This window comes from Diospyros lotus, chromosome 15 (genome assembly GCF_014633365.1).
Source record: "Diospyros lotus cultivar Yz01 chromosome 15, ASM1463336v1, whole genome shotgun sequence".
Taxonomy (NCBI): domain Eukaryota; kingdom Viridiplantae; phylum Streptophyta; class Magnoliopsida; order Ericales; family Ebenaceae; genus Diospyros; species Diospyros lotus.
This window is the reverse complement of record NC_068352.1, coordinates 13,902,496-13,974,584: the sequence shown is the minus strand read 5'-3', so window position 1 is coordinate 13,974,584 and position 72,089 is coordinate 13,902,496. Positions and strand designations below refer to the sequence as shown.

Genomic DNA, 72,089 nt, shown 5'->3' with positions numbered 1-72,089 from the left:
TTATTTGTGACACCCATGTGTGGTGGCCACTAAAAGCGGATTATTTGTAACAAAAAAAAAAAAAAGCAAGCAAGCTTATTTGTGAGGGTCGGTATGGGCGGCCACCAAAAGTACATTATTAGTGACGGTCACGGGTGATGGTCACTAAAGGTGGAGTATTTGTGACAGTCAAACATGGTGGCCACTAAAAGCTTAGGGATGTGGAACTCACTCAAACAAGTTTATTTGTGACGGCCGCCTTTCCACTAAAGGTTTATTATTTGTGACGGCCACAATTGATAATCACTAAAAGTATATTATCTGTGATGACTAGAAGTGGCCGCCACTAAAAGCTTGGGAAAGGGGTTTAAGTCATTATGCTTATCTGTGAGAGCCAGGGTTTGTGGCCACTAAAAGATGACTATTTGTGACGGCATAATGTGGTAGCCACTAAAGGTGGATTATTTATTACAACCGAACATGGTGGCCACTAAAAGCATTTGGCATAAGCACAATCAATCTGATTAAGGACTTAATTAATAAGAGCTTCAAGGTATATATATCATATGTTTCATTAAATAATTAACAGAATCCAATATATATATACATATAAGTGTAACAAGTTGTAATTATTTCCTGCTCTTTTGTTATTAAGAAGACTAAAAATTTACTTAATTTAATGGCTGCCTGCCATTAAATTAAGATGACGATGACCAATTAATTGCAGAGGGATATCTTGCACACTACAAGAAAAAATCCCATTTGCAATAGATTTTTCGATCGATTTACCGACAAAATACTGATTTCACGACGGAATTTTCGACCGAATATGTTGCTCGAAAAATAACTCGTCGATAATTGTTACTGACGAAATACCATGTCGATGGCAAAAATATCAACCGAGTTAGCGATGGATTATATTTCCATCGCTAAACTAATGAAATTCATTTAATACCAAATTAGCGACCGATATATCCTAGTACTATTTTGCAACTGAAATTACTAACGAATTTTCAGTCTCTAATTAATTAGTCAATTTTTAAAAGAGATAAATAGTAGAAATTGTACTCACCGAAAATTCGTTGCGAATCTGTCAAAAAATATTGTGCATGTAAAGGTGAACCGGGTTTAATTTGGCAATTAAACCTGGCCCAGGTTTAATTGTGCAATTAAATTTAAAAAAATCGTATTAAAAACTGATATGGTAAACTATCAAAATTTTATGCATAAATCAAAATAACACTTGCATTAATATTCATTAACTATAAGAACATTATGCCAAAAATATACATGCATATCTAACAAAAGACAAGTCTAAATGTTCCTGGTATGACTACTGTGGAGATGTAGCAGTAGCACTTGATCCATATCCTGCATCTCCCATATGCTGCAGCACACGTTGAATGATGATCTCTACGGCATTATCTATGGCACCCCTTACAGCAGTATGCACCATCCCAGACACCTTATTACTCAATTGAGCATATCTGCATGGGTTGTTGGTGGCGGTGGTGGCCCTGTAGACCGAGAGGGGATAACTTGAGCTTTTGAACCCATGCCATATACAGGACCATTTTTCTACCTCCAACAACCTGCACCCAAAGACTGCTATCATCAATAGTTTGTTATGTGTTGGGCACCATTACTTCCATCCTCTTAGACTAGGTCCTCCTCATGTGCTTGAGATGAAGCTACTTGTTGCAATGCCAGAAATTCATCCTGCAAAAGTTATGGTTAGCTAATGAATAATTGCTAGGAAATCCAATTTCGTAAATATTAAAATTGCAACAAGATAAGTAATGTGTACTTGCATACGTAGTTTTTGATCTTTTATCAATAAATTCTGATGTGCCCTTTTTTGTGTGGGTCATCACAAATAAATGAGATGTAGTAGGCTCGACACCATGTTCTTTAATCTACAATGAAAAAAGTCATTCATACAACTATATTTATATAGAAAAATAATCAAGTGAAATGAATGAAGGAAAAAAGGAAATAGGTTTTGTGATTATACATATCTATCCTTGTGCTTAGATAAGGGTATGGAACCATAAGTGCGAACATTTCCTCCAACTTCAGAACTTCTATTTTTCTTGGTTTTTTCACACTTTGTTTTATAAGTTTTGGTGCTCCAAAATTTCTTCATTTTTTCAAAAATATCTACACCAATCCAATCTAGCTTCTTACTTTGATCCCTTCTAATGACATCCAACATATCTTTTAATCGTTCACTTGCTTTTTTATTGAAACGCCTATGAATTTCATATTCATCTTTTGAATCCCATGCGTACAGTTTCTGCAAATTTATTGTTATAGTGATAGCAACTATGATAAAACTGAAAATGTAGTGCCATGATAAAATTGAAAATGTAGAAAGATTTATAAGTAGAACTTGATCACAGTACCTTAAACTCTCCAAGCCATAACTCCTTTAGAGCTGGGTCCATTTTAGCAAATGAGTAAGTCGGACGATCAAACTTTTCTTAATTATTTTTATAATTTCACGAACACATTGAGGATTGCTGAACCTATTATAACACACAAAAAATAGTAATACGCATAAATAAATACACATACACTACTATTAAACCATTTCCTAATATGTAAGAGAGGATTATGCGTGTTTATGAAACAAGAAATACATACGAATCCGTGCCCCTAGGCGTGATCACTTGGCGTGTGTCTGTAAATGCTGGTGTGGGCGGCAGTACATGTGAAGATGTAGACGTTGGTGTAGGGGTGGAGGGTACACCTCCTGAAGAGGTAAACATATGCTGGGTGGTGGTGGTGGTTCGGCTAATATTCAATACAACATCGCCCAAAAAAGCATCCCCTACGAAGATGTTTTCTTGGGGTGAGGGTGCATGTACTACAATGAATGAATTGGCAGAAGATGGGGGAGAGGGTGTACTAATGAATGCAGATAGATCACCCTCATCACCGCTCTCGCCTCAGCCAATTGAAGCACCAAGGGAGGAACGCCCCCTATATTGGCCACGACCATTACGCTTATAAGGTCTACCACCTGACATATCCTACGAGATGTTAGACTTCATTACTGGTAAATTCCCAAAATAACTCATTGCCAAATTCCTAAATTCATCTAACATCTCAACTTACAATCAGTGTGGTGCGATTGAGACGACACATCGAAATTCCTTTCAACATCGAAAACTCTTTCCAATTAAGTGTACCATGGGCAGGGGTTTCTACAATCAAAACCACCACTAATTGCATAGCATGTTCACCTCATGCCGGAGGTCCACGAATTCTATTAGCAATCATCTGCCGCCATATGCCACTACACAGAGACCACATAATGCATCTCCCACCTAGTAATCGAATGGATCTTAGCAACGACAAATCTCTAGTACCGACATACAAGACAGCTGTATTGCCTCTAATCTAAGGACTAGTAACACAATCGAAGTCTATGATAGATCATAGATCCTCTCAGCCATGAGATCTATCATGTGCATCACATTCGGTAGGTGTTTAACTAACATCTCCCTTCATGTCTACTATATCCATCACATAGATTATGACATGCGACTCGCCATCCTTTATCATTAGTATCTTATACTAATCAAAGGTAGTAGCTCATGTGTTAGTCCGTAATTGATTAATCATAGCCCACTTCTGAGAAATCTAAGGAATGAAAATACCTTTAAGAAAACCTTAACCCAAAAGTCTTTATCACATATTCTTAACACTTAAGAATAAAACTATCGTCATAAAATCTAAGGGCTCATTCATAAGATTGATTGGAAATGTATGAATGAAGATATAACCTTAAAATATGAAAATATATTTTATTACATTTACAAGAATTACATCATTATAGTTGCTAGATGCCATCTAAATCTAGCATTAGGTATTAACACTAACATTGTGGACCGACTAAGACCGTTGTGTTTTCAAGGGTCAGACTAGTCATTTGAGGATGCGTTTGGGAGCTGTCGGGCGAGCAACTATTGCTGTCACAAAAAGGATTTTCAGACTCTGCATCGAAACGAAACTCTTCAGTGAAGCATATTTTTAACACCCTATGGAATAGTTTTGTTTCGTATTACATATGGTCCATAATATCAAGTCTTGCAAGGTGGTTTTAATTGATTTCCACTGTGTATTTGTATGAGTTTTTAAAAAAGATTTGAAAACAGTAAAACGCTTGCATCGTTACTCCAAATGTTGGCATTTCCCATCACAGGCAAGAGGAATAAGGAATAAACGAACTAGAGATGCTAAGCAAAAAGACACTAAGCAAAAAAGGAAATAGAGTGAAGATTGCACAAGTCAAGAAAAGAAATTGGAATAGGGCAGAGCTATTTATAAGGAGGATGAGAAGGTTAAGAGACATAAGATAAAGGATCAAGCCTAAAGCAACTTGTATACCTAGACAAAATCAACTCTAGAAGTGGGGGCAAAGTGATCGAGGGAAAAATAATCAACCCTTCCAACCAACCCTGAGGTGCCACGTGGCCTGAAGTGAACAAGACAAATGGACCATTAGAAGAAGCCACGTGGCACAAGTCTAGCAAAAAGCACAATTATTACTTGAAGCATCTCCCAACTTGCCACGTGGCAAGTACAAAAATCTTTGCAATGGGCATAGTTTAGTAGGTATGGCTCGAACCCATGGACCCATGTCTCAGCCATGCTTGGTCACATCTTGGATGGGGCGCCCAATAGAAATCACGCTTAGACCATCCCTGCTCAGACTATGCAAGCCCCTTCCATTCTATTATGGTAGGTACGCAATAACTCCACTCCTACCCATTACTCATTCTCTAAAATTCTAGTAACTTGAGCATCATAGCATACACTGGAAGAGAATAGGCCCGACTAGTGTGCAAGAAATCACTTGGCGTGGTAGTGAGGTCCCACTCTTCACCAACATTAATCATCAAATTAAAATTTATTAGTTATAATTTGATCTTAATAAAATGATCTTAATGGGTTAAAAACATAAATATAAATTTATTGAATAATATAGTGTCATCTCCTTGTGGACATGAATGGAAGCATAGATCCAAACTTACCCTAGGGTAAAAGTATGGACATTTAAAAGAAAATTAACGGTTTCCGTTCAAGGTTAATGGCATGCGCAGGAGCCCTTCAGTTTGAAAAAATAATGAAGCAGCAAATTTATAGATGAGTGGTTGAGATTTGACAGCGTCTCGGTGCATGCACTTGGGAGTTGGTTGTTGATACTGGCCTTTCTCTGCCTGTCTCCATCAAGCTCGTGGAGATGACCTCAATTCTTTCCCCCCAAGCCTAATTGCAATTCGATTGAAATGCCCGTTGATATATGTATCGACGCAAGCAAATTGGTGCTCATTAAGGCTTCCGGTGGCGATTGGTTTGAGCTTAATTAATTTGTCATCAGAAAGATACACCGTCAGATCTTGTCTGAGCAACGCATGCACGCAAAGAGGATTGTGAAAGGGATTGACGTGACCACCCAAGTCCCACTTCCATCTCCACTCTCCAGGGTCAATCACTAGTTATTACAGGTATAATAACGAATAATAATATGAATGGCCTATTATATATATATATATAATTTTTACTGTATATTATAGTTTTTGGATTACACAAGACATCCCTATCTTTAGGGACTATAAAATTTCCCAAACTTTCTGAGTATTTTTTATTTTTAATTCTAATGTTTCATTAAATTTCTAATTTTTTAACTTTATATTACAAATTAGAAAATACCAGAAAATATGTTTTCTATATTTTTTGGATATGAATGTTATTAGTTTTTAGGGGAGGGGGGAAGTAAATTAAGTCATTGCACTTTGGCTTTTATACTTTAAAAGTGACTAAAAAAGTCATAATACTTTAAGATCTATGATCAAATTGGTCATTATATTTTAAGAATACACAACCAGCAAATGGATGGAATTTTTCAAATATGAATTTGGAGTTTAATTTAAGCATTTGCGACTATGTTTGGTTGTTTTGATTAGGGAAAGAGTTCATACTATTAATAAAATTAAAACATGATTAGATAACATTAAAAAAGTATTTACAATGATATCTAATATGGTCCTAGATTTGAAAATATAGTGCCTTATTTGATAATATTTAAAGTACGTGATCAAATTGGTCTCTATTTTGAAAATACAAGGATTTATTTGATCATTATTAAATATAATAGTCAATTTGACTTTGGAGCCGAGGTATAATGACTTATTTTGCTCTACACCCTAATTTTAAAAGTGCATTGTGTCAAATTGGCCATTAAACTTTGGTCCAGGGATTAAATTTACCATTAAATTTTAAAATAAGTCAAATAATTACTAAACTTTTATAAATGGAGTCACATTACCTAACCATCAAATTTTCTTTTTAACATCGTTAGATGCAGCTATGTGACCTCATTTATGAAAGTTTAATAGTTTATTTGAGTCATTTTAAAATTCAGCGACTAATTTTGCACTCTGTTCTTTTTTAAAAGAAAAATTTATTTTTAAAATCCTAAAATGTAGTAATTTATTTTTGGAAATGCATACAAAAATTTCATTTGTTTTCACCCTTTCCATAAAAGGACACTGGTGATGAAAAATGATTCTTAAAAGATTCACTTTTATCCACTACATACATGAAAAAATCTTTGTGTAAACTTATGTATTTTTTTACTCTTAACATCAAAGAAATTTTTCATTAATTTAAGAACAATGTGATAAAACTCCATAAAATTTTGTTAACAAAGATGGATTGGATCATGTCACTCATTACCTAATGGTTAACAAGCATTTTAAAGTTATTATTAAATATGGTTTTTTTCCCCTAAATGAAAGCAACTTTTGACTTCTTAAAAAATCGAACTTTCCCGAATCTAAAAATGAAAAGCAAGAAGCAACCCTATTTATGAAAATTCAATAGTTTATTTGGCCCATTATAAAGTTGAATGATCAATGTAGCCCTTGGATCAAAATACATTTCCTAATTTGACACTTCACCCTTTTAAAAATAATTTTTCTTTTTGAAAAGAAAGGGGTCAAATTGGACCCTCTAATTTGGCCTATGGGCAAGTTGTCCACAATTCTAAAATAAGTCAAATAAATTACTCAAGTTAGCTGGCTATCAATTATTGATAATGTTATCACCGTCTAACGCTGTTAAAATGGAAACTTAATCGTGGCTAACATGACCTTATTTATGAAAATTAAGTGACTTATTTAATCCATTTTAAATTCAGTAGCTAATCTAACACTCTACCTTTTTTACACTATAAGATGTTGGGATATGTTTAGTTATAAAATTTGAATTGAAAATTGAAAAAAAAAATATTTTTTTACAAGTAGATCCCTAAGATTGCCATTTTTATATGTAATCTTTGTTAATTTTAGATCTTACAATACCCAAAAAAAAAAAAAATAGAGAATGATACCAAAAACAAAACTTAGTGAGACTCCGTTATCAATAAACTTAATAATAGGATAATCCACGTTATCAAGATTCAAATTGAGAAGGGAGCTGGAATTGCCATTGGAGTAATCGTACCACTGACGGAGGACTGACTCAGTCCAATCCCATAAAAGGCGCATCAGTGCATCAGTCTACGTGAAAAGAATTTGCTTGTAGAATTTTCAACACACAAGAATTAGGTTACAATAAATTAAAATTTGTATTACAACACTCGGTTTGATTTTTTATCTTATGTAATAAAGTAAAATATTTACTTATAATTTTTCTTATTTACTAAAATTAAATGTACGAATGGTGGGAGATCCTGTGACGAAAGACTGTGCAAAGCAAAAATTCCAAAAGTATGTATGGGAAAACTAAATTTTAGAGATGAACAGTGACTGAATATGGAGGGCAAGGATGGTAAAAATGTTAAAAGAGAATATATATGCAGGGAGATGAGAATATATGAATTATGGATGCAAAGAAGCCTGAGATACATGTAATAGGGGATACCCCACATGCTTTGATGTGTGCCCCTTTTACTTGAGGGGAACTATAGGCTGTGATGTGGAGGGTAGTCAAGTCATATTAGCGGGATCATGAGTTTTGTCCATGATACTAAAGATTTGAATAACCTACCTCAATCAATAAATCAATCAAACATACAACTCTTTGAGTGGACAAATTATTAAATAATAAAGCCTCCCAGTTACATAACTTGATCACTCTTACTAAATTGTGGTTCACTAGCTAAAATTTCTTCTAATATGAGCTTATTAGTTTATAGGATAGGCAGATACGTAATCAGGATTAGTTTTCCTATTTCTATCCCTAAACAACATAGTGTTGGGTTCTTTTTGAAAGATTTTATCCCTGTTTTTTATTTGAAAAACAATGAAACGTTACTCTCCCCTTTTATGTTTTAGGGTGAGACTATTTTCATCAGTTAAATTCAACAATGTTCTATTTCTATCTCACATATTCAAAAAATAAATAAGTCTTTCCTTATTCAATAAAAAATAAATCGAAAGGAAAGTAAATATATATATATATATATATATTAAAGGGTGTTGTGGGGTGCCTTAAATTTTTTTAAAAAATTCTAAGTCCTAAGAAGTGTCCCACTAAGTCTAGAGACCTTGGAGAGTCTCTTAGGATGAAAGTGCCCCAGGGCTTTTGAAGAGTCCCTGGGATGGTCGAGCCTCATACCCTACATAGCCTGAAAACTCCCTTAGAGTCATCTGGACCTAAGTTACCCGATAGCTCCTTTGGATCTACCCAAAGACACTCATCAGGGCATTTTCACCCCAAAGATATCTCTAGGCCATCTGGCCTCACTTGATGCATTTTCTTGAAGAGTTTGAAGACTCTCATATATGAACCCCATCAAATGTCTAGAAATACCCACCTACTCTTAGGAAAACAAATCTTTTTGGGGACCACACTCAACCCACAATCTCTCTCTAAGACCTCAGACCCGAAGACTTAAAATAACAAACATGAAGACTCTGACCCGTAGATAACTCATGGAGAGCCTACTCTCTCGAAGACACATACCACATACATATATATTCTTCATTTTGCATGCATTCACATTCGACTTCAAGACGTCTATGTCTGACTTAGGCATTGGAGGACCTACATAGGGAAGATCCCCGCGTGCCTTTTGACTGCCTTTGTTATTTTAGACTCAACTAGGATAGCAACCCTTGAAGACTAACTAGGGTTTCCCTTGAAGACTCTTTGGGACCCTTTTATCCTTGGTCCCCCAAAGACTTTTTCGGGGCTAAAGACCCTAAAGACCTCAGAGACCCATTCGGGTCCTTGAAGCTTTAGGCTTCCCTGGCAGCAGATTAAGCTTAGACCCAGTTGTTCCTCAAGTGGCATCCCAGACCTCATCGTTTTATCGAGGGGCTTTGTTCTGGCTATTCCCAAGATAAATAAATTTAATTATTATAATATAGTAATAATAATTTGGCGTTGTCTGTAGAAACGAGCAAAAAGTCATCCCATTTCACAAAAGCCAGGAGGTTCAATCGTGTAAAGATGTCACCTCAACCCTCCCACCCCAGCTTGTAGTGTCTCTCAATGAATCATGCTCCAAATCCTCCAAGGAGGCACTAAGGAGATTTGGCAAGGTTTTCTCCTATTATTATGAAGCTTCCAAGGTTTTTCCCCTCAGTATTACGTCGGTCGTTAGGGGAAAAACATACATCCCCAACGTGTATCTGGTCTATTCTTCAAAGCAAGTAATCGATCTTGGAAAATGGGAAGGTTAGAGGTTAGGAATCGAACCTTCTCATGCATGCCCTTCTTAAGCAAGGATGTGATGGTGAGGTTAATAATTCCCTAATCATGCTAGGCCTGAGAAGAACAAGCCCTAAAGTCATTAACAAGTGGAGTGGCTTCTTCCTTAGGGATGCTTGGGTTGGTTAGTTTCCTGGGTCCATCCTATCTCAACCCAAGCGTATTATAGTACCTTGCTCTTGTCAGTTTCCTCAGATATGCCTTTCCAAATGCTTAAGGAAACTCTAGAGCAAAGGGAGGCCTACTAATTCAAGTGGAGGTAGGAATTGGGGAGTTGCACAAAGTGCTGATGAGAGGAGATTAATTATCAACATTTTCTCCAGCAACTTATTTTTGCAACAACTCCTAGATTGCTACATCTGACCCCTTTTGCTGAAAGATATTTAGCACTCAACATAAATCCTCTCTAGCCTTGCGAGGGTGGAATAGCACAATTAGTTGTAATGAGAGTTTCTCATGACCCCGACCATGAATGCTCCAAGGGGAAAAGTTATGCAACATTATATTGATCGCTTCACGAGCGCCATTCTCAAACAATTGGAAACAATTTACGCCTTTCTAGAAGACAATGAGTTTGTGATGCAAATAGGAAGCTCTCAGGAAAAGATGTCACTAACTCAAAGCTAACTCCTAATAAACTGCGAAAGTAGGTGTATGTACCGAACCTCACAAACAAACGCATTTGTAAAACAAAAATAAAAATATATGGTAACATACATATGTGTGAGCTTTCTTTTACAACAATTCAGAAGAAGACTAAGAATCTAACATGGTTCACACTAAGGAACCAAGAGGATGGAAACCCCTAGGCTTAACCCAATATCTATCTCTTGCATTCAGGATTCAGAGTTGGAAGATTCTGAATAAATAAGATTTTGGATAAAAGTATCAAGGAGAAGCATCCCAACTATTGATAAATCTTTATATCCATAAGATTCCTCAGCATTCTGATACCCTGTGATAATTTTTCTTTGGATTCAAAAAGAGACGACACTATATCGTAACTTCTGCGCCTTGAATAAGGGTATCTCTTGACATGGTCATTAGTTCAACTTCCATTTTCAAGATACAATTGCGGACGTAGACATTACGCAAAACCGCTGAAATAAAATCTAGACATTCTCTCTAGTTGCTGACATAGGCACTGCCCTGAACTGCAAGAACAAAATATGGATCTTCTCTCTAATGGCGGATGTAAGTAAAGAGCTGAATAACCAAAAAAAAAATATATTAACATTGATATGATGAGGATGTAGGCATTCAGTCGAATCGCAAAAATAAAAACATTAACATTCTATATGATAGCGGACATAGGTGATATAACTGTATAGAAATGGCACTGATAAGGGTCAATATTTCCTATATCCTAATGAATTATATCCCTATTTTGGCTTTATAATTATGCTTAAAATAAATAATTATTTGCATTATATATTATTACAGGATGAAGCAAGGAAGCTGTCTTCTACAATTAATTAGGGGCATAAATCGAAGATGTTGGATTACCCATTATTGTTGCTCAAAATCATGGGCCAACTATGGAGTCTAGAGGATGTTTTAAGTGCACTTGGCTGAACAATCAAATAGAATCCAACATAAGAAAAGCCCAAGCCCAAGCTCAAGCCCAACATAAAGAAGGCCCAAGCCAAAAAATATGAAAAGCCCAAGTCCCACAAATAGGATGACATCATCGCTTACATCATGGTTGAGATGACATCATCGCTTACATCATGGGATAGGATGACATCATCGCTTACATCATGGTTGAGATGACATCATCACTTACATCCTGGGTTAGGATGACATCATCGCTTACATCATGGGTTGGAATGACATCATTGCTTACATCATCAACTAGATATTTTGTATTATTAAATTATATAATTAAGTAGTTTCCATTACATCTTTTAGCCTATAAATAGAGCACTTAGGTGCACTTGTAAGGGATGATTATTCTTGAATGAAATTTTAGTTGTTTTAATTGCTCTTGTTCTATTTTATTTTCTCTTGCAAATCTTACTTCTTCTTTTTCTTATTTAAATTCTTATGTCATTTATTGTTACTTTATTATCCACCGCCTAAATGGTCGGTTAATTTCTGCCTTTAAATTCTTGCAATTTCAATTATTATCTTTCAATTATATACCGCCTATATGGTCGGTCAAAATAGTCTTTCAATTATTGTCTTTAAATTATATACCGCCTATATGGTCGGTTAAAAAAAGTGTCTTTTAAATACTGTCTTTTAATTCCCGTCATTTTTTCCTGCCAATTAACTTTTAAATGGAAATGAGTAGCTAAACCTAATCTTGGGTTAAGGCGAGGACAGTGTCCAATGTTCTTGAATCTCAAGATAAGCCAAACCTCGATGAATGTAAGATTTATCTGAGTTAAACTAAAGTTGAGTGTATAAATGATTTTGTGAGTTTGGATTGGGTCATCATCCTAACTTAGAACTCTCATGCCATGTATGAAAGTTGCTAGAATTGGAGATGAGATATACCCAAGCTCAGATGATCAAATCATAGTCTCTAGTATAATAAAATTTACAGTGATATCTTAACCCAGAACCATCATATCATGTATGAGGGTTGCTTAGCTAAGAATCATTCGTATCTTGAATTATAACTACGAAACGATTCTCTGTTTATTTCAGATTAATATTGCTGTTTAAATTACTATAAGAGATTTATAAGGCATTGGTTCTGAACTCGCCTCAACCCAAGACCTTTTTAATATTCAAAAAAAAAAAAAACCTTTTCACAATCAGGAAAACTTAGCTCTCTTTGGATAAATCAACCCAAATGAACCATTCTTTTGTTAAATAAACCTCCCAGTGAATCGACCCGGACTTCTCCGGAATTTATATTTGTGCTACAACTACACTCACACACTGGTGAGTTTAAACCTCCTCACCATTTCAACACTGAACATCCAAACTGATTAAGGCTATTTAAATTGTAGGGTGAGGAGTGCAGCCAAATTTTGGCGTCGTTGCCGGGGAGGTACAACAGAAGAAAAAAATTCACTCCACGGTCTAAATAAAAATTTTTGCATACGAGTTCATGCATTGAAGATCGCTAGGTATGCCTATCTTCTATCATTTTATTGTCGATTCAGGACAATGCGCAATTTAAGTTGGGGGGTAAGGTGTACTTAGGCATTTATTGGTGTTTGAATTTAATCTATTGTGCAAATAATTTTGTTTGACTCGATAATAATGCTTTGTGTGGTATATATGATTTTATTAAGCACAAAAAAAAAGTTTAACTAACCCAAAAATTAAAATAAATAAATAAAAATAAAAATAAAAACTAAAAAATATATATATATTTCAAAAAAATATATATAAATAATTAAAAAAATTAAATTTAAAAAAAAAATATTTAGATAACTTTTAGTTACTAAACAGTGCAAGAGATTACGGTCAGGTATGATTATTGAAACATTAATTGATTCATTAGCATCATTATCTGCTGTTGAATTGTCATTCCATATTCTCTATGTCTCAGTATTTTAGCATGTCTGTGACTTCTAATGCATTTGGCCATCCTGATCCCGGTGAGGGGAGGTTTTCTTTTGACCAGAGTCAGAGGGAGAATTTTTATCTGTCGGGCTATGACCTAAATCTTTACGCTGAATACCCCAGTTCCTATAACCGTTGGAATTATCCTTGGAACAATGACTCTGTGTTCCAATCTCATGAACCTTTTCCTCCACCACCTCACCAATTTGAGTTAGAACAAGGGGTTAGATCTGATGCTTATCAACCTCAGGATGAAAAATGTTTAGAGGACACCCTTCAGGAGTTTATGCAAGGTCAAATGAGTTTTAATACACAAGTGGTCGAACTTCAAGAACAAACCACTAGAGCCATAGGTGACATTTTAGAACAATTGACCGAGTTTACACAGACCTTGAGCGTGAGTGAACCTGGAGAGTTTCCAAACCAACCTAATCAAAATTCCATAGGCCAACGTCTTGGGGAGGAATCGTCATTCAATGCACCCATAGGTCAAGAGTAGGTCCAATCTATACCCATCCCTAGGAATGATGAATCAATTGAGAGACTTGATGACCCTAGGATGGTACGAGCAATCATAGAAGAAAAATTGGGCCAAAATGCTGTGAGAAAAAAAGAAGCCTGGGAGAAAGAAGTGGATAAAACCCAAGAGCCCAAATGTGAAGATACCATGGGCCTAGCCAAACTTGAGCCTAAATTTATGTCTTTTGGGCTAGTCTATATTATTGGGGATCAAATTAAACCAAACATGTGTGAAGTGTTTGTGCGAATTGATGTGTCGTATTCTAATGTAATAAAGCCAACACCTCCGGATGACTGGCCAGCGATTGTCGAACCGCTCCAGAATTAGAGATCTATGAATCTCTTCTCTAGTTTGCAGCAAAGTGCACCCTAGGTCATCTCTCACAAGGAGCCTCACCTTCTTCTACCAACAAAGAGAACCAATACCAATAACAGTTTGTTTAGGGGGGGTTGTTTTGACAGAAAACTAATTGGCAAAACAGAAAGATGAAGATGGATGAAAAATCAATAAGAGGAGTGTAACCGGCTGTGTATTTGTCTCCTATGTGGAATCTTCCTTGTCCAACCTATATGTCTTGGCTTGCTAGATGCTTTGATCTCCGGAAAACAAACTCAAAGCATCCCCAACAACCGTCCAAGGATTAGAATGATTGGAAATAACAAAATGAATGCAGAAATCTCTTGCAAACAAAATGCAACCATTCACTCTCTATTCAACCTATCCGGACCTATGCAAGAACAACCGTTCAAGCACACAATATTCATTTCCGAGATGTTATACCAACCGGCTATAACATTCTGTTCTCTTAAGCATTTAACAGAAAATGAAACCATGCAAGTTCACACAAACCTGCCATGAACTCCATGCATTCACAAATCTGCTCAAACTAAACCAAATAGAAATGAATAAGAAACAAACAACAAACCAGATTCTTGTAGCTCATCCGGGACTCAAATTCCACATGGATTCAAGACACACAACCGGTTACAAATGCTCTAGCCTATCATTACAGAAAGGAAAACAAAATGGAACAAAAGATGTAAAAAATAGGAAAGTGCTACAACAACAAAAACGGGCAGAATCCTCTCTATTTTCTCCTCTCTCTCTATATGATGATATCCTGAAAATTAATGCTAAGAGGCCTTAAATACATGGCCAAGAAAGGAAAGGCTAGGGAGGCTAGGGTTGGGCCTAGCCCAACAGAAAACAAGTGAGCCCAAGTCTGCTCCTTGATTGTAGGCCCAAGCTCCTTGAAAGTAGGCCCAAGCTCCTTTAGTAGGCCCAAGCTCCTTTAGCCCATCCAATATTCCCTAAAGCCTGGATCCATAGAGTAGAGGTAAGATAGAAAATAGTGTAAGGACAATTTGAAGCATAATAAAATAGAAACAATGAAATATCAGCAAAAATTGCTTCAAATGGCCTAATAAGAATGAGGTGAAATGCCAAAATATGGTATAAATATGCATGCTATCAATGACATATTTTCAAAATATGTATGTGCATTTATGAGAAAAATCAATTTACATAATTTTGAAAATAACTTTAAAACTGGTGTAATTAATGGGAGTTATTATACGAATAGGTGGGCAACCACTTATTTGATTCTTAACTGGAAGAAAAGAAAAAAAAAACTCTTAAAAAAATATTTAAAAATATATAATAAAATAAAATAGAGAAAAGAGGGAGACAGACATATCGTTGACGGCAACCACTTTTCTGGGGCAGTGCAATCACACTGCCCTATAAAGAAAAATGACACAATATCCTATAAAGAAAAAGAAACATCAAGCATTGAAAAAGAAACGCCAAAAGTTGAAAAAGGAAGAGGCACACTACCAAATGTTGAAAAAGGAGGCACCAAGCATTGAAAAATGAGACGCGCCTGACCCTACAATTATGACGTGCCTCAAGCCAAGTATAGAATAGTGACACCCATTGCTCTATAAGAGACTCTATATCTGTATGAGCCAAACCACACTTCTGCAAGCAAGCTCAGTTTCCTCTCCTTCGTGTTGTTCTTCGATCAGGTATTTTCGTTCATTTTGTAAGATTTATAGTTTCTACTTTTCTCTTATTATAGTTGTCTTTTGATTTAAAAAAAAAAAAAAATGGATCTTCAACTATCAAAAATCCGCAAGTACTATCCATCTCTCCCAATGAATGATTTGAAACAAATTTATATTGGTAGGTGTGAAAGACTTAGGATATTGATGCGTAATAACATCCCTGAAGATATTCGTTGGCTGATCGAAGCAAAAATTCGATTAGCTGGCGAAACTTCACCTAGTTTTAAGCACTTCCCGGGCTTAGGGAAGAGTAGTTTTGCAAAGAAACGAAGAGCTAAAAGAGTGAATGGTTGTCACAAGTGTGCTCGTTGGACCTGTAACACTCGATGCAAATCTGTGGGGTTTACGTCCGTAAATCGAGAAGATAAAATTAGTTTCATAAAGGATGGACTGAGTAAGGAGTCATTGGATGATATCCGATTGACTCTTGAGACGCATCCATGTGGAATAGTGCAAAGAGAACTTCTTGCTTTATGGACCCAGTTCATAAGTGACCACCAACGCTATAGTCTTGGGAATCTGACTAAAAACGACACTATTTGCCAATCTATAAGAAAATTGGATGGGAAGCTTATCCTCGCTTCATAGAAAGTGTTTAAGCCGTTTTTGGATGTAAAACCAGAGGAAGATGTGACCCACAATCACAACTACTTGTACATATGCATGATTTTTGTTTGTATTTATTTCTTGTTGAATTGTTGTATAGCTACTTTTGATCGCCAAACCTCTTTCCAGGGCATACAAAAGAAACAAACATGGAAGGCCAGTTAGTTCGTCAAATCAAAACCATATGTGTACTTTGTGGCTCTCAACTTGAGAGTGATATTTGTTACGCACTTGTAGCAAGCGAACTAGGCCAAAAATTAGGAGAGAAAAAGATTAATTTGGTATATGGAGGGGGAAGTCGTGGGTTGAATGGCTATGTTTCACAAGCTGCACTTTTTGGAAAATCATATGTGGTAGGTGTAATGCCAATCCCTTTGGCTGAACCACGTATTTCTGGGATTACACGCGGTCAACTTGTAGAAACGACTTCTATGTCTGAGTGCATGGCTTGTAAGATTTATCAGTCAGACGCTTTCATCGCTTTACCAGGAGGTTTTGGTACACTTGAAGAAATCTTCTGTATAATCTCTTGGGCCAAGAGCAATCTGCATACCAAACCCATTGGACTTTTAAATGTTAACCATTTTTTCGATGGGTTGCTCTCTTTTATTGATCAGGCTGTGAACCAACAGTTCATTTCTCCTTCAGCAAGAAAGATTCTTATTTCTGCATCCATCGTCGAGGAGCTGTTAGAGAAATTACATAGTTATGTTCCACAACACGATCCTTATGAGCCTCAGATAGATTGGTCTAAGGCAATCAAAAACAAGTGGCAAAAATGTTCGATTAATTTAGAATTATCCCTGTAAGGCAAGTCTATGATAAGATGGCTGAGTAAGGAGTACTTTTTGTACTCTTGAGACGCATCTCCTATGACTTGTACAAAATTTCTTTTCTTGTGTTCTTAAAAATAAAAAAAAAATTGTGGAATGTTGTTAGGTGAGTCTATGATAAGATGGCTGAGTAAGGAGTACTTTGTACTCTTGAGACGCATTTTGTTTATCTTATGACTTGCATGAAATTTTTATTTTGGTGTGAAAATATAAAAATATATATATATGGTATGCTCATTTGTTTGTTTGAGTTTTAGCAGTTCACAGTAAATCTATGGACTTATGGAGTTACAGGTATTCCTAACAACCCTATTCTATTACTGCAATTCAAGTTGGGGGGAGTAAGGTATGTTTATGAATTATCTGGTCTATGTTTAACTATGAATTTGCAATTGCATGCTTGTAGTTTTGTGTGAATTAAAAAAAAAAAAAAAAAAAGAATGTGTGTGCTTTAAATAATGCTATCCCTAAAGCTTTGGAATTATACACTGATAGCCAGTTGAATTTGCAATATGAATCATGAATACATTAATTTCTTATTTGAAAACGTATATGTATGGAATTAGAATAGATGATTTGCATGCATCGGGTGTTCAATAATTAGAAATTGGTTTATCGGTCATAAAGTCAAAGGCAATGGTAATTAGCTGATTAGCACACTGCATGATCCCTCAACAGAAGTAGAGACTATTACCCAAGTGAGTGTTTGAGCCTAATAATCGTTACTTCTGAGTGAAATAACACTTACTCTAAATATGCTTTATTGTTTATCTCATCTCTTCAATAGCTTCAAAACATCAATTTGCTTTGAATGTCTAGTATGATAGCGGATGAATTTAGCTGGTTTCAAACTCTGAATTAGTTGACTGAGTAACATTGTTTTGTAGAAGTATGATAGGGGGATCAATTACTTTCAATTTGGGCCTATTAATTTTTTTTTCTTTCTTTACATTAGCCTAACTTGCTAGCCCATTTGAGCTGTTCTTAGCACAATTTCTTTCCTTACCTTCGTCTAAACCTGTAACCATATAAAGTTTATCCAACCTGGTGTGTTTCTAGGAATTAGTCTATCTCAGTATTTTCATATTAAAAAAAAAAAGAAAAAAAAAATAAAAAAAAAAAAAGAGAAAAAAAAAGAAAAAGAAAAGGGGAAGTTCTCTTAGTTATTCAGCATAAGTGTTTCAAAACAAATGCTGAAGAAAACATTATATCCAGTTTGAGACTAAAAAAAAAAAAAAAACCTAACACACCATTTGCACACTTACCATTTTCTTTGACAACCTGTATTAACCTCATAGCCCCATTACAACCCAGTTGGGTCCCTCTTGATGCTATAAATCATGTGATCTCAGGATTCGAGTTCGGAGCAAGGAATTCTGTTTAAATTCAAAAGTTATTTATCTATGGCATTATTCCAGTCATGAAGCTATGTTAATTTCCCTGTTCTTTCATGAAAATACGTTCATTGTATTTGGGATGACACCGAGTTTGAACTTGTTATACATTTACTCTTATAACGGTGCACCCCCTTGTGTGTACACCTGAGGAATCGTTTTATTAGAGCGAAAATCCACAATAAGGCTTAAAGTCAAAACTTCGAGGGAGTAAATCTGTGTATTGATCATCCTGATTGCCATTCCTAAGATTGTATGACCTTTAACCATAAATCTAATTTTGAATGTTCGACTTATTTTGAATGTTCTACTCTACGCATTTTGGTTTCGAATTTGAAATTTTTATATGCATGCAAGTATTGCGATTAGATCATGGCTGGTGTATAATCTAATTTCTAAGGGACTAGCAATATTCAAGTTGGGGGACCTACATAGGGAAGATCCCCGCGTGCCTTTTGACTGCCTTTGTTATTTTAGACTCAACTAGGATAGCAACCCTTGAAGACTAACTAGGGTTTCCCTTAAAGACTCTTTGGGACCCTTTTATCCTTGATCCCCCAAAGACTTTTTCGGGGCTAAAGACCCTAAAGACCTCAGAGACCCATCCGGGTCCTTGAAGCTTTAGGCTTCCCTGGCAGCAGATTAAGCTTAAACCCAGTTGTTCCTCAAGTGGCATCCCAGACCTCATCGTTTTATCGAGGGGCTTTGTTCTGGCTATTCCCAAGATAAATAAATTTAATTATTATAATATAGTAACAATAATTTGGCGTTGTCTATAGAAACGAGCAAAAAGTCATCCCATTTTACAAAAGCCAGGAGGTTCAATCCTGTAAAGATGTCACCTCAACCCTCCCACCCCAGCTTGTAGTGTCTCTCAATGAATCATGCTCCAAATCCTCCAAGGAGGCACTAAGGAGATTTGGCAAGGTTTTTCTCCTATTATTATGAAGCTTCCAAGGTTTTTCCCCTCAGTATTACGTCGGTCGTTAGGGGAAAAACATACATCCCCAACGTGTATCTGGTCTATTCTTCAAAGCAAGTAATCGATCTTGGAAAATGGGAAGGTTAGAGGTTAGGAATCGAACCTTCTCATGCATGCCCTTCTTAAGCAAGGATGTGATGGTGAGGTTAATAATTCCCTAATCATGCTAGGCCTGAGAAGAACAAGCCCTAAAGTCATTAACAAGTGGAGTGGCTTCTTCCTTAGGGATGCTTGGGTTGGTTAGTTTCCTGGGTCCATCCTATCTCAACCCAAGCGTATTATAGTACCTTGCTCTTGTCAGTTTCCTCAGATATGCCTTTCCAAATGCTTAAGGAAACTCTAGAGCAAAGGGAGGCCTACTAATTCAAGTGGAGGTAGGAATTGGGGAGTTGCACAAAGTGCTAATGAGAGGAGATTAATTATCAACATTTTCTCCAGCAACTTATTTTTGCAACCACTCCTAGATTGCTACATCTGACCCCTTTTGCTGAAAGATATTTAGCACTCAACATAAATCCTCTCTAGCCTTGCGAGGGTGGAATAGCACAATTAGTTGTAATGAGAGTTTCTCATGACCCCGACCATGAATGCTCCAAGGGGAAAAGTTATGCAACATTATATTGATCGCTTCACGAGCGCCATTCTCAAACAATTGGAAACAATTTATGCCTTTCTAGAAGACAATGAGTTTGTGATGCAAATAGGAAGCTCTCAGGAAAAGATGTCACTAACTCAAAGCTAACTCCTAATAAACTGCGAAAGTAGGTGTATGTACCGAACCTCACAAACAAATGCATTTGTAAAACAAAAATAAAAATATATGGTAACATACATATGTGTGAGCTTTCTTTTACAGCAATTCAGAAGAAGACTAAGAATCTAACATGGTTCACACTAAGGAACCAACAGGATGGAAACCCCTAGGCTCAACCCAATATCTATCTCTTCCATTCAGGATTCAGAGTTGGAAGATTCTGAATAAATAAGATTTTGGATAAAAGTATCCAAGGAGAAGCATCCCAACTATTGATAAATCTTTATATCCATAAGATTCCTCAGCATTCTGATACCCTGTGATAATTTTTCTTTGGATTCAAAAAGAGACGACACTATATCGTAACTTCTGCGCCTTGAATAAGGGTATCTCTTGACATGGTCATTAGTTCAACTTCCATTTTCAAGATACAATTGCAGACGTAGACATTACGCAAAACCACTAAAATAAAATCTAGACATTCTCTCTAGTTGCTGACATAGGCACTGCCCTGAACTGCAAGAACAAAATATGGATCTTCTCTCTAATGGCGGATGTAGGTAAAGAGCTGAATAACCAAAAAAAAAATATATTAACATTGATATGATGAGGATGTAGGCATTCAGTCGAATCACAAAAATAAAAACATTAACATTCTATATGATAGCGGACATAGGTGATATAACTGTATAGAAATGGCACGCACCAAGAGGGGGGTGAATTGGTGTATTTAAAAAATTCTTACTAATATGGAAATCTTTTTCAAAGATAAAAAAATGGTTTTAGCTTTAGAATGGAAATGATAAATAATGAAATGAAAGAAACACAAAGAACACTAACAAGCCAATATAACTTATGTCTACTCCCTTAGTTACCTACTAAGGTATTCACATTCAATTCGATTAACAACAACCCCCTACTTAGCCAAGTAGGTCCTCTAATCCCCGACTAGGAAAAAGATACAACCTCTTATCACTTGGATAAGCCCTCAAGTTTACAAGCTTGGAAGTGAAAATACAATGGTAAATGAATTGAAACTCTAAGAGCTTATGCTCTTTGACCAGCGATTGTCGAACCACTCCAGAATTAGAGATTTATGTTTGCATCTCTTCTCTATTTTGCAGCAAAGTACACCCTAGGTCATCTTCTCACAAGGAGCCTCACCTTCTTCTACCAACAAGGAGAACCAATACAAATAACAGTTTGTTTAGGGGGGTTGTTTTGACAGAAAATTAATTGGCAAAACAGAAAGACAATGATGGATGAAAAATCAGTAAAAGATATGCAACCGGCTGTGTATTTGTCTCCTATGTGAAATCTTCCTCGTCCAACCTATATACCTTGGCTTGCTAGATGTTTTGATATCCGGATAACAAACTCAAAGCATCCCCAACAACCGTCCAAGGATTAGAATGATTGGAACAACAAAATGAATACAGAAATCTCTTGCAAACAAAATGCAGCCATTCACTCTCTATTCAACCTATCCGGACCTATGCAAGAACAACCGTTCAAGCACATAATATTCATTTCCTAGATGTTATACCAACCCGCTATAACATTCTGCTCTCTTAAGCATTTAACAAAAAATGAAACCATGCAAATTCACACAAACCTGCCATGAACTCCATGCATTCACAAATCTGCCCAAACTAAACCAAATAGAAATGAATAAGAAACAAACAACAAACCAGATTCTTGTAGCTCATCTGGGACTCAAATTCCACATGGATTCAAGACACACAACCGGTTACAAATGCTCTAGCCTATCATTACAGCAAGGAGAACAAAATGGAACAAAAGATGTAGAAAACAGAAAAATGCTACAACAACAAAAACGGGCAGAATCCTCTCTATTTTCTCCTCTCTTTCTATCTCATGATATTCTGGAAATTAATGCTAAGAGGCCTTAAATACATGGCTAAGAAAGGAAAGGCTAGGGAGGCTAGGGTTGGGCCTAGCCCAACAGAAAACAAGTGAGCCCAAAACAGCACAATGAGTAGCCCAAGTCTGCTCCTTGAAAGTAGGCCCAAGTTCCTTTAGTTGAGCCACTTCTCTAGCCCATCCAATATTCCCTAAAGCCTGGATCCATAGAGTAGAGGTAAGATAGAAAATAGTGTAAGGACAATTTGAAGCATAATAAAATAGAAACAATGAAATATCAGCAAAAATTACTTCAAATGGCCTAATAAGAATGAGGTGAAATGCCAAAATATGGTATAAATATGCATGCTATCAATTCCCCCATACTTAGACTTTTGCACTCCTGGGCAAAACACTAGACTCTATGACTCAAGAATCGAAATGTGGAAGAACACAAATTAGATGCAAGGTAGGTAAGTCTTCAAGAATTCATCATTCAAAGATCATCTTTCCTCTACTTCCAAGAAAACAAGTGACATGGCAATTCATCCAATAAGACAAATCAAAAGTAGAAGCCTCTCACAGGACAAGTGTATGCTCAAAAATCTCTCAAGAGGTGGTGGTGACTGTTTCGCTCAAATTCACCCAATCACAATTCCACTACCATAAGCTTGTTTATCTTCTCAATCTCCACTATCCATGTCAAATGCATGCCACAAATCAAAATGACTTATTCAGGGTTGTAATGTGGGGAAGAAAGAAATGGAAAGACAACAATGAAGGAAAACATGCCTTAGGTCGAGAAAACATTTCATGCAACTCTAAGATCAAGAGATAGAATTTCCAAGCGTTATGAAGAACATTGCATCTTTATTCGGTTGAGTGCGTTTTACGCTCTGTCTCAACTTTGCTTTTTTTTTTTTTTTTCGAAAGAGGTGAGTGCGTTTTACGCTCCTTCTCACCCTTCTATCCTTTTCTCGCTTTTCTTTTTCTTTTTCATGGATGCAAATGGCCTTTGGCCTTATGACTTGCTTAATGAATTCAATCTCTCTCTCTAGAATGCACTTAATATTCCTCTTCCTTCCTAAGGTTGGAAGGTCCAAAAAGGGGTGTATGAGAATGAACGGTAAAAATGATGGCTCTAAGTGGCAAGCGAAAGGGATTGATTGAATTTTTTTTTTTTGAATAACAAAATGGCTAAATGGGGACAAGAAAGAATGCCTTAATCATGTTTGAGTCATGCATGAACAAATATAGCCTCAACCAAGAATCAAAACAAGTTCTAGAGTGGAGATCATGATAGGTGAATGCACACACAAGAAAGACAATAGGCTCAAAATCCTCACGGCTGTAGACTACCCAATCAATCTATCAAATCAAACTCATTGCCAAGTCACTCGAAATTAAGGAAGATAAGATTGAAGTTCTAATCATGATGGGTTCTTTTAGACTTAATTGCTTAACTTGCATTTCCACGCAAAACAAACTCAACTAAACCCAAGGAAAAAGAAATATGAAAAGATAAAGAAAATGTTGCTAAAATAAGAATGCTGCCTCCCCCCACACTTAGACTTTACATTGCCCTCAATGTAAACATGCAATTCCAATCAAGAATAAGACAAGTAAATGTAAAATACTAGGGAGAGAGAAACAGCCTGGTGTATCAAATGGAGGTGGCGTTGAGGAGATGCAGCTCCTCCACAATATGCTCCTGAAAGCTCTCGTAGAATGGCTTAAGCCGCTGCCCGTTCACTGTGAATTGCTTTGCATTGGACTCGTCCTTGATTGCAACTGCACCAAAGGGAAAAACATGAATAACTATGAAAGGACCAGTCCAACGAGAACGTAACTTACCGGGCATCAACTTGAGACGAGAATTGTATAGCAGAACTTTCTGGCCAACTTCGAATGTCTTCCTCACAATAAGCTTGTCGTGCACAGCCTTGGTCTTCTCCTTGTAGATGCGTGAGTTCTCATATGCGTCCATCCTAATCTCCTCAAGCTCTTGAAGTTGGAGCTTTCTTTGGGACCCCGATTGACTGATGTCCATATTGCATTGCTTCACCGGCCAATATGCCTTATGCTCCACCTCCACCGGCAAGTGACACGCTTTTCCAAAAACCAACCTATAGGGGGACATGCCGATGGGGGTTTTGTAGGCCGTGCGGTAGGCCCAAAGTGCATCTTCTAATCTCGTGCTCCAGTCTTTCCTATTGGGCTGGACAGTCTTCTCCAAAATCTGCTTGATTTCCCTATTTGAGACTTCAGCTTGCCCATTAGTCTGTGGATGATAAGGAGTCGCCACTTTGTGTATTACCCCATACTTACGAAGTAGGGTGTCCATCTTTCTGTTGCAAAAGTGGGATCCTTGGTCGCTGATGATGGCCCTGGGCATGCCAAACCTGCAAAAGATGTGAGAATGAACAAAATCTGCAACCACAGAAGCATCATCAGTCCTGGTGGCTTTAGCTTCCACCCACTTAGAAACATAATCCACAGCTAACAGAATGTACAAATAACCAAATGACACAGGAAATGGACCCATGAAGTCAATGCCCCAAACATCAAAGATTTCACAAAACAATAAGGGTTGTTGAGGCATTTCATTCCTACGTGATATAGTGCCTGTGTGTTGACAACGTGTGCAATTCTTACAGAACTCATATGAATCCTTAAAGAGTGAAGGCCAATATAATCCAGAATCTAGGACTTTCCTAGCTGTACGTTGGGGACCAAAGTGACCACCACATGCAAGTGTGTGACAAAAATTTAAGACAGATGCAAACTCATGGTTAGGCACACATCTCCTGATGACCTGGTCACTACACATGCGCCACAGATAGGGATCATCCCACACATAATACCGAGCCTGACTCTTAAATTTATTTAGCTGTTCCTTCTTAAAATATGCAGGTAATTCAGAAGCAACTAAATAATTTACCAAATCAGCATACCAGGGCTCAACACCGTGAATGTGGTATAATAACTCATCTGGGAAATCATCCCTGATAGGCTGGGAGTCCATGGTAGTGGCATCTGAAGAGGAAGGAAGCCTGCTCAAATGATCAGCTACTAGGTGAAAGTAAAGCAAGATCGCTACGGGGCAAGCAGCGTAGTTCAAAAATTTTGAACCTTACCCCGATCCCAGCGATTGGATCAACGTCGAAATAAAATCATTCACAAACAAATAAATAAATCTAACCTTTAGATTATCGAGTCGTTCGCGGATTCGAGCCGTCCAAGCGTCCAGCCTCTAACTCGTGATACGCGGCACGCATCCGTTGGCAAGGAGAGCGGAATAGGAGTGCTAGCTCCTTCTCCTTTGCGCGGCTTGTATATGGACGGTAAAAGAACACCCACGTTTCAAATCGATGCCAAAAGAAACGGGAAAAAGTGAACGGCAATGCGTTTTTCAACTCTTGAAAAACGACACCAAAAATCACCTCAGTAATGGGCAACCTATAAAAGGATATTTATAATGAAATATCCTAGGGTTTCTAAAACCCTAATGGATTGGGCTAGCCCATTAATTCTAATTTAATTAGAATCATAAGTGGACTTATTCTAGTCCAACTAGAAATATAATTAAATGGCCCAATCCTTTTATAGGTTAAATAAAATATTATGGCCCAAATCTAATTCAAGCCCAAATATATTTTATTTAATATTTGGCCCAAATCTAATTTGGTCCAAATATAATATTTAATATTTGGCCCAAATCTAATTTAGTCCAAATATAATATTTATTTTAATATTTGGCCCAAATCCAATTTAGTCCAAATATAATATTTAATTTAATATTTAGCCCAAATCTAATTTAGTCCAAATATAATATTTAATTTAATATTTGGCCCAAATCTAATTTAGTCCAAATATTAACTTAAGCCCAAAAATATTTTATTTCCTATTTGCCACTCCAACAAATAGAAAATCATTAAATTAGAAACTCCTTCCTAATTTAATCAAATGCCATTTTTAGGAAACTCTTTCCATTATGACGACTCTTCGTCATATCGACGTCATTACGTCTATTTTTTCTTTTTCCGTGAGAACCTACGACGGCACAACTTCTTGCCGAAGTGTCCCACTTAACCATACGTCCACTCTCCTAGTTTAAGCCAGGGACCGTGCCTATTGCGTATGACTCATTAGGCTTCCGAATATGTTGGCAATGTGTCGGTACGAACACATAAGACAAGATTGGCCTCTAGCAAGGCGTCATGCCTACCCAATTATTCAGAAGGATTCATAATCCGCAAATAACCTTTCACGAGCATGGTTACCGTGTAATTCGATCCTCTCGTCAATGTATCTTATGTGATCTCAAGTATGGCGATGTGTTGCTTGATAACGATCACATGAGTTTTCTTCGGTCTTTCGAATATCTTCACTTAATAGAAAGTGAATCAATAACTCCTTATTGATCTCTTTCACTATGGCCATGGATTTAAAGTGAATATCCACCAAATGCGCCTTAGATACATCATCCTCTATCAAGGGATAGACGAGTCCCATCTTGGCTATGCACCCATCTCCATAAGCCTCATGATATACCCAACGATCGCCCACGTGCAGCCTTTGTCTAGGCCCATCGAAACGATGTCAAAGCATACCAGTCTTCTTATGAGATGACCGTGACAACCTCAGGTCCAAGGATTAGTTACACCCATCTCGTATGAGAATTCCATCAACATATAACCAAAATGGATTCTCGTGGCGAGTCATGTCCAGTGACACGTTCTCCAACATTGGTCACCTATGTACTTGTCTAGGCATCCCCATGCCTATGGGTGTGAGACCCCCATTGCTATCACATAGCAAAAACATAGCACATACAAGTCTTACCGCAATTGTCAATGTCCATTCTTGACATTGCTACGACTTGGGACGTTTAATGATGTCTATAAACTGTGATGCATCATCTCACATCTTTATAGATTATTCACAGTATACATCATATGGACTTCTATCTAGTTTCATTCGGTTATTACAATAATAACAAGAAACTAATAGAATGACTTCTTGTGAATTTGAATAACTCCTTATTCAAATAATAACATGATTACAATTGTCAGTGTACAACATGCCCAATCTGATTGGGTCTAGAGCACCTACACTAACAATCTCCCACTTGCACTAGAGCCAATCATTCATGTATCTTATACCTGATGATCGAACATGACTTTCATGTTTCTCCTGGATAGAGCTTTAGTCAAGAGATCTACGACGTTGTCATCCGTCGACACTTTCTCTATATATGTCACCATAGCTGATAATCTCCATTATCATATGGTGATATCGCAATACAAATTTGGTCCGTTGATGAGACCGTGGTTCCTTCGCTTACGTGATGGCTCCTTTGTTGTCCCAATAACTATTATTGGATCAACAATGCTGGACACCACTTTAAGTTCATTAATGAACTTACGGATCCATACAACCTCCTTAGCTGCTTCGAAGGTTGTTATGTATTCGACTTCAGTTGTTGAATCTGCCACTATCTCTTATTGGAACTCTTCCAACTCATGGCCCAGCCATATAGGCAGAATATGAATTTCGACTGTACGTGATTTAAAATCATCATGGTCGAATTGGAAACTAGCATCCATGAACCCCTTCATGGTATGCTCTTATTCTCCATATGGCAAAAAACATCTCTTTAGCGCTTCACAAGTACTTAAGAATGTTTTTCACAACAATCCAGTGTTTCTAACCTGGATCAACTTGATATCTACTACATATGCTCAAAGTATATGCGATATCAGGCCTCGTACATAACATGGCATACATGATCGAGCCAATAGCCAAGGCATATTGCGCTCGACTCATCTTATCTCTCTCATCTTGTGTCTTCAAACACATAGCCTTGGAGAGATGTATTCCATGTGACATGGGAAGACTTCTCCTCCTAGAATCTTCCATGCTAAACCTCTTTAGCACCTTGTCAATGTACGCGCTATGGGAGAGTGCTAGCAACCTTCTGGATCTATCTCTATAGATCCTTATTCCCAGAATATAGGCTGCTTCTCCCAAATTCTTCATGGAGAAAATACTTTGAAAGCCATATTTTAACTAATTGCATCATGGGAACACCATTCCCTATGAGCAATAAATTGTCCACATATAGGACTAAAAGGACCACCACGCTCCCACTAACCTTCTTGTAAACACAAGGATCAACTTCCCTTTTGTGAAAAATCAAACTTTTTGATCTTTTCATCAAAACATTGATTCTAACTCCGGGATGCTTGCCTTAGTCCATAAATGGACCTTTGCAAGTTGCAAATCTTATTTGCATGTTTATGAGTAACAAAACTGTCAGGCTGTGTCATATACACATCCTCGACCAGGTTTTCTTTAAGGAAAGCTATTTGTCATCCATCTGCCATAACCCAGAGTCAATGTCAGACATTGCCTCATCATAGGTAGTAGGCTCATCGTTCTCAACCAGAAACACATCTCCATGTGCCAAGATGAGAAATCCATATCTCTCTTGCTCGCGACGAACCCTCATTGACCTATGAGGTTCTTGTGTAGAAGGTTGGGGAGTTGACACAACATCTTGTGTCTGATCTTTCTCAGGTTCCTAGAGGGAAATATTTGTTTGTGGTTCGTCTCGAATCTCTTCGAGCTTAACATTCCTCCCACTAGCCACAGCATCTAAGAATTCCTTCTCAAGGAATACCACATGCTTGGCAACAAAACACCTTTTGTTCACATGGGTGGTAAAAGTAATATCCATTTGGATATCCCACAAACAGATATCTCGTCGATTTGGGTTGTAGCTTATTACTGTCAACACGTTTAACATAAATTTGACAACCCCAAATCTTAAGGAAAGACAAATTTGGCTTCTTTCCTTTCCATATCTTATATGGAGTCTAAGTAACTGATTTACTTGGAACCCTGTTCAAAACAAAGATCGCGGTGAGGAATGCGTATCCCCAAAATGAAATAGGGAGTTCAGCGCGACTCATCATGGACCAGACCATGTCCAACAAGGTCCTATTCCTCTCTTAGACACACCGTTCATCACTGATGTTCCAAGTGGAGTCCATTGTAAGAGAATCCCATTCTGCTTCAGATGATTTAGAAACTCACTGTTCAAGTATTCACCACCTCGATCTGATCGAAGTACTTTGATACTTTTCTCAGTTTGTTTCTCTACTTCAAATCTGAATTCCTTGAACTTTTCAAAAGCTTCTGATTTGTGTTTCATGAGATACACATAACCAAAACGTGATCTATCATCAGTAAAGGTTATGAAGTAGACATACCCACCTCGAGTCTGGGTGGACATGGGCCCACACACATCAGTGTGCACAAGCTCTAGCACTTCTGTGGCCCTCTCTCCCTTTCCTTTAAAAGGAGATTTAGTCATCTTACCAAGTAAACAAGATTCGCAAGCACCATATGATTCATAATCAAATATGCTAAGGTATCCATTTTTATACAAATTGGATATGCGAGTCTCATTTATATGGCCAAGGCGACAATGCCATAAATAAGTGCTATTTAAATCACCTGATTTCAGTCGCTTAATATTTATGTTATTAATAGAAGTATCAACATCAAGAATATACAAACCGTTACATATTGTTGCTTTACCATAAAACAACTCATTTTTATAAAATGAACAACTATTGTTCTTAAATAAAAAATGAAAATCCATCTTTGTCCAAACAAGAAATAGAAATAATATTCCTAGTCAAACTAAGAATAAAGTAACAGTTATGTAAATCTAACACAAGCCATGTGGATAATGTCAATAAATAGGTCCCTACAACTAATGGAACAACTTTTGATCCATTTACCACGTGTAGGTACACTTCTCCTATTATTAATCTCCTCGTACTCCTAAGCCTATACACGAAGGTGTAAGTATGAGAATTAGATCCAGTATCTAATACTCATGTGGACTGATCAGAAGTAAATAGATTAATTCCAATAACATAAATACCTGAAGTGCCTTGAGTAGAACTCTTCTTACTCTACACTTCTCGGTTTATTACAATGGAGATATATTGCATCCTTTTTGCCTTTTGGGTTTTAGTCTTCTGGACTCTTCCAAATTGCGCTATAGAAGAACTCTTGTTCCTTTTTGGCTTTCTTACTCTTGGGCTTACCCTTGTGCGCCTTGGGCCTTTCAACTAAGAGAACACTTCTCTTGGCCTATAATCAATTTTAGGCTTGGTCTCCCTTAGTATGGACAGCTACTCTCTAAGAGTCTTATCCATAACTTTTAGGGAGGGACTATAACAGCAAATCTAAGGTAAGTTTCAGCATCCATACCCAAGTTCAGCTCTAGCAACCTATTGATAAAACATATCATCTCCATGGCATGCTTCTCAACAGATGATCCTTGAGCCTAGCCATGATCTCATAGGCATCATAACTCTTATGTGGCGACCTATGTTTCGGGGTCATGGCAGCCAAGACGATATATCAAGCGATGATCATATCACCCATGTGCATCGTCCAGGCCTAATGTGCTATTATTTCTTTAACTGGTGGCTTCATAAGAAGATAGCTCTTTATCGCATAAAGAATCTTATCATACATGAGGACTATCCTCAAGATGATCTCCCAGTCATAGAAATTAGTCCGTTGAAGGTATTATTGCCCTCGAGTATCGATCTTATCGACATGTTTCCAGACATTCTGGATCAACAACTGAATAGAGATATTATTATAATCATATTGAATTACAAAATCATAAATTGCAAGAAGTAACATTTTATGATTGCTCCCACTATTTTCTACGAGTTTGCCACCCTCTAGACATAACTCGGGAAATCCCGTTGGAAGATTTTCTAGTGAGCTAGGATCCCATCTCCCCTCGCACAACCTTGAGTGACTCAACAAATTGTGTTAGGATCGATTAGGTAGGTACTTGCTACCAATTGCATCTCCATGCAACTCCTAGATTCATTGGGTTGACAACTCCTTGTCAAGCACATCTTATGTGACTCCCAATCTTTGCCTCTATACTCAGTAAGGCCTTGAGTGACTCAACAAACCCCTCCTTTCTAGTTAAGTCGAACCCATCATTCAGGGACATCTCATGGCCCATGAAGCATAGGAATCATAGGTGACACATGACCTTGAGTGACTCAACAAATCAAGTGCCAGCTAGAAACCTAATGCTTCATAATGATGGAAGGCAAGTTGGCTTAATATTAATGAGGGATTTATTATTTATTTATTTAGGTCTCATCACATGCAATTAATCAAATTAATAATGCATAATAAACGACTCAAACCGGTGTATGGTATGGATAACTACGGCTAGTCCCCTCGAGCCATAGAAGGGAAGCTAGCGGGTCAAACCTAGGTGAAGAATCACATCTTGCTTCATAAGCACATTCTTCAAGCCTTCATTGGTCTTCGAATCTTGTCTTCAATTTGGCTCCATCTCTTGCTCTTCATACAAACTACAACTATCGATGCTCTATTCTATTCTACATATATTACATAGAATCAGAAACCCCGAGTTACATTCGGGGGGAGTGAGATGAGAAGAGAATGTACATCAGAGTATAAGAGAGGCAGGACACGCAGGCCCTATTTCAAAAACCAAATTTACAAGCATTCATTCCCAACATAAAATAAATGGTCGACTCGATCCATACCATACACCCATGCAATCAATCACATTGATTCATTTAGATTATGTTAATTAATTGTCGCATTTATTTCAAACTTAATGAAACGCTTTCAATAAATTGAAAAATTTGTATGATTTTGGAAAAACAAAATTATTTTAATTGTGTTGGGCTTGGGCTCCATCCATTAGTCTAACTAACAAGGCTCAACAGGCCTTGGATCAACCAATGTATGTCAAACATACATTAGCAGCCCAATAATTAATAAATAACCCAATTAATGGCCCTGGCCCATTTTTAATCACGGCCCATAAGTGTCATACACTCGTGGATCGGATAAAAATAATAAAAATAGCCAAACAATTTGGCCGGGCCCCACCAAAGAGAACGGAACGCACTGGGCCACCGAAGGGTCGGCCCAGATGCTTCACGGGGACCCCCGGGAAGGGTCAAACCGAAGCCCGAGGGAGCGGGAGGGGCCGGGAGGCGGTTGGGCAGCATGTCAAACATGCTGCCAGGCCTGGGCGTGCAAGGGGCGCGCATGGTCCGCGCCTGGGCGCGCTTGGGCCGCGCCTGGCACGCCCGGCTGCGCGGCAGGGGCCGCTGGGGGCGAGCGCGGCCCACTGGGGCCGCGCGGGGCGTGCAAAGGCCTTGCGCGGGCAGCTGGGGGCCGCGCAAGGCCGCGCGCGGGTCGCGCCCGCGCCCGGCCGCGCCTGGGGGCGCATGCGCACGCGCGCGGCTGCACCTGGGCACGCCATGCGCGCGCACGGCCGCGCCTGGCCGGGCCCTGCGCGCGCCCTGGCCGCCCCAGGCCATGCCCAGCGCACGCGGGCCCCGCTCGGCCGCGTCTTTCGACGCCCCGATGCATCCGTATGCACCCCGAACCCCGTTTTGCCCTTTTTCGTGTCATACACGATCTTTTGCCCTTCACCCAAAAACGTTTTGCAATCCAAAAATACAAACGCAACAATCATTTAATTATTTCACAAATAACAACATAACCAAATCCGCACGTAAGGAATTGAAATATTTCGACGATGGCTCTGATACCACTGAAAGTAAAGCAAGATCGCTACGGGGCAAGCAGCGTAGTTCAAAAATTTTGAACCTTACCCCGATCCCGGCGATTGGATCAACGTCGAAATAAAATCATTCACAAACAAATAAATAAATCTAACCTTTAGATTATCGAGTCGTTTGCGGATTCGAGCCGTCCAAGCGTCCGGCCTCTAACTCGTGATACGCGGCACGCGTCCGTTGGCAAGGAGAGCGGAATAGGAGTGCTAGCTCCTTCTCCTTTGCGCGGCTTGTATATGGACGGTAAAAGAACACCCACGTTTCAAATCGATGCCAAAAGAAACGGGAAAAAGTGAACGGCAATGCGTTTTTCAACTCTTGAAAAACGACACCAAAAATCACCTCAGTAATGGGCAACCTATAAAAGGATATTTATAATGAAATATCCTAGGGTTTCTAAAACCCTAATGGATTGGGCTAGCCCATTAATTCTAATTTAATTAGAATCATAAGTGGGCTTATTCTAGTCCAACTAGAAATATAATTAAATGGCCCAATCCTTTTATAGGTTAAATAAAATATTATGGCCCAAATCTAATTCAAGCCCAAATATATTTTATTTAATATTTGGCCCAAATCTAATTTGGTCCAAATATAATATTTAATATTTGGCCCAAATCTAATTTAGTCCAAATATAATATTTATTTTAATATTTGGCCCAAATCCAATTTAGTCCAAATATAATATTTAATTTAATATTTGGCCCAAATCTAATTTAGTCCAAATATAATATTTAATTTAATATTTGGCCCAAATCTAATTTAGTCCAAATATTAACTTAAGCCCAAAAATATTTTATTTCCTATTTGCCACTCCAACAAATAGAAAATCATTAAATTAGAAACTCCTTCCTAATTTAATCAAATGCCATTTTTAGGAAACTCTTTCCATTATGACGACTCTTCGTCATATCGACGTTATTACGTCTATTTTTTCTTTTTCCGTGAGAACCTACGACGGCACAACTTCTTGCCGAAGTGTCCCACTTAACCATACGTCCACTCTCCTAGTTTAAGCCAGGGACCGTGCCTATTGCGTATGACTCATTAGGCTTCCGAATATGTTGGCAATGTGTCGGTACGAACACATAAGACAAGATTGGCCTCTAGTAAGGCGTCATGCCTACCCAATTATTCAGAAGGATTCATAATCCGCAAATAACCTTTCACGAGTATGGTTACCGTGTAATTCGATCCTCTCGTTAATGTATCTTATGTGATCTCAAGTATGGCGATGTGTTGCTTGATAACGATCACATGAGTTTTCTTCGGTCTTTCGAATATCTTCACTTAATAGAAAGTGAATCAATAACTCCTTATTGATCTCTTTCATCATGGCCATGGATTTAAAGTGAATATCCACCAAATGCGCCTTAGATACATCATCCTCTATCAAGGGATAGACGAGTCCCATCTTGGCTATGCACCCATCTCCATAAGCCTCATGATATACCCAACGATCGCCCACGTGCAGCCTTTGTCTAGGCCCATCGAAACGATGTCAAAGCATATCGGTCTTCTTATGAGATGACCGTGACAACCTCAGGTCCAAGGATTAGTTACACCCATCTCGTATGAGAATTCCATCAACATATAACCAAAATGGATTCTCGTGGCGAGTCATGTCCAGTGACACGTTCTCCAACATTGGTCACCTATGTACTTGTCTAGGCATCCCCATGCCTATGGGTGTGAGACCCCCATTGCTATCACATAGCAAAAACATAGCACATACAAGTCTTACCGCAATTGTCAATGTCCATTCTTGACATTGCTACGACTTGGGACGTTTAATGATGTCTATAAACTGTGATGCATCATCTCACATCTTTATAGATTATTCACAGTATACATCATATGGACTTCTATCTAGTTTCATTCGGTTATTACAATAATAACAAGAAACTAATAGAATGACTTCTTGTGAATTTGAATAACTCCTTATTCAAATAATAACATGATTACAATTGTCAGTGTACAACATGCCCAATCTGATTGGGTCTAGAGCACCTACACTAACACTAGGTTCTCGGCCCCACTCTTATCTTTTATCTCAACATTGAACTCCTGAAGTAGGAGCATCCACCGTATCAACCTGGGCTTAGCATCGGGCTTCTTCAATAGGTATTTCAGGGCTGCATGGTCAGAAAACACGACAACATTAGAACCCAGAAGATAGGAGCGAAATTTATCTAAAGCAAACACAATAGCTAGAAGCTCTTTCTCAGTCGTGGTGTAGTTTGCTTGAGCAGCATCCAAGGTGCGCGAGGCATAGGCAATGACATGTGACTTCTTCTCCACACGTTGTGAAAGGACAGCACCCACTGCAAAGTTGGAGGCGTCGCACATCAGCTCGAAGGGCAACTCCCAGTCGGGTGGCTGTATGATGGGTGGAGAAATCAGTCGACTCTTCAGTTCCTCGAATGGTCGCTTGCACTGCTCATCAAAGTGGAAGGTCACTTCTTTCTGGAGAAGGTGGGAAAGTGGAAGTGCAATCTTGCTGAAATCCTTGATGAACCTCCTGTAAAATCCTGCATGGCCAAGGAAAGAACGCACCTCCCTCACAGAGGTGGGGTAAGGCAATGAAGCAATAACATCAACCTTAGACCGATCCACTTCTATACCCTTCTTAGACAGAACATGCCCTAAAACAATTCCTTGTTCTACCATGAAATGACATTTTTCAAAATTTAAAACAAGGTTCTTTTCAATGCATCTCTCTAGGACTCTACCCAAGCTAACCAAGCAATCATCAAAAGAAGTGCCATAAACTAAAAAATCATCCATGAACACTTCCATGCAATGCTCTATAAAATCTGAAAATATACTTACCATGCATCGCTGAAAGGTACCTGGAGCATTACATAGACCGAAAGGCATTCTTCTATAAGCGAATGTGCCAAAGGGGCAGGTGAAGGTGGTCTTCTCTTGATCCTCTGGGGCTATGCAAATCTGAAAGTATCCAGAAAAACCGTCAAGGAAACAATAGTGTGACTTACCAGCCAACCTCTCCAACATCTGATCAATGAATGGGAGGGGGAAATGATCTTTTCTGGTTGCTTGGTTCAGCTTTCTATAATCAATGCAGACTCTCCAACTGTTCTGCACTCTCATGGGGATGAGCTCATTGTGCTCATTTGGGACCACCGTGATGCCCGTCTTTTTTGGAACAACCTGCACGGGACTCACCCACTTGCTGTCAGAAATAGGGTAAATAATACCGGCTGCAAGTAATTTACTTACCTCCTGTTTTACCACATCAAGGATGGTTGGGTTAAGTCTTCTTTGAGGCTGCCTTGCTGGTTTTGCTCCTTCCTCCAATAAGATACGGTGCATGCAAACAGATGGGCTGATTCCAGTTATGTCCGCTAAAGTCCACCCAATTGCTTTCTTATTATTTTTCAGCACATCCAGCAACTTTCTCTCTTGGTCAGGCTGCAAGTTGTTTGCAATGATGACTGGCAGCTTCTCATCTTTCTCCAAGAATGCATACTTGAGGTGCTGAGGCAAGGGCTTGCACTGAATGGTGGGTGGCTGCTGCAAAGAGGGGGCTGACCTATTTGACTGGAACTCTAACTCCAAGGCACTATCAACCTGCTCAACAAGGTTAGCAGCACTATCTTCCACTTGGGAAATGTTAGCATCAAAATCAAACTCATGTCTATGCAAAAATTCAGCAATCTCTAAGCATGCAGCACATTGACTCTCTCCATCACTACAATTAGTGCAAATAATCGTATCTGGGAACTCATGCACAGTGGGGAATTTATCAATTAAATCAGAAGACTCAGAACATGCTTCATTCACTAACAGGTCAACTCTATTTACTTGAAAAGTGGAATGATCCTCGGCAGGGAATTTCATGGCATCAAGTATCTTGAAGTTAATTGTGTTACCAGCAAATTCCATGGAAAGTGTACCCTCATGCACATTGATAATAGTTCTAGCAGTTTTTAAGAATGGTCTCCCTAGGATCAAGGGTGCATGCTCAAGTGTGCTGTTATCTTCCATATTCAAAACATAAAAATCTACTGGAAAGATTAAATCCTTAACCTTAACCAGCACATCTTCTAGGACTCCAGTGGGGTGTGCAGTACTTCTATTGGCTAGTTGGACAACCACTCCTGTTGGCTTCAAAGGACCACACTGCAATGAAGCATAAATAGAGTTAGGCATGACATTAATGGATGCACCTAAATCTAGTAAAGCATTGCTAAATTGCATGTCTCCTATAGTACAAGGAATGGAGAACATCCCTGGATCTTTACACTTTGCTGGCATGGCAGGTTGGATAAGGGCAGAGACATTTCTCCCAAGGTTGATCTTCTCATTCCCCATAAGCTTCCTCTTGTGAGTACACAAATCCTTGAGAAATTTTGCATACTTGGGGATCTGTCTAATGGCTTCAAGGAGGGGGATGTTGACTTCAACTTTCTGGAATGTTTCCAGAATCTCTTTATCCACTTCGGCCTCTGCTCTTTTCTTGTTTTGTGTTGCTCGATGTGGGAATGGCAGGGGCTGGATGTTGGAAGACTCTCCTTGTTCTTGATAGCTGGAGTTTGGTTGCTTGGCTTCTTGGACTGAGGAGGGTTGCTGCTCTTTGCTACCCTCTACATTCTGCTCCTCTACATGTTGCTCCATGTTTGATGATGGTGGAGGGGTTGGGATGATCACTTCTTTCCCATTTCGAAGCATGATGGCACTAACATTACCCCTTGGATTGGCAATTGGTTGTGAAGGAAGCTGCCCCGAACCTTGACTCCTTAACTCATTGATGTTTGTGGCTAGCTGGCCTATTTGGGTCTCCAAATTTTGAATTGTGGTTTCTGTTTTCTGTTGGAATTGGAGTGTGTTGGCTGCTAGTTGCTTAACAAGATCATCTAAGGTAGGTTCTGACTTGGGTAATGGTGGTGCTTGTTGCGTGGCTTGATTCTGCCTTGGTGGTGGAGCATGGTTGCTTGAAATTGAAGGATGGAACCTCTGGTGGTATGGCTGCTGCTGGTGCACATGTTGACTGGAAGGGTTGCCATATCTGAGGTTTGGATGGTCTCTCCAACCTGGATTGTAGGTGGCTGAGTATGGATCATACTTGTGTTGTGGATGCTGCTGGAAAGGTGGATTGTGCTGCTGGAAAGGTCTACCAGGGAAGATGCCAGCAACAGATTCATTATTTTCTTGCAATTGTGGGCATTGATCTGTTGTATGGGATGGCAAGGAGCAAATGCCACAAAGCTGCTGCTGGGGTTGCTTTCTCTCTAATGCCAACTGCCTGACCATGGAAGCCAATTCCTCAAGCTTGTTTTCCATCCTTTGCTGGTCCATAGTGGCAGCCACATTGACTTCATTGATGGCTTTTGTAGGAGTGTTAATTCTGGTGCCAAACTGCTGAGCATTTTGTGCCATCTTTGATATCAGCTCTTGTGCAGCTGCTGGGGTCTTCTCTGCCAAAGCTCCTCCACTTGCAGCATCTACCAAGTACCTGTCCATGGGGATTAGACCTTCATAGAGATACTGAATTAGGAGTTGGTCACTTATCTGATGGTGAGGACAGCTGGAACACAACTTCTTGAACCTCTCCCAATACTCATGTAGAGTTTCACCACTCATCTGCCTTATACCACAAATTTCTTTCCTTATTGATGCTGTTCTGGAGGCTGGAAAGAATTTTTCCAGGAAGATCCTTTTCGATCCATCCCAGCTGGTAATAGCAGCTGGTGGTAGGTAGTAGAGCCAATCTTTGGCTGATCCATCAAGTGAGAATGGGAAGGCTCTCAGCTTGATCTGCTCTTCATCTACTCCTTGTGGCCGCATGGTTGAGCAAGCAACATGAAATTCTTTTAGATGCTTGTGCGGATCCTCTCCTGCAAGACCATGAAACTTGGGCAACAAATGGATCAGTCCAGATTTGAGTTCAAAGTTAGCATCCAACTGTGGGTATTGAATACATAGGGGCTGATAATGCACATCAGGTGCAGCCAGCTCTCTAATGGTTCTACCATCCAAATGACCATGATTTGCATTATTTCCATTACCATTATTTCCATTATTTCCATTACCATGATTTCCATGATTTCCATTACCATTATCTGCCATATTGATGAATTTTGGAATAGGTTCGGATGAAGTGTTAGACACACTATTAGGGTCAATCCTATCCCGAGACTTAAGCTCTCTAGCTTGCCTTCTAAGAGTGTTCTCTAATTCAAGATCCAAGTCAAGTAATGTTTTCTTAGATGACCTGGTCATGCACTAGAGATCAGCACAAAAACAGCACACAATATGGCCTATGCATACCAGGAACTCAAAAAGTCAGAAACACACAAACAACAAAAACACAAAAATAGGTCAAATAATAAGCCCTTAGACGATTTTTTTATGCAATTTTTCACAAAATTTCAACACAAAAACACTGAGGGACCTAAAAACACTAAAAACCACACCAAATTAGCCACTAAGAAACACAAAATGGCCCAAAACGTGGTCTAAACATTGGAATTTGGCCAAAAAAGGGTCTCCTCACTACAAAATAGTGACTCTTTATCCCCACACCCCCATTTCTTTGGACACCAAAAATCAGCTCAATCGGAGCAAGTGAAAATCTGTGAACAGTAACCGTCAAAATCGTTTTTTTATCAAATCAGCTCCTATTTTGCCTCAAAGACCACTCTAAATGCAAGAAAACATCAAGGGATGCATAAAGACATGAAAGAACATCAAGTAAGGATGAGAAAGGAAGAGGATAGCACCGGTATCTCGAGCTCAATCCTTAAATAATGCTATCTGTTATGGGGATGGTCAAAACAGCTGTTGAATGGGAAAGCTGCTGTGGGTGATCTCCTCTTGGTTGCAGCTGCAGGGTTGTCTATCTGCCAAACGAAAAGAAGGTTAGTGGGAACGTTAAAAGGAATGCTAGAAGATAAAATAAGAGGAATGCTAAAAGGGAAAATAAAAGGAATGTCCTCTTGGTTAGGTGATCTGCTGTCAGAAGCAGAAAAGTGGGATTCAGCTTTCTAAAAATGGTTATGCTCTCCTGATCTGCTGCAGGCTTGTCTACTTGCTGTGTGAGCTTGCTTTTCAGCGCCTATCAGAGCACATGAAGATCAGAGAAGGACACAAGGTGTGCTACTAAAAATCAAAGAAGGACTGCAGGTGTTTTTTGCTTTTTCAGTTGCTGCAGGGTTGCAGGGTTGCAGGGTTGCTTTTCCAGAAGATCAGGTCGTGCAGCTCTCTCCAACAGCCACTTCTTGGTTCAAAAATGATTCCAGAAACGAGAAAACATAAAAGGGAAATACACACAAACAAAAAGAAGATTGAAAAGGCAAATAAGGCTTTTCTGTTGCTGCTTGCTATCAATTTATCTCAAGAACAGAATAGCTTTTCACCAAGAACACAAAACTGATAACCTTATCAACAACTGATACCCTTTTCACCAAGAACACAAAACTGATAAAACACTCAAACGAGAAAACAAAACAAACAGAAAATAGGGTCGGTCCTCTATGTTTTTAGAAGAAAAACTTGGCTCCCCGGCAACGGCGCCAAAATTCTGACCAGCGATTGTCGAACCACTCCAGAATTAGAGATTTATGTTTGCATCTCTTCTCTAATTTGCAGCAAAGTGCACCCTAGGTCATCTTCTCACAAGGAGCCTCACCTTCTTCTACCAACAAGGAGAACCAATACAAATAACAGTTTGTTTAGGAGGGTTGTTTTGACAGAAAATTAATTGGCAAAACAGAAAGACAATGATGGATGAAAAATCAGTAAAAGATATGCAACCGGCTGTGTATTTGTCTCCTATGTGAAATCTTCCTCGTCCAACCTATATACCTTGGCTTGCTAGATGTTTTGATATCCGGATAACAAACTCAAAGCATCCCCAACAACCGTCCAAGGATTAGAATGATTGGAACAACAAAATGAATACAGAAATCTCTTGTAAACACAATGCAGCCATTCACTCTCTATTCAACCTATCCGGACCTATGCAAGAACAACCGTTCAAGCACATAATATTCATTTCCTAGATGTTATACCAACCGGTTATAACATTCTGCTCTCTTAAGCATTTAACAGAAAATGAAACCATGCAAATTCACACAAACCTGCCATGAACTCCATGCATTCACAAATCTGCCCAAACTAAACCAAATAGAAATGAATAAGAAACAAACAACAAACCAGATTCTTGTAGCTCATCTGGGACTCAAATTCCACATGGATTCAAGACACACAACCGGTTACAAATGCTCTAGCCTATCATTACAGCAAGGAGAACAAAATGGAACAAAAGATGTAGAAAACAGAAAAATGCTACAACAACAAAAACGGGCAGAATCCTCTCTATTTTCTCCTCTCTTTCTATCTCATGATATTCTGGAAATTAATGCTAAGAGGCCTTAAATACATGGCTAAGAAAGGAAAGGCTAGGGAGGCTAGGGTTGGGCCTAGCCCAACAGAAAACAAGTGAGCCCAAAACAGCACAATGAGTAGCCCAAGTCTGCTCCTTGAAAGTAGGCCCAAGCTCCTTTAGTTGAGCCACTTCTCTAGCCCATCCAATATTCCCTAAAGCCTGGATCCATAGAGTAGAGGTAAGATAGAAAATAGTGTAAGGACAATTTGAAGCATAATAAAATAGAAACAATGAAATATCAGCAAAAATTACTTCAAATGGCCTAATAAGAATGAGGTGAAATGCCAAAATATGGTATAAATATGCATGCTATCACTCTTAGTTACAAGTTCTCTAGAAAATAAAACTAAGAGGCTGAAAATAAATTTAAACAAATAAGAACAAAGCCTTAATAGAATGGACAATGAGAGAACAAAAATTTAACGTGCGATTGATCTTGAATGCTCGGTAGGTTAGAAATTGAATGTTCTTCAGCAGCTTTAAATGTTCCTTCAACCACTTATTTATGGATGATGGTGCTTGGAGACAAAAATAGAGCCATTCATGGTAGTTAGGCAAGCATTTAATGTCGACAAAACTAGTTGTTATTTGTTTCAGAGTCACAAACTGTCGACAGACAAAATTAGTTAGTCGACAAACTTATAATGTGAAATAGAACATAGTTGATAGATTGAACTTTCTGTCGACAGAATTGAAAAACAAATGCTATTAGTCGACAACATGAAAAGCATAGTTGATAGATTGAGGCCAATGAAGCATCATATAAATGCACACACATTGGTAGTCGACAAAATTCATACCTTTGTTTACAGAATGAGACTAATAAAAATAACAAGCAAGATAGCTCACTGTTGGTCGACAGAGGCAAGGCTTTCTGTCGACATATTCAATTTTTTTTGAACACTGGTATTCGACAGATGCAAACCTCTCTGTCGACAAATCCAAGAAAAAAAAATGCACTTAGTCGACAGCTTTAGAGAATCCTAGTTAATGAAGAAACCTCTTTTAATTTTGAAAACACATGTTTCTTTGGTAACACTTGAAGTATGATTTCTCATGTTTGGAGAAAAAATTGAATGATAATGCTTTGTTTTGCCAATCTCCTAAAACATGATTTAATGTTTTTGTGAAAGTCATGATCAATTTTTTCTTTTGAACAATTCTTTGAAACTTTTAAAGGCTTGAAGTTCTTTTTAATCAAAAAAATTTCTTTTGAAATTTTCTTTGTACATATATACCATATGAAATTATTGAAATTGATTTTTGACATATTTAGAAGCAAGTACTTGAAGTTTGAATTCTTTTGACATAAAACATATCATTAACTTGTCATTATCAAAATACTTCTTACAAGAGTAAAATATCAATCTCCCTCTTTTTGATGATGATAAAACATTTTAAAAATCAATTTCATTGTTATCTCCCCCTTTTTGTCAAAATCAAAAAGATGTGGAGTGAAACTTTCCCTTAAGAGATCAGGAGAAGTCAAAAGACTCCCCCTTAACCTAATAACATCATTTTAATTTAGATGAATTAATATTAATGGAAAACATACACAGATCTAGAAGATTCATTTGAACCAGTCATATAAAGCAAGAGTAAAATAGCAAGATAAAGTATGCATTCATAATCATTCAGCCATGAAATAGAAATAGTTAATCAGATAACTATGACAAACAAAAATAATCTTATGTTAAATGCTTAAAAATAAAAAGCATACATTCATTTGTTCAAAAATATCCATTTATGATAAAGACAACAACTATGGATCTGGAGAAATGGATGATGGAGAGGACTGAGCTGATGTAGGAGAAAAGGCTGAGCGAAGAGAGGATAATGAAGGAGGAAGAAGGAACTGAGAGGTCATCAACTGCATCATACGCCCTAGCTGAGATAACATCTCTTCTTGCTGAAGATGAAAACTCCTCAGATTTGCTCTTACTTCTTCTCTGAACTCTAAAAAACTTGATTCCAACCTTGAGAGATCCGACTTGAGTTCAGCTATCCCATGAACCATTAAATCATCTTAAGAAGTCACAAGAGGTGCCGATGATGATGGTATGTCCTCAAATGGTTGGTCCTGAGCCTCTTCTTCTCTAGTCTTTCTTTTCTTCCTAGGCTTAACCCATTCTCCTTTCTGGCACTTATATCCAATCCTTAAAGCCGTATTGCTATTCACTACAAAAAAAATTAATCTTTTGCGGCGGTTTTAAAAATCGCTACAAAATTTAAAAAATAAATAAATAATTAAAAAATTCAATTCAATTTTGCGGCGATTTTTGAGAAACCGCCACTAAATTCAAAAAACTAAATAATTCAAAATTAAAAATAAAATAATATTTGCGGTGGTTTTCAAAAACCACCGCAAAATTCATTAAAAAATTAAATTTAGCGACGATTTTCGAAAACCGCAACTAAATTCAAAAAAAAATATTAAAAATTAAAATTAAATTAACATTTGTGGCGGTTTTAAAAAATCACCGCAAAATTCAAAAAAAAAAAAATAAATTTAGCGGCGGTTTCTGAAAAACCTTCGTTAAATTCAAAAAATTAAATAATTCAATATTAAAAATAAAATAACATTTGCGGCGGTTTTCAAAAACCACCGCAAAATTAAAAAAAAAAATTAAATTTAGCGGCGGTTTTCAAAAACCGCCGCTAAATTCAAAAAATTAAATAATTCAAAATTAAAATTAAATAAAAATCTTAAATATTAAAATTCATTATTTTCATTAAAAAAAATAAATTTTGCTTAAAAAAATTAAAAATTAAATTAATAAAAATAAATATAAAATCTTAAAAATAAATTTAAAATTGAATTTAAATTAATTGAAAAATTCATTAAAAATCTAATTTAAAAAAATAAAAATAAATTTAACAAAATTTTAATATATAAAATTTAATAATTTTTAAAAAATATATAAAATCTTTTTTTATTTTTAATCAATTAATTTATTTTTAATTTATTCTATTATTCTTTTAAAAAATAATCAATTAATAAATGTTTTTAATATATATTAAAAAATATAAAATATAATTTTGAAAATTAGTTGTTAGATTAATATATAATATATATATGTTAAGGGGTGTTTCGCAGATCAAGCGGTTCACGTGCGCGCACGTGCACTATGGGTTCTGGGTTCGAAATTTGGGGAAGGGGAAGGTGCTGGGATTTAATTTCCAGTATCGCCACATGGCGCGCGCACAAATGGCCATGTGGCGCGCAAGGGTTGGGCTGGGGCAGGGCGGGCGGGCGTGGGTCGGGCGGCCGGGCGCGGGCTGGGTTGGCCTACGCGAGTAATTAAAAAATAAAATTTTTAATTTTAGCGACGGTTTTGAAATCGTCGCTAAAATTAAAAATTTATTTATTTTATTAATTTTTGCTGTGGTTTTGAAACCGTCACTAAAATTAAAAAATTAATTTTTTTATTAATTTTCACAGCAGTTTTGAAACCGCCGCTAAAATTAAAAATTTAATTTTTTTATAAATTTTTTGCGACGGTTTCAAAACTGCCGCTAAATTTTATAGAAACTGCCGTTAAATCACTTATTTTGCAGAGATTTTTAAAACCACCGCAAAAAATATAATTAGTGGCGATTATTCCAGCGGTTGCTGAAAACCGCCGCTAAACGCTCCGCAACGGTTGACTTAGTGGCGATTTTCAAAACCGCCGCTAAATTACTTTAACCGCCGCTAAATGCAAAAAAAATTGCCGCTAAATGTCGATTTTTTTGTAGTGATTGATGTGTTGTGGAGCGTTGAGAAAGACCTTTCTGGCATTTTCTAGATTCCCAACTTCTTTATCTAGAAGTTCACTAATAGCCATACCATAAGGTAGTGATCTATTTTTCCCAAAGAATGATTCAATCACCAAATTTATCATTAATAAGCAAAAATTCGGTATTTTTCTTACCTGAATACATTGCAAAAGCCAAAGGACTAATCTAGTGACTAGGGAAACTTGCACTTCTAGGGTAAATTATTTGACAACAAATTAAGTGGAGAATCCTAATGTTTAAATCCATCTTGTTTGTGTCAGTGATTCTTGTAGTAATGGAGTCATCCCCAATAACCTATTGACTAGCCTTGACATAGTCTTGAGTCCACAAAGTATAATCCTCACCATCGAGAGGAATTCCAAAGCAATTGTGAATTAATAAAACAGTGACTTCAAAACAGATATCTCCAATATTTGTTTTGAACTTTTTGTCCAACTTCCTTTTTGTGGTATGTATTGTTTCCATTTGAATAAAATGCCCTAACTACATCTTCATAAATACTCCTATGAATCGTAAGAAAATCCCACAATTTGAATTCCTTGAGCGTGGATATATATGGAAAACTTGTAGAATCTAAAAACTCCAAATCCAAATGATGGCCTCTAAGGACTTCTTAAGATTCAAAGTAAGCAGAGTACATTTCATGTTGATGCTCGGAGGTAAATAATCGGATTTGTGGCCTGGGTGAAGGTAGTGGATGACTAGAAGACGTTGGCTCATTCCCTTTGCCCTTGTCCTTGCACTACAAAAAAAATTGGCATGTAGCAATGTTTTTTTTTTTTTTTTTTTGCATTTAACGATGGTTTTTAACTCTCGCTAAGTAATTTAGCAGCAATTTTCAAAATCGCCTCTAAATCAGCCGTCGCAGAGCATTTAGAGACGATTTTCAGCAACCGTTGGAGTAACCACAGCTAATTATATGTTTTGCAGTGGTTTTTAAATAGCAACAAAATAAGTGACTTAGTAGTGATTTTTAAAATATTTAGGCAAAAATTAAAAAAAATAAATTTTAATTTTAGTTGGTGTTTAAAAACTACCAAAAAAAATTAATTTTAGCGACGGTTTCAAAACCGCCTCAAAAATTAAAATAAAAAATTTAATTTCCAGCACGTGCGCAAGCATGGGCACGCACCCGGTCACTCGGGCCTAGCCCTGCTCACACTCGCGTGCAGGCGTTGGCTCACGCGCGCGCTTGGCCCTTGCACGCCATGTGGTGATGCTGAAAATTAATTCCCAGTCTTCCCCTCCCCCAGTTTCGAACCCAGAACCTCTCTTATGAGTCCGCGCGCGAACCATCTGATCTGCAAAGCCTTCTTGTTATATATGCACACATATAAATTATATATTAATCTGACCACTATTTTTCAGAATTATATTTTATATTTTTTAATATATATTAAAAAATATTAATTAATTGATTATTTTTTAAAAGAATAATGGAATAAATTAAAAATAAATTAATTGACTTAAATTAAATAAATTAATTGATTAAAAAATAAAAAGAAGATTTTATATATTTTTTAAAAATTATTAAAATTTTATATATTAAACTTTTGTTAAATTTATTTTTATTTTTTAATGAATTTTGAGATTAATTTAAATTAAATTTTCCATTTATAATTTTTTTTAATAATTTAATTTTTAATTATTTTCTTATGTAAAATTTAATTTTTTAATAAATTTTGTAGCGATTTTTATAAATAGCCACAAATGTTAATTTTATTTTAATTTTAAATTATTATCTTTTTTTGAATTTAGCAATGGTTTCTCAAAAATTGTAGCTAAATTCAAATTTTAATGAATTTTGCGACAATTTTTGAAAACCGCCACAAATGTTAATTTAATTTTAATTTTAAATTATTTAATTACTTTTTAAATTTAGTGGCGGTTTCTCAAAAATCGGTGCTAAATTTAACTTTTTAAATGAATTTTGTGACGGTTTGTCAAAATCGCTAGAAATGTTTTTTTAATTTAATTAATAAATTATTGTTTAAATTTAGTGGTGGTTCTTTGAAAACCGCTGCAAAATTAAATGTTTTAATGAATTTTGCAGCGGTTTTTCAAAACTGCCGTAAAATGTTAAAGAAACCGCAGTGAAAAATGTGTTTTGCGGCAGTTTTAAAAATCATCGCAAAAAATCAAATTTTTTTGTAGTGTTGCCTCGATTCTTTGTATGTGCCATAAGATCGATTGATTATGATGAGAGGTTTGGGCTAGGTTTGATAGAGATGAGATTGAAGATGTCTGAGGAAATGAGAAATGAGATAAAAGTAGGGTTTAGGAATATATATATATATATATAGCTTTGGAAGCCTGACGGTCATCCATCTTAGGCAGAAATTGATTAATTTTGTCAATAGAATGCAAGGGTTATGTCGACTAACAGAACACACAACAGCCTAGTCGACAAATTTTGGGCTTCTATCGACCGATGGGCTTTTAAAAAAAAAAAAAAGCTTTGTCAACAATAAAGGAATGTTTTGTCGACAAATCAAGAAAGAAAAAGAAATTTAGTCGACTATTTGAAGATGCTCTGTCGACTATGAAAGGATTTTGTCAACAAAGAGGAAGACTTTAGTCAACAAAGATGTGCCCAAATCATGTTTTGAATTTTGGATTCTTAGCCTTAAAACAATTGTAACATCTTGCATCGAGCGATAAGAAGGACCGAAACAACTTACCCTGATAGGCCTACTCGAGCTTCCTAGGGGGTCAGCCATCCTTGAGTTTCCCCAGATCAAGCACACTTAACTTGGGAGTTCTTTGCTTATATTCAGCGCAAAAGATATTCAGCTAGTGTTGTTTCATTCCTTACTTATCCTCGATATATACTACCCTTCTCTAGGCTCTTGAGATATTACATTCTCTCCCCCTTGAGCACATGGCGTCCTCATCCTACGACCTTACAAACTGGTCCCAGATCTTCTCCCCTTTAAAGGCTGCCATCCTAGAAGCCTACTAGAAACCGCTATTTGTTCAGGCCCTCGCGCCACTCCCCACCCTTATCGGACCTCTTTCTCCAAGGGTCGACTTAGATAACACTTGTAATATCTCGCATCGAGCGATAGGAATGATTGGAACAACTTACCCTGATGGGCTTACTCAAACTTCCCAGGGGGTCACCTATCCTTAAGCTTTCTTAGCTCAAGCACGCTTAACCCGGAAGTTCTTTAACTACATTCAACCCAATAAGTATCTAGCTGGTGTTATTTCCTTCTTTACTTATCCTCGATATATACTATCATTCTCTGGGCTCTTAGGGTATTACAACAATAATATCAAAACTATAAAAACAAACAAACAATAGGCCAAAGCTAATGTCTAAAGAATTAACACATAGCCAATCATCATGAGATGATCAATCCTAACTCACTTATAAAATATTCAATTTTTTCTTTCTCAAGGGGCTTTGTAAAGATATCGGCTATTTGATGATTCATATCAATGAATTCTATGCTAATGTCCTCTTTTTAAACATGATCCCTGATAAAGTTGTAACATCCTGCATCGAGCAATAGGAAAGACCAGAACAACTTACCCTAATGAGCTTACACGAACTTCCTAGAGGGTCACACATCCTTGAGCTTCCCCAGCTCAAGCACACTTAACTCAAGAGTTCTTTACTTACATTTAGTCTAAAAGGTATTCAGCTAGTGTTGTTTCCTTCCTTACTTATCCTCGATATATACTACATTTCTCTTGGCTCTTAGGGTATTACATTCTCTCCCCTTGAGCACATGACGTCCTTGTCATGCGACCGTACGATTGGTCCCACCTCTCCCCCGTCTAGTGTCCCCGGTCCAGTACCCCCAGCCTTGGGCTTATACACGGTCCCCAGTCCAGTACCCCCAGCCTTTGGCTAGTACACGGTCCCAACTTATGGCCCGGGTTGCTCTGATACCACCTGTAACATCTCGCATAAAGCGATAGGGAGGACCAGAACAACTTACTTTGATGGGCCTTGATAGCATGCATATTTATACTATATTTTGGCATTTCACCTCAGTCTTATTAGGCCATTTGAAGTAATTTTTGCTGATCTTTCATTGTTTCTATTTTATTATACTTCAAATCGTCCTTACACTATTTTCTATCTTACTTCTATGGATCCAGGCTTTAGGGAATATTGGATGGGCTAGAGAAGTGGCTCAACTAAAGGAGCTTGGGCTCACTTTCAAGGAGCAGACTTGGGCTGCTCAATTTTGCTATTTTTGTGCTCACTTATTTTCTGTTGGGCTAGGCCCAACCCTAGCCTTCCTAGCTCTTCATTTCTTAGCCATGTATTTAAGGCCTCTTAGCACTTATTTCATAGGAGGGAGGAAGAGAAAAGAGAGAGGATTCTCTGGCCGTTTTTGTTGTTGTAGCATTTTTTCTGTTTTCTTCATTTTGTTCCATTTTGTCTTCCTTGCTGTAATGATAGGCTAGAGCATTTGTAACCGGTTGTGTATCTTGAATCCATGTGGAATCTGAGTCCCGGATAAGCTACAAAAACCTGGTTTGTTGTTTGTTTCTTATTCATTTCCATTTGGTTTAGTTTGAGCAGATTTGTGAATGCATGGAGTTCATAGCAGGTTTGTGTGAATTTGCATGGTTTCATTTTCTGTTAAATGCTTAAGAGAACAGAATGTTATAGCCGGTTGGTATAACATCTCGAAAATGAATATTATGTGCTTAAACGGTTGTTCTTGCATAGGTCCGGATAGGTTGAATAGAGAGTGGATGGTTGCATTTTGTTTATAAGAGGTTTCTGTATTCATTTTGTTATTCCAATCATTCTAATCCTTGGACGGTTGTTGGGGATGCTTTAAGTTTGATATCCAGAGATTAAAACATCTAACAAGCTAAGATTTATAGATTGGACGAGGAAGATTTCATAGAGGGGACAAATACACAGCCGGTTGCATTTCTTTTACTGATTTTTCATCCATCCTTGTCTTTCTGTTTTGTTAATTAGTTTTCTGTCGAAACCCCCTCCCCTAAACAAACTGTTCTTTATATTGGTTCTCCTTGTTCGTAGAGGAAAGTGAGGCTCCTTGTGAGAGATGACCTAGGGTGCACTTTGCTGCAAACTAGAGAAGAGATACATACATAGATCTCTAATTCTGGAGTGGTTCGACAGCCGGTCAGGCCTACACAAACTTCCAGGGGGTCACCCATTCTTGAGCTTCCCCAACTTAAGCAAGCTTAACCCAAGAGTTATTTGCCTACATTTAGCCCAAAAGATATCCAGCTGATGTTATTTCCTTCTTTACTTATCCTCGATATTATACTACCCTCTTCTGGGCTCTTGGGGTATTACAAAAGTGGTGTTTCACTTCTATGTGATTAGTTCTTGCATTAAATACAAGATTTTTTGTTAGAGCTATAGCACTTGTGTTGTTGCCAAAATACAACAATCTATTTTTAGTTGGGGGCAGACGTAAAAGTCTTGTGAGTCGTGCCTTCACTGACGAGAATCCTAATGAGCAATTGGATCTGGTGGTCCAATCAGGGCTGATGATCTGGTGGCTGATGATTTGGTGGCCCAAGATGACCGAGTGACCTGAGTGCGACGAGTGGCCTTGATGACCGAGTGACCTGAGGGCGATGAGTGGCCTTAATAACCGAGTGACCTGAGGGTGACGAGTGGCCTTGATGACCGAGTGACCTGAGGGCGACGAGTGACCTACAAAACGAGAGCACCGTTAGGACGCGGGTCGGGGTCCCCGCGCAAACCCTCTGTTGCTTAAGTCAGATCTCGAGAAAATATGAAATGATGCTTCAATTACTCAAAATTGCATACCTCGTGAAGAAGATGAGAGCTTGTATTTATAGCGGAGGGTGAGGGAGTCCTCGCGATATTTTCGACGAGAATCTCGTGGCCCATTCCGGAGATCTCGCGGCCTATTCTGGGGATTTCGGAGCCCATTCGGCTGACGAGAGGGGGTCTACTCGGTTGAAACGAGTGGATCTCCAAAAAGTGACAAAGTCGGGGGTCACTCGACATGACCGAGTGACTCCCCCACTCGGTCATGCTCCCGAGTGGGGCGAGTGGCCACTTGGCACAACTGAGTGGACCCCCACTCGGCACAACCGAGGGGACCCCCACTCAGTTGTGCCGAGCAGGGGTGTGGCCACTCGGCTAACCAAGTGACACCCCACTCGATTAGGTCGAGTGGGAGTGTCCACTCGGCCTAACCGAGTGGCCACTCACTCAGTTATGCCGAGTGGGTCTTCTTCGACCCCTTGCCTCTGCTTTCTCCCATCGAATTGGGGCCCACGCTTGATCGGATACCTACTTCACCTTCCTGGGTACATTAATTGCTCCCTGCTTTTTTAGCCGAGAGGTAGGGTAAAAGAGCATAAGATCCCGGGAAATTTTGGTGCGGTTTTTGCCGTATTTTGCTTATCTTCAGAAGATCATTTATGCGCACTCGCTCTTTATTTTCTGTATTCGTCCGACAGCTACTGCTTTTTTTTGCCTTTTGAGACCCTATAAATAGGGCTTTAAGTCTTCATTTAGTTTTCATAAGAATCAGCCGTGGTGTCTTCAAAACTCGAATTCTCTCAGGTCTTGGTGCGTTTTCAGGCTACGTCTCATTTCCATCACTTGGTGCGAGCTTACTAAGCCACTCGGTCATGATTAAGTGGCCATATTTTCGGCCGAGGCCACTCGGTCATGACCGAGTGGCCTCCCAATTGGTCATGACCGAGTGGCCCCCCACTCGGTCATGACTGAGTGGTCCTGGTCTCCCAGCGCCTTTATATGCCTCCGGCCGCTTGTTACCTCTTTGCTTGCTTCTTCTTTGTCTTGTACTGATACTCTTTGCTTTACATGCAGGTATTTGCTTACTGTGATCCTCTGTCTTTCCTACCTCTTCAACGTAACAAGGTAACGCTTTTAAGTTTTTTCAATATGTCGAGGAGAAGACCAGCATCACCCCCCGGCCCCGCGCACATTCCTGCCACTTCAAGTTCTCGGCTCCTATATGGGGCTTTTGAGAAGGTTTATGATGCCACCCCTTCTGGATTTATGGTGAGGTATTCTTATCTTGATGATTCGGACCCCTCCCAATTAGATGAAGGCTCCATTGGCATTCACTTTGTTTCGTTTGAGGTGGGACTCCACTTTCCTCTTCCGCCCTTTGCCATGGCGTGGTTGCGTCATTATAAGATTGTTCCCGCTCAACTTCACCCTAATGGTTGGGCCCAGATGGTAGGTTTTTCTGTGCTTTGTCATCAGCGGGATGTAGTCCCTTCCTTGATGCTCTTCAGTTGCTTCTACCGATTACGAAAAGCTAGCAAAGACTGCAGCCTTTATACACTCCAGAAGGTATCAAGCTTCGAGCTGTTCAGTGCTCTTCCTAACAAGATCAATTGGTTTGAAGAGTGATGGGTGGTGATAGAGCCTCCGCCTGGTTGGGATGCTCCCCTACATTGGAATCATTTGGATACCAGCCAAGGGTTTCCTCCCTGCAAGGAAGTTTGGGGCGTATATCGTCCTCTGGTAGGGATGTTAACAGCGCAGGGTCCTGTTGACTTGATGAGCCTCCTGACTTTGGAAAATTTCAGAATTGCGGGTTGGGGGGTTGTGAGGCCAATTGCTCCTCCTCAACCTTCTACGCTATCCAATCGGGAAATGGAAGGAGTCGGGGTGGAGGAGATGGAAATGCCTGAATCGTCTTCGCATCCTCCTTTCGATCCTCAGGAGGAAAATACTCCTGGGGGTAGAATATCTTTTGTCATTGCCTTCCTTGTTCCATTATTGCATTATTTTTCCATATTAAATGCTTTATATTGATTTTTGTAGAAATGGCTGGATTGAGTAGGCTGATGGAATTGCATAGACGCCACTGTGAAGAGGAGGCACGTGTTGCGACAATGACTGGGGTTTCTGCCCATGGTGCCGAGGGATTTACGAGCTCTCGTCCTCCTCGGTCACGTAGACCTGTTGGTGTTTTTCCCACTGGGGTGGAAAGGCGACGTCGTCTGAGAAGTGACCATTTGGGTGTTGAAGTTCCTTCTAATATGGAAAGCCCATCATCGATTCCTCTCTCTCATGAAGAGGCCGTCAACATTCCATCTCCTGCTCCCAATTCTCGAGGGGGGCGAAGTTCGTCTTCTTGATTTGTTGGTGACATGGCTCGGGTGGAAAAAGAATATCGCCAGCCTGTAATTCCTAACAGGAAGGATCGTCGCCATCTTGAAGGCGAGAAATCAATGAGACCACCTCCTATACTTCCCATTCCGGGCGAGGTGAGACATACTATGATTCTCTGGGATGGTATGAAGCTTAGTGGTCGGGACTTTGAAGTTTCCCCCAGGGTATTAGAGACAGACTCCGTTACTGAACCCGAGATTGGCGCCCGTCTCATTTATTCTACCATTTTCCATCGAGATGAACGACGATTTATTGGTAGTAATCATACCCAGGTTAAGGATGAAGCGGAGCAGCTCCTGGTGCAAGGGATCCAAGGGATCATCGCCTCCAATGCCAGGGACAGGGCATATCGTGAACAAGTAGAGGTCCAGATGTCAGACTGGAGGAACCGCCAATCTTCCTGGAGTGAAGAGTGCCAAGAGTTAAAGGGTCGCGCTCGTCAGGCAGAGATCGGGAAGAGAAACGCGGAGGCAGAGATTGAGCATATGCGTGATCGACTGTTCGAGGTTGCTGTTGGTACCTTGGGCCTTCAAGGGGAAATTCAAGATTTACGCTCTAAGCTAGAAGCAGAAGAGCACAAGAACATTAGGTTGATGATGACGCATGAAGCACTTTTGCAGGAACACTCTCTACGCCTGGCGAAACTGAAGATAAGTAGTAAGGATGCTTGTGCTATTTTGTAATACTCGATATTATATGGTATTGAAAATAAATAATTTTTGATTATTTTGAAAGGATCTCGGGTGGTCTGGAAAGTCCAAGAGTCGGTTTTGAGAAATTAATTAATAAAATTTATCGAATTTGAGGCAGAGAGTGCCTCGGGACTTGGATGTCCAGGGAAAAGGGCAAGATATTGATGAGCGTCTCGAGGCGAGGATAATAACGCTAGAAGCAGTCCGAACAGGAATAATTTTTGGAATAAATTCTATATAAGCCCGAGTGGGTGCTAGTACCGAATGGTTGCGGAGGACCTTCAGGAAGTTGAGGGGACCCTAGGGGTGGTTCGGTTTTGTGAGTAAGACAACTCTAAATCGTTTTCAGGTCGAATAGAGGTCTCGTGCAGGCGCAGGGACAAAATCGACATTTTCGTGAAATAGTCGATTAGTAATTTTTTAGAAAATCAATAAATTATGTGGCTTAATGGAATTTAAATTAAAGTTTGAAGGGTCCAAGTGCAATTATAGAAATCCCTAAGTGTAATTATGAATTTCTAAATGGAATTATGGAGCAATTGAGGGATTAATGTGTGTAATATATATGTCTATATATATAGCCGTGCGAGGAAGCTTCCTTGAAGCTTCCTAGTGACCGTCTCTGTATATTTGAAATGGTAGAGAGAGAGAGCTCATGGGAGATTGACCGAGAGGAGAAATGAGGCTCGGGTAAGAGAGCTATGAGCGAGCGAGAGAGAGAGAGAGAGAGAGAAGTGCAGGATCGAGAGAGAGGGAAGATCGGCCATGGCAGTAGCTGCCATGGTCGACGATTGGAACAGCAACCGCGAGGCAGCCGAATGCTGGTGGCGCAGCAGCTACTGTGGAAGACATCTGGCGGTGGAGCAGGCAGAGGCGGCGTCGACATGAGGCAATGGTGGCCAGAGGTGTGGTTGCGACTGGTTGTTGTGGCCCTGGCCGCAGCGAGAGGTCGGGCAGCAGCGCGGCTACTGTGCGTGCTGGAGGCCGGCGGGGGGAGTTGCTGCTCACGATGGCAGCAGTGTGGCAGTTGGAGGTGGCCGGCCAATGGCCGAAGGCGATGGTAGCACGAGCAAGGACGGAGGTCGGTTGCGATGGGCGCGCATTGAGGTTGAAGACAATGAACAATAGCGCGTGCGGGAAGGAAGAAATAAGGAGAAAATAAAGGAAAATGAAAAAAAAATAAAGAGAAAAATATGGAAAAATAGGGAAAATTCCAGAAAAATGGGGGAAAGTTCTGGAAATTAATTTGGGGCTTGAAGAGTGTGTTGGAAGCTCGAAATGGAATTCTGGGCGCAAGGGGCAGCTCGGAAGACGACGTCGGCGTAGGCATTTTTCAAAATTTCTCTCCAGATGAGTCGAGGTAAATTAATATTTTCTCCCCAAATTATTTGCATTAAGCGAGTTAATGTAGATTAATTATTTGTTGGATTAAACCCTGGGTCGGGATTGTTTGAAAATTATTGACGGTTGAGGTATGCCATGGTTGGTGTTGTTTGGAGATAGTGTTGATGGGTGATGTTTGCGATGTGTGGCGAAGTTGAGGGCATTGGTTGAATGCTGGATGTTAATGTTTGGTTGGGTTTTTGTGTGCTTGCCTCTAGGTTCGACCGGGAAGGCAATGATCCTAGAAGAGCTCGGCGTTCGGACTAGCGTTCTCGTCGAGGCAGAGATGAGGCTTCGAGCCAGGTAAAGGACGGCCCTATGTGGAGGTGGCCTTGCAAGTTGGTAAATGTGTTTGATAAAGTTTTTATGTTGCATTTGCATGTAGTGGTTAACACTTGTGTGATGCGAGATCTAGTGGACTTGTGGCCATAAGGAGGACTAGTGTTGTAAGGGCTGATAGATTAATGCCTCAAACCTTGGAGGGTTGTGAGGATGAGTGGGCCTAGCCTCATTTGCATGCATTGGCATACATAAACATGGTTATATTCATATTTACATGCATTGCACCCTTACTGAGTCTTTATGACTCATGAGGTTTTACCTCATGTGTAGATGTTGCAAGTCCTGATGCAAGCAGGGATGGTGCCGGGAGGCTATTATGGCAACTAGCATCGTTGCCCAAGATGTGTGGATGTGTACTCTCCTGTATTTTCATTCCTGTATTTATGTGATTGTATGTAAGCGTTATTGAGCACTAGATGTATCTAGTTGTTGTAATCACCATGGTGTGACAGGCGATTGTGAAATGATTTGATGTATATGTGGCTTTAGTTGTCGAAGCCAAGTTTGGACTGAGTCAATATCAGCGAGGTATGTTCTCATAAATCCCCAATACCCAGCGAAGTGTTTGTTGTGCTAGCTTTGTGCCTAGGTCACCTTTGGCTTGCTATGAAGCGAGCTGAAGAAAGGTGAAGCTCACTTGGGTTTCGGGTCTCGGTTCGTTGAGTTTTCTTGTTTGAGTTGGGACCGATTATTGAGTGAAGCGAAGGGAAGGACGAAGCCTAGTTCCCACCTAGAGCGTTTCCTGTTGAAACATAGTCCAACTCTTCAGTTGTGGTTCGTCGGGTGAGTAATTCGTTCGATTATTTACCGGTGGCGCCCGTAAGTGAGAGCAGGTCGTTACATATTCGGGCTGAAGCGGTGAAGGAGTATCGTCTCTCAACCGATTGCCAAGATAGGAAGGGGAAATATGCTTCAGGCTTTCTGAAGTATGGATTTTATCTGGCATGCGCTCATCTGGAATCTCAGCGTCTGGGAGAGACTTTTCCCAAACTTCTACTAACTCCCGAACTTGAGGAATCTACTCGAGTGGATTGGTGTTAGTACGAGCCAAATGCCCCTATGAGTCCTTCTTCTTACTTAGATTCTCATTTGGTGGATGACTTGGAAAATTTAACGGGCCCATGGAATCCGTTTCCCTTTAATCGTGGGGGAGAAGGTATGGTGGTCGACCCTGAGGCCATTGAAGAGGATCCTGGCGCAATTGTTGAAGATGTTCCTCATACAAACAAGGCTGAGGAAAGGGAACTTCCCACAGTGTCTCCTGAGGTTCCTGCTGCGTCATTTGGGTTTACTAAGCATTCTTCTCTCAAGTCTCGTTCCCGCAAGTAGACCCTCAGTGTTACTCTCGTCTTTTTTTTTTTGGTTGTTCCTACTGCAATGAGAGTTGTTGCTTTATCAATGAGTATTTTCTTCTTTGTTCCTCCCAGCATGTTCCTCGTCTTGCCGCTTGATTTACCTTTATGAGGTCAGGGCTTTGTTTCGTTGTTGGGTCGCACGCGGAGTGGCGAGTTTGAGTGTATTTTACCTTGTTGCGGTGCCATGAGCGGGGTAACGGGTGTGAACATATTTTGCCTCATTGTCGGGCTATAAGAGGAGCAACGACTCGATCGCATTTTTCCTCACTATCGGGCCATAAGCGGGGTAAGGGGTGTGATCGTATTTTACCTCGTTGCCAAGCCATGAGCAGGGCAACTGGTGTGATCCTATTTTACCTCGTTGTCGGGCCATAAGCGGGGCAATGGGCTCGATCATATTTTACCTCGTTGCCGGGCCATAAGCGGGGCAATGGGTGTGATCGTAGTTTACCTCGTTGCTAGGCCATAACCAGGGCAACGGGTGTGATCATATTTTACCTCGTTGCCGGGCCATAAGTGGGACAACGGGTGTGATCGTATTTTACTTCGTTGCCGAGCCATAAGTGGGGCAACGGGCTTGATCGTATTTTACCTCGTTGTTGAGCCATAAGCGGGGCAACGGGTGTGATCGCATGTGAGTTTCCTTTCTGTAGATGTAAATAAAATGACAGCCATGCACACACAAGCATTTTTACGTGGTTCGGCTAAATGTGCCTACGTCTATGGTCCAATTTAGGACTTATATTATTACAGATACTTTCTTAGGTACAGCGTTCGTATACAACTTCAGATAATTCAAATTCCATGTTTTCCCCATGATGTCTCCCGAAAAGGTTTGTAAAATGCAAGTGTTGGGACCAATCAACTTTCGAATGCGGTATGGCCCTTCCCAATTTGCTCATATAATACCCCATATTTTCGTGAAGATGCCACGTACTTTAAGTGAGTTTAAAATATCGAAAAATATGTTTAAAATGGCAACAAATGACCAAATCAGTCGTAGGGAGTGCCCTAGAGTTTAGATACCTGAGGACAAAGGTATATTTTTTATGAGCGTTTCGAGGCGAGATTTATGACTCTGAAAGAAATTAAATTAGAGACAATTTTTTCGGTTAAGCTAAGTTATAGCCTAAAATAGCCGAATGATGGTAAGGGGCTTCGAGAAATCGTACATATCGAATAATTTTGAGTTATTAATTTTGAGATTTTAAGTATCTCGATAAATTTGATGTTTGAGGGTGTAATTGTAATTAGAGAATTATCCAAACGAAATAAGGATAAAATTAAGAGCCTATGTGGTAAAATATTAAAGTTGAGGACTTGAAATAAGGGCTAAAATGTTATTTGGGAGAAGTTTGGGGTTTTAGCTTGGATTTCAAAAGTTGAATTCATTCTAGCTTTTGGATTTCAAAAGCCATTAATTATAGGTTTGAGTCTTTGGAGTCCATGGCTAAGATTGTGACAAGTGGCATAATGTGATTGGTTGGAGAAATCTATAAATAGTCACCATATGTTGTTCTCAAATCATTCCAAGCAAGTTTGAGAGTTGAGGCACTCTAAGAGGAAGAGCTTGCTCTAGAGAGAGAGTAGGAAGTTCGGTAAGAAGGCGGGAAGGAATCGAAAGAGAAGCCGGGGAGAATGAGCCTCGTTGGAGTTACGAGTCTTCGCCGAAATTCACCGAAATCAGTCAGAAAAAAGTGAGGTAAGTCCATTTTTTTTATAATCTTGTAGAGGGGGAAGAGAGGGTTGCGTAGGTTCAAACGGGGGTCGAATCGGAGTTAAAATGAGGAAGTTATAGCCGAAATACGAAAGAGAGGCGAAGCTGTCCGAAACTGCTGGGCAGCGCGTGAGTTACATGCGCCGGAAATGGCTGCACGTGAAGGCGCGTGAGCCACCTTCTAGGGGCGCGTGAGAGGTCCATTTTCCTTCAAATTTTCCAGTTATGCCCCTAAGTTAATGTTGGAAATGTATGCCCTAAAGACACGTTTTGTTTAATTTATGGTAATGATGTTTCTTTTAGTCAGTTTATGGCACATATATTATTTGCATTTAATTGTTGAAAAAGTGTCCATGCTATTAAGTAAGTGATTCATGTGATGGGTCGTTCTTCACAGTTAGGCATGAATCATGGGTACTTAATAAGCAAGAAAATATTACTCTTGATCTTTTGATAGAACAGGGCATTCTATCATGATAAGATCATTGTGCAATAGATCCTAATGGAGGATGGCTTACCTTAGCCAGTAAACAGTCCGTTTACTCTAATTGTACAAGCGCATTTGGAATGCGTAGAGTGGACCTGTGATAGAAGCTAATGACAAAGTACTAATTATCATGGAGCTGGTCTATCACTGCTACTACGTGGACGAGTACTCTAATACTTGAGTATTAGTTGGTGGTCTAGTGAACCTAGAGCTATATTCTTAGATTCACTGTAGGTGAGGTCTATCAAAGATCAATAACCTTTTGAGTTGGGAGTATGGTTTCTAATTAGCAAAGATAGACTAATACAAGATAGTTTCTGTGATTCACCCCCTTGTGATTGTCCAAGAATAATCAAATAATCCAGGGCCCTGGGAACGTGACTTAAGAGTGTGTGCTTCTGGGTAGCTCCCAGTGATAAGCAAGTACATTCGAGTAGTCACGGATTATTGGACTAGTGATCTAAGGATGGTAGAAATCATTTAGAGAGGTGTTAGTACATTATTCCTTTCTAAATGATGGGTGTTACGCAGAGGGGTATTTTCGTCATTACACTAGTAGGTCAAAGACATTGCATATGCAAAATTATTCGTGGGGTTAGTGTTACCATATGGTGATAGTTGGAACACTTAGAATGACAAAATATAGCTACTAGGTAGCAGGGATATTTTGGTCATTTTAGTAGCCGTGAATAATTTGTCTTTTGGTCCCCGGGGTAGCTCGATATAACTCATGTATTATTTAATACATTTGGCTTGTTGGGTGAATTACATTGAGAGAGAATTATTTTATTCAGAATGATCCATAATTAATTGGGCTAGAATAAAATAATAGTTCATTAGTTTTTTAATTAATTAATTGGGCTAACCCAATTAGAAAATTAATTAAATGAACTTGGCCCACTAGGGTTTTAACCCTAGGGTTCTCCCTATATATTCTCTCCTTGGTTGTTTTTCATCTATGGGTTTTTATTTTTACTCTTCTTCACCGAAAGAGAGGCCACGAGTTTGAGTCATACCTTGGAAGATCAAGAGATCGTTCAAGTTCTGATGCGAAGGAGCCGAAGGATTGCAGGACAGCCGTCATCTCCACCACGAGAGGAAGCTCCCGCCCATCCTCCTCCTATCGCTTCATTTCGTCCGGTAATCCGAAGGAAAAGTAAGTTTCCTAGATTCTAATCAATACGAGGAAAGTTTTTATTTAAAAACGCTTCCGTTGCATGCTATGTATCCTCGAAATGATCCTTCAGTTAATACCCTTCAACTCTATGTAAAAATATTTGAGGTTAGGTTTATCAAAAAGCGTGTTTTATGCAGAAACCTAGGCCGTTCGCTGTGAAATTATACTGTCCAAGGGATAAACTAACAAGGTGAGACTCTTATACTCTAAATCCTATTTTTTATTCTCTTATGAGAGACTTCTATTGCATGAGACGTGTTTTGTGAAGTTCTTATACATAAAACTCTTGTTATTCTCTTACGTGAAATCATGTTGCATATATGAAATGAATTTTTCTAAAAAATATATGCTATTGACTTTTTTAATTGTTGCATTTATAAAATTCGTGTGGCCATACGGTTGTACCTATTTATTGTTAGCCAAGGGAAAAAGTCGGATATCCCCCAAGAGGCGCTATGCGTGCACCATCGAGAAAGTTCTCGTGGGGAAGGCCGTAAGTCTAAGGAACAACGAATGTGGTGCTTGCATGAGTTCTACGAGGTCGGGCCGAAGTGACATGGTTAGGGACCTCCCGAGAGGCGTTATGCGTGCACCATTGAGAAAGCTCTCGTTGGAGGAGGCTGACGTGTTGACGAGGTACCTCGGAGTAGTTCTCCTTGTCTTCTCATACATTTTATACCTGATCATGCATCGATATAAACTGTTTTTGGAGTTTCTCACTAGAAGATTCATCTTCTAATTGGACTATGTCTCTGGAATATTCCAACGTTCCAGGTTCGACGAGTGGCTCTAAGGGAAAGGAGGTAGCTGAAGAATAAGCTTAATTTACTGCCTGTAGCATGTTTTACATATTTTTGGTTATGTGTGAACCTATGTAATTTTGGATATGTTTAAGATGTTCAGTTATCACTTGATGATGTCAATGTAATATATTTTGTAGATGTCGTGAACAATTTTATGATAAATAAAGTATTATGGTTGTGAACCATATCAGGTTCGATCTAGCTTCCGCATTCAAGATTTTAACGCCTGTCTTAGCTATTCGATTATTGGGTTTGTTAAGTTGAGAAGGTGAAAATTAGGGTTTTTTGGGATATTGTATGATGTATGACAGCTATTGTGATATGAAAAATTTTTATATTCCTGAAATCTTAAGTTATAACACGCTCGAGAAATTTGGGGTGTTACAGCTCTTAACTTTCCATCATCCTTTAGCGTGTTAGTTACAACAGATCTTCGAAGTACTAGATCTCCTTCTTTCATGGGTCTATTCTTTACCCAAGAATTGAAATAACTAGCGATTCTTCTCCGATATGCAGCTATCTTCATGGCAGTGTTATCCCTCTGCTCTTCAATCAGATCCAAATTTCTCGCAGTGCTTCAGAATTCCTTACACCGTCCTCTTCCTCATATGCCATCACTCTTAGGGACTTAGCTGAAAGTTCAATGGGAATTAAGGCCTCTATCCCATATACCAGATTGAACGGAGTTTCTCCAGTAGCGACCCAACTAGTCATTCGGTAAGCCCATAAAATTGAGGGTAACTCATCGGCCCATGTGCCCCTGGCTCCTTCAAGTCGGGTTTTTAGGCCATGCAATATGGTTTGGTTACTAACCTCAGCTTGTCTATTAGCTTAGGGGTACGCCACTGAAGTGAATCGTAATTGAATCCCTAGGTTGTCATAGAATTTCCTAAAGGAGTCACAATCAAATTGCTTCCCATGATCCGTAACAATAATTCTTGGTATCCCAAACCAACACACAATGTCTTTCCATACCATTGCCTCTACTTTTCTTGTTGTAATAGTGGCCAATGCCTTAGCTTCAATCCATTTGGTGAAATAATCAGAAGCCACTATTAAAAAGTTTCTCTACCCGGGTGCTTAGGGGAAGGGTCCCAGAATATCCAAACCCCACTGAGCGAATGGTATAGGCTGGAACGCAGGTTGCAGCTGAGATATTGGGACAGATTGGACCGGGGCATGTTGCTGGCATTTGTCACATGATTTGACTTTCTTTAACGCGTCTGACCTTAATGTGGGCCAAAAGAAACCAGCTCTCAAAATTTTGGTTGTTGGGGCTCTTGCTCCCAAGTGTTCTCCACACATTCCACTATGGGTTTCTGCTAGGGTATATTCGGCCTCTTGAGGGCCTAAACATTTGAGAAGAGGTGCAGTGTAAGCTCGCTTATATAATATCCCGTCTATGATGGTAAACCTTGCAGCCCGCTGTTGGAAATGTATGCCCTAAAGACACGTTTTGTTTAATTTATGGTAACGATGTTTCTTTTAGTCAGTTTATGGCACATATATTATTTGCATTTAATTGTTGGAAAGGTGTCCATGCTATTAAGTAAGTGATTCATGTGATGGGTCGTTCTTCACAGTTAGGCATGAATCATGGGTACTTAATAAGCAAGAAAATATTACTCTTGATCTTTTGATAGAACTGGGCATTCTATCATGATAAGATCATTGTGCAATAGATCCTAATGGAGGATGGCTTGCCTTAGCCAATAAACAGTCCGTTTACTCTAATTGTACAAGCGCATTTGGAATGCGTAGAGTGGACCTGTGATAGAAGCTAATGACAAAGTACTAATTATCATGGAGCTAGTCTATCACTGCTACTACGTGGACGAGTACTCTAATACTTGAGTATTAGTTGGTGGTCTAGTGAACCTAGAGCTATATTCTTAGATTCATTGTAGGTGAGGTCTATCAAAGATCAATATCCTTTTGAGTTGGGAGTATCGTTTCTAATTAGCTAAGACAGACTAATACAAGATAGTTTCTGTGATTCACCCCCTTGTGATTGTCCAAGAATAATCGAATAATCCAGGGCCCTGGGAACGTGACTTAAGAGTGTGTGCTTCTAGGTAGCTCCCAGTGATAAGCAAGTACATTCGAGTAGTCACGGATTATTGGACTAGTGATCTAAGGATGGTAGAAGTCATTTAGAAAGGTGTTAGTACATTATTCCTTTCTAAATGATGGGTGTTACGCAGAAAGGTATTTTCGTCATTACACTAGTAGGTCAAAGACATGGCATATGCAAAATTATTCGTGGGGTCAGTGTTACCATATGGTGATAGTTGGAACACTTAGAATGACAAAATATAGCTACTAGGTAGCAGGGATATTTTGGTCATTTTAGTAGCCGTGAATAATTTGTCTTTTGGTCCCCGGGGTAACTCGATGTAACTCATGTATTTTTTAATACATTTGGCTTGTTGGATGAATTATATTGAGAGAGAATTATTTTATTCAGAATGGTCCATAATTAATTGGGCTAGAATAAAATAATAGTTCATTAGGGTTTTTTAATTAATTAATTGGGCTAACCCAATTAGATATTAATTAAATGATCTTGGCCCATTAGGGTTTGGCCCACTAGGGTTTTAACCCTAGGGTTCTCCCTATATATATCTCTCTTTGGTTGTTTTTTCATCCAAGTCGTTTTTCATTCTTCTTCACCGAAGAGAGGCCACGAGTTCGAGTCATACTCCGGAAGATCGGAAGAGAGCCTCGAAGTTCTGATGCGAAGGAGCCGAAGGATAGCAGGACAGCCGTCGTCTCCACAACGCGAAGAAGCTCCCATCGCTCCATTCCGTCCGGTAATCCGCCGCAAAAGTAAGTCTCTTAGATTCTAATCAATGACGAGGAACGGTTTTGATTTTAAACCGCTTCCGTTGCATGCTTTGTTTCCTCGTGTATGATCCTTCACCCGCGTCTTAAGTCTTCTTGCTTCTTGTGGGTCATCTGGTAATTCATTGCTAGTGAGATAACGGTAGAAAGGCGATCGCCAGTCTACCCCTGCTTCAACACATGATACTTCTTTTTCTTCGATGCTTGGTTGGTGAAGCACCTCAACAAATACTGTTCGTCCTGTTGTCTCTCTAATGGATGCTAGCTTAGACAAAGCATCAACGTGTTCATTGAGCGATCTTTTTATTTGTGTTAACTGAAAACTCTGAAATGTCTGTGCCAGGTCTTTTACTTTGCGCAAGTATTGTGCCATTATCTGCTCTCTGATTTCATACTGTCCTTGAAACTGCTGCACAATCAGCTGGTAATCACTATAGGCAGCCAATCGTGTTACTTCCAATTTCCTCGCTATCCTCATTCCCGCAATTAATGCTTCATATTCAGCCACATTGTTGGTACTTGGAAAAGCAAACGGCAGAGAATACTCTAATGTTTCTCCCTCGGGGGGTACAAGTACTATCCTAACGCCGCTTCCCTGTGAGCCAGATGCTCCATTAACAAACAACAACCATTATGCCTGTTCATTTTGTCCCATTTTACTGGAGTGTGTACATTCCACAATAAAGTCAGCCAGTGCCTGTCCTTTTATAGCTTGCTGATGCTGATACTGGATATCGTATTCACTTAACTCAATGGACCATTTGGTAAGGCGACCAGAACATTCGGGCTTTTGCAAAATACTTCGTAAGGCTTGATCTGTAAGTACGATGATCGAATGGGCCTGAAAGTATGGCCTCAATTTTCTGGAGGCGTTTAATAGAGCTAATGCCATTTTTTCAGCCACAGGGTAACATGTCTTTGGGCCCTGTAATACCTTGCTAACATAGTAGATTGGCCGATCCACTTGTCCCCCTTTCCTGATCAATATTGCACTTATGGCTTCATCATTTATCCCCAAATATAAGTACAATGTCTCTCCAGTTTCTGGTCGTGTTAATCGGGGAACTCCTTTCAAGTATTCCTTTAATGCTTCAAATGACTTTTGGCATTGCTCTATCCATTCAAACTTTTTTCCTACCCTTAATGTCCGCAAGAATGGGAGCTCTCTTTCAGCTGACTTAGAGAGAAAACGTCCGAGAGCTGCCATCCGTCCTGTCAATTGTTAAACTTCCTTGGTTGATATTGGCGGCTCCATATCCAGTATTGCTTGAATTTTCTCGGGATTTCCCTCGATTCCTTTTTGTGTGATCATGTATCCCAAGAATTTTCCAGACTATACTCCAAAGGCACACTTCGTTGGATTTAACTGTATCTTGTACCGTCTAAAGACTCCGAGCACTTATGATAGCTTTTCACATGTGATTCATCTTTTCGGGTTTTCACAATCATGTCGTCAACATATGCTTCCATGGTGTCGCCCAGCAATTCTTTAAAGACTTTATTCACCATGTGTTGATAAGTGGCTCCAGCGTTCTTAAGTCCAAAGGGCATGACTTGGTAATAGTATGCCCCTTTTTTGGTGATAAACGATGTTTTCTCTTGGTCTGGTGGGTACATCATTATTTGGTGATACCCTGACAAAGCGTCCAAAAAGCTCAGAAACTGGTATTCAGATGTTTCATCTACGAGACGGTCGATCCGAGGTAGCGGGTATGAGTCTTTGGGGCATGCTTTGTTGAGATTGGTGAAATCCACATATACACGCCATTTTCCGTTGGATTTTGGGACCATAACAACATTGGCTAACCACTCTGGATATAATACTTCTTGAATGAAGCCCGCCTTTAGCAATTTATCAACTTCCTCTTCTAATGCTTGCAGCCTATCAGGGGCAATGTTTCGCTTCTTCTATCGAACAGGCTTGAACTGGGGGTCCACATTCAAATGGTGACATATCACTTCTGGATTGATTCCTGGCATATTTTTTGGTTTCCAGGCAAATATATCCGAATTTTCTCGTAGGCAGCTCGCAATCTCTTCTTTTATATGTTCCAGAAGTTGTGAATCCACATATGCTACTTTCTCAGAATCTGCTTCACTCAGATGTACTGCCTCTAATTCTTCAACAGGTTGGGGTTTGCGTGCGGCTCCTTCTGTAACGACCCATTAGAGGGTTTAGATTTTTATTTAGAAATTATTGAATTTCTTAATTAGTTTTGTTTGGAGAATTTTTGCCAATTAATTGTTAATGTGGCAATTTAGAGATTTAATTGAGAAAATAATATTTAATTATTTATTTTTGAAATTAAATGCAAGGACTTGAGGGTCATTTAAGAAGTTGTTATTAATTTGATTAATTAATAAAAGTTATTATGAGAATGGGAAGTCCATCCGAGAGAGGGTTTTGGATTTATGGAGTCTCCTAGTTGTTTTAGGAGAATGAGATGCCCTAGGGTTGCTCTCTTTCTCTCTCTATATATATATCTTCCCATAGCATTGAGTTTCTTCACGCCGTGGAGATTAGAGATCGCATAGAAGAAGGAAATAAGCCAAGAGCTATTGCAGTAACAGTGAGTAGCATTCGAGTTCGATCAGAGAGTTTAAGGCAAGTATTCCATCCTTGTAATCCATTCTTACGAGATTATAGTTTAGTAATACCCTCAGTTGATTCAAGGTTCTTAGTGTAATTCGGATTAATACAGTCAATATGTATGTATATATTTTTCATGCATATACAGTGAGTTCAAGCTTTGCATAGAAGGCTCTCGGGAGATTATTGAGTCAATTAAGAAGATCATAAGGCAAGTATCCTTCCCCTGTAACCTTTTCTTACAGGTCTTAATTTAGTTTGATATTAGATTTCCAGAATTGAATCAGTTCTAGTGCATGTATATATATATATGTGCGTTACAGTGAGTTATTTCAGTTCAGTGCATGTTTATATATGTATTTACATGCGTACAGTGAGTACCAGCCAGTTCATGCATATTCCTTGCAATGTTTACATTAGTTATGATCAGTAAATCATCCCTCAAGTTGTTTATATATCAATTGGGATTGTTCTCCCAAGATTTCTTTTGGAATGGTGTAGTGAAGCTAAGTTTTGATTCAAGTTACGATCTCTGTTATCGTAAGCTTTATATCTGATGAGGTTCCAGTCATTCGAATAAGTCTTGTGTCATTCGAATGAATTTCAAAGCATCCGAATAAGTTTCAGTGTTATCGTAATGTTTTTCCTTGTAATGTATCAGTCATTCGAATGAGTGCCTTGTCATTCGAATGAGTCCTGAGATATCGTATCATTCGTATGAATTTTTGAGGTTTTTAGACTGTCATTCGAATGAGCCTTGTTGTCATTCGAATGAGCCCTTGAAGATGTGAGTAAGTTGTTGCTTTGTATAGCTTAGCATTCGAATGAGCCTTCTTGTCATTCGAATGATCTTCAAATTGATTCGAATAAGGTTACTGTTGCATTCGAATGAGTCTCTGTCATTCGAATGAGTTTTCTGCTATTCGAATGAGCTTGCTGAAATCCTTTTCTTTCATTCAAATGGCTGCCTTTCCATTCAAATTGCTTCCTTAGACTTTCTCAATCATCCAAATAGTATCAAATGGCATCCAAATAGCTTCCAATAAATTCTTGACTCAAATTTTAAATTTAGTATGAATATTCAATTATTCAAATATTGAATTTTTATGCCAAGATATCATAAAATCCAATATGCCATGCCTATACTTAGAAATTTCAGAATATTTGAATCTCAATATTTCTAGTAAAAATCATATACCGTGTTTAGCAGTTCATTATGACATGGTCAGCATTATTTTGTGAGATTATGTGCATACACATTGTATGAGCATTGAGCATGACTTATGTGGAGCACTACATATCGTGTGCTAGCATTTATATGAGCATTGCATTATGCGCACCAGGCGGCTTGTCCGCGGGGATCCCACTAGTATCAGTACAATTATATCTCAGTTATGAGTTGCTCGCCTGATGTCGACCAGGGAGCTAGGGGCATATTGCCCAAAGTATGTGCTTACAGTTTTTATGTTTGCAGGACTCAGATCAGTCAGGTATGTGTTACAGTTATGTGGGCCTATGGGCCAAAGTTGCATACCTGCATTTAGTTTACAGCTTATGTGCATTACATCTTATAAATGCCATCCAGTGATTATTATATCTCTCAGTACAAGTTCAGTAAGTATTTTTATCAGTATCGATATTCTTCGATTCAGCTTCAGTTATTCTTTCTAGTTTATTACTTGCTGAGCTTTGTAGCTCACCTTGTACTCTTCACCATTCCAGGTCCTAGTGGGGGAGTACCAGACGTGGGGCCTAGCAGCAGTGTCCAGTAGTGTGTGTACGTGGAGCCGCTCAAGACCAAAGATGTCTGGGAGTTATTAGTTGTTAGTTAGTGCTTGATCAGTTTAGATTCATTTTAATTTCCAGTTTAGGGAATTTCCCTTAGATGCAATTATGATTTCAGTTTTTGTTGACTCAGAGTCTTATTACAGTTAATTGATATATACAGTATTGGAATCAGAATTCAGTTATCAGTTGGTTTATTTTATTATTCCCAGTAACACCTCTTCTCGGGTAGTTCTAGGAGAGGGGGTGTTACAGTATTGAGGTGTTACAGTATTGGTATCAGAGCCGTGTTTTGAGGAGTCTCCAGTACACACATAGGATGTTGGGTAGAGTTAGGACTTGTGTCCGTCAGTTAGATACGTTCCCAATTTACAGTATTCTAACCTTAAGTGGTGATACAGGAAGATGAGTAATCAAAGAGGACGACCCCGTACTCGCAGCCAGGCTACTTCTATGCCAGGCGAGGTTCCAGTTCCCACACTAGGCTCACCAGGGGATTCTGGCAGTGACTTACGACAGGGTATGGCCGAGATGCGAGGCATGTTGGCAGGTTTGATGAGGGTAGTCGATACCCTAGTGACGAATCAGGTGAGGCAACCGCAAGTACACCAAGAAGCAGGAGGCAGTGGAGGCGAACCGCTAGTCGCCCTAACAACTCCAGTTCTAGCGATAGACATTGGGGGTTAATTATTGAAGGACTTCATGGCGTTCCGACCACCAGCATTTCATGGAGGTACAGATGCAGCAACAGCGGAGAATTGGATGCTATCAATAGAGAAGCATCTCCGATCTATTGGTTATGCGGACGACCGACGAGTTCGACTTAGTACGTTCATGTTCAGAGGCGATGCTGAGAGATGGTGGGAGACTGCCCGCCAGAGGTTTGGTGATCGAGAACCCACATGGGTTGAGTTTCAACAAGTGTTCAACGACACTTATTACCCAGCATGGGTCAAGGAGCAGAAAGTTTATGAGTTCGTGGAGTTGGTACAAGGTACTAATACGGTGGCTCAATACGAGGCAGAGTTTACAGCATTGTCACGATATGCTCCGGAGTTGGTGTCTAGTGAAGCTGGGAAGGCCGCTAAATTTTAGAGAGGATTGCGTGCGGATATCCGACATGCTTTTGGAGGAGCTCTAAGCGTGGATTATGCCACGGTGGTCCAGCGAGCATATGCTATCGAGCGAGATTGCAATGAATGGAGAGCAACACAAGCAGCCAAGAAGGGCACAGGTACATCTCAGGGTTCGTCCAATAATAATAAGAAGAGGAAGTGGACAGCCGGACAGGGAAATAAGGCAGAGAATAATCCACAGTGTGGTCAGTGTGGAAGGAAGCACGGAGGACCGTGCCTAGCTGGGAAGAACGTTTGTTTCAAGTGTGGACAAGAGAGACATAGAAAGAAAGATTGCCCGAGGAATCAAGCAGCACTCCCCGCACCAGAGGTCACTTGTTTCAGGTGTGGACAAAAAGGACACACAGCCAACCGGTGTACTCAACCGCCCCAAAATAGAGGTCAGCAGGCGAATCAGAGGCCACCAGCAGCTAGAGGGCTAGGAGCGGCACCAATACCAGCACTACCAGTAGCTCAGCATCCACCGCCCGCAGATAGACAGGTGCAAGGTAGAGTTTATGCCCTTACCACATCTGAGGCAGAGCAGGGCGACGGGACTATCCAAGGTATTCTATCCCTATATGGTCATGATGTGCGTGCATTATTTGATACTGGTTCTACACATTCTTTTATTGCACTGCGCACAGTACGTTATGTTCACCATTCCCGGATTTCTTTGTCGTACCACTTGATTGTGTCTACGCCGGGAGATAAGATTATGATAGCTAGAGAAATGTTTGAGAATTGTGAGATCGAGGTCCATGATAAGAAGCTATTGGGAGATTTGGTAATTCTCGATGTTAAGGATTTTGATTTGATCCTTGGCATGGATTGGCTATCACAACATTATGCAAGAGTCGATTGTCGGCGAAAGATTATTGATTTTGAACTACCTCAACAACCAATTCTTATTTATAGAGGAGTCAAGCCTATGTCTACGATTCCTATGATCTCGGTGATGAAAGTTGAAAAGCTAATGCGTGATGGATGTGAGGCTTATCTAGCCTTTGTAACCACTGACGAAGGAAGCAAGAAGAATTTACCCGAGGTACCAGTAGTACGAGATTTCCAAGAAGTTTTCCCAGATGAGCTACCAGGATTACCTCCTCGGAAAGGATCGGAGTTTACTATTGAATTATTGCCTGGTACGCAGCCTATCTCTAAGGCTCCATATCGGATGGCACCTAATGAGCTAAAGGAGTTGAAGGCCCAATTAGAAGAATTAATAGAGAAGGGTTTTATCCGACCCAGTTCATCCCCGTGGGGTGCACCAGTATTGTTCGTGAGGAAGAAAGATGGATCTTTGAGATTATGTATTGACTATCGTCAATTGAATCAGGTGACAGTGAAGAATAAATACCCCTTACCTCGAGTGGATGACTTGTTAGATCAATTGCGAGGAGCTAAGGTATTCTCGAAGATAGATTTGAGATCGGGATACCATCAGGTGCGAGTTAGAGACGATGATATTCAGAAGACTGCTTTCAGGACTCGATATGGACACTACGAGTTTGTGGTAATGCCATTTGGGTTGACGAATGCCCCAGCCGTTTTCATGGATTTGATGAATCGAGTTCTACGTGAGTACCTAGATCGATTCATTATTGTCTTCATCGACGATATCCTAGTCTACTCACCTAATGTGGAGGAGCATACAGAGCATCTTACTCTAGTATTACAGAGACTCAAAGAAGAGCAACTGTACGCCAAGTTCAGCAAGTGTGAGTTCTGGCTCACTCAAATTGGATTTCTAGGTCATGTGGTATCTGGAGATGGTATTTCAGTGGATCCAGACAAGACTAAAGCAGTTATGGATTGGCCGAGACCTACGACAGTGACAGAGATACGTAGTTTTCTGGGTCTTGCAGGCTATTATAGACGATTCATTGAAGGGTTTGCTCGTTTATCCTCCCCCATGACTAAGCTAACAAGAAAAGGAGAAAAGTTTGAATGGAATGACGCGTGTGCACGTGCCTTCCAAGAATTGAAGCGAAAGTTAACTACTGCACCAGTTTTAGCCATTCCAAGGAGTGGAGAGAAATATTCCGTTTACAGCGATGCATCCCATTCAGGTTTGGGTTGTGTATTGATGCAAGAGGGTCGAGTTAATGCTTATGCATCCAGACAATTGAAGAAACACGAAGTGAACTACCCTACTCATGATCTGGAGTTGGCAGCGGTAGTATTTGCTTTGAAGATATGGCGACACTATCTATATGGTGAGAAAGTTGAAATTTATACAGATCATAAGAGCCTACATTATCTTTTATCCCAGAAGGAATTGAACATGAGGCAGAGACGATGGGTCGAGTTATTTAAAGACTTCGACTGTGAGATTCTATATCACCCAGGAAAGGCTAATGTAGTAGCCGATGCTTTGAGTCAGCGAGGAGCTTCTATGGCTACGATGATGGTTCAAGAATGGAGGTTATTAGAACAGTTGAGTGTCTTATCTATTTCAACCCCAGAAGATAAACCAGTTGTGAGTTGCGCTTATATGAGAGTACAACCCGAGCTATTTGAATTGCTCAAG

At 39.3% G+C, this 72,089-nt stretch overlaps 1 non-coding gene across 1 annotated transcript; it reads left to right on the top strand.

Annotated features, from left to right (window-relative positions):
* Positions 1 to 38,466: 38,466 nt before the first annotated feature.
* Positions 38,467 to 38,571, top strand: LOC127792719 (small nucleolar RNA R71). Its single transcript, XR_008021191.1, has one exon. It is a non-coding gene; the product is annotated as a small nucleolar RNA R71 (small nucleolar RNA).
* The last annotated feature ends 33,518 nt before the right edge of the window (positions 38,572 to 72,089 follow it).